The 69,017-nt window shown below is 42.8% G+C and overlaps 2 protein-coding genes across 2 annotated transcripts; one reads left to right on the forward strand and one right to left on the reverse strand.

Annotated features, from left to right (window-relative positions):
• Positions 1 to 20,429: 20,429 nt before the first annotated feature.
• Positions 20,430 to 36,022, reverse strand: LOC118833864. The gene is made up of 5 exons (XM_036741284.1): positions 35,939 to 36,022; positions 34,130 to 34,265; positions 31,323 to 31,490; positions 27,776 to 27,874; positions 20,430 to 20,869 (listed from the first exon to the last, which is right to left on the reverse strand). The coding sequence occupies exons 1-5, from the start codon at positions 36,020 to 36,022 to the stop codon at positions 20,646 to 20,648; spliced, it is 711 nt and encodes a 236-aa protein (XP_036597179.1). The 3' UTR covers positions 20,430 to 20,645.
• An 8,877-nt stretch (positions 36,023 to 44,899) lies between these two features.
• Positions 44,900 to 59,601, forward strand: GML (glycosylphosphatidylinositol anchored molecule like). The gene is made up of 5 exons (XM_036759876.1): positions 44,900 to 45,028; positions 47,125 to 47,233; positions 48,236 to 48,337; positions 51,181 to 51,458; positions 59,422 to 59,601. Exons 2-5 carry the CDS (start codon positions 47,155 to 47,157, stop codon positions 59,446 to 59,448), a joined length of 486 nt encoding a protein of 161 aa, XP_036615771.1. The 5' UTR covers positions 44,900 to 45,028; positions 47,125 to 47,154; the 3' UTR covers positions 59,449 to 59,601.
• Positions 59,602 to 69,017: the final 9,416 nt, after the last annotated feature.

Below are 69,017 nucleotides of genomic sequence, written 5' to 3' on the forward strand. Positions count from 1 at the left end.
ACACTGTATATATGTATAAATATGGAGAGAAAGTGACTCTCTCTATCCATCCATGTACCTCTATCCAGAGAGACAGAGAGAGAGAGATGGATAATGTAGAAATTTGTTTTGTTTAATTATACATCTTTGTAACAGGGATTTTGTTTTTCTTTCATTTTCAATTGGTGGGGGCAGGGCAGGTGGGAGGAAAGGCAGACTTTTGTTGATTAAAAAAATAGTTAAGGAAGAACCAAATGAAAGGTTGATCTAATATCTAATAAAAGATATATAAATAAAATCTGAGATTTCGCTTTACACATAGAAAATTGATAAAGATGAGAAAAACAAATGTACAAATGATTGTGTATATACCAGCATACTAATACATGGCTGGTGGAGCTGTGAATTGGTCCAACCATTTTGGGAAGCTGTTTAGAATCATGCTAAGTTCCTAAAATGCCCTTACCCTTTGCCAGAGAGATCTCCTTGTGAGGCATATCAAGAAGATCAGAATAAAAACAATAGTCCCATGTGCATGAAAATATTTATAGCAATCCTTTCTTTCATCATTGAAAAGGACTGGAAACAAAGTCAGTGCCCATCGATTGGGGAATGGCTGAGCAAATTCTGGTTCATGAATGTAAGGGAATATTACTGTGTTGTAAGAAACAATGAATGTGATGAGAAGACCTAGGAGGCAGGACAAAGAGAAGGAAGCAGAACCATAAAAGCAGTATATGCAACAACAACTTTAGCAGCAAAACAACTGAAAATGAATCCTGTGAAATTATAATGCAGAAGTTTGACTGCAAAGAAGAGAAGTGAAAATGCGGCCCCTCCCCTTCCTTTCTAGTCCACTTATTTATTTATTCATTTATTTGCTTTTTTCTCTCTCTATTTATTTGCAGCGGTTAGTTACGCTGTTTTTTTTTTTTAAAGTGCTATTAGGAAGCACTGAGAGGAGGATAGGAGAGGATAATGTTTGAAGATGTGCAGGTTTTATGAAAGCAAAAGCTATCAGTATAAATAATTGTTAAATATTATTAATTATTAATACGATTAGTTAGTGCAATACAATTTTAAAAAAAGGGAAAATTAAGATAAAGGATCCCAATTATCGCCAGGTTCAAATTCAAGTCTTCTGTTTGACATTTAAAACTCTTTATAACCTGGCTCCTTCTTGCCTTTCCAGTCTTCTTACACTTCAGTTCCTTCTCTGCAGTGTACAGTCTAGCTATACTTGCCTTCTTGGATGGATTTTGCAGTTTGTCATCTCTCATTTACATGCTTTTGTACCCCATACATGGAATGCTCCCCTCCTCATGACTGTTTCTTAACACAAATCTCATCTTTTATAGGCCTTCCCTGGTTCCTCCAGGTGACAGTACCTTCCTTCTGAAATTACCTTCTGTCTATGCTGTATATATCTTGTACAGACCTAGTTATTTATTTCTTGTCTCTCCCTCATTAGAATGGGAGCTCATTGGGGGCGGGATCTGGGTTTTGACCTTTCTTTGTATTTCTCTTGCTTAGAATGGTGCCTGACCCATAGTAAATGCTTAACAAGTGCTTGTTGGCTGACTGACTGACTTTGGAGTAGGAAGGGACCTTAAGAAATTATCTTATTGTCGGAGGATAAAATTGGTTCAGTAAAGGAGCCCCCTCCAGAGACAGAGTGGTGAAAAATTCATTGGAGCAAAGGCCTTGGGAAAAGAGAATATTTCTGAGCTGAGTGTGTGTTGGTCTGTACTCAGAAATGGGGGTCCAGTTGCTTAGCTTGGGCTGGATATATCAAGGTGCCTTACTGGTCTTTATCACCAACTGAATCCTGAGGTTAGCATTCTTTTGCAAGGAAGTTAATGTCCTACTTGTCCCATCTCTTTTTCTGGGGAAGTAGGCTCCAGATAACTCTGCCTGGTGTCTGATGTCCTGGCCTTAGAAGGGATGATATCAAAACTTTATTTAGATTGTGTCCAAGGCACACAGAGAGAGTCACTGTCCATTTCTGACCAGCTCAGGAGATGCATCTCTCCAAGGGATTCCTGAGAGATGGAGGCCTGTGTAAAGTCCCTGCCTAATTATACATCTACATCCATGTCCTGGGCATTCTCTTTCCAACCACGGTCCTTTGTTCCCAGGTTCCCTGAGAGGTAATTCTCCTTCTTGGTCTAGTCTCCTTGGATCCTACGCCTAGGCCAGGATGAAACACCCTTGTCTCACCGGGACTCTTAGGATCTTAAAAGCTTCTGTTGGGGGCTCCTAGTTTCTGCTTCCAGATGAGATTGAGACACCCCCACTTCAGAAGAGCCCTGAACTTGGAAATAAAGACCAGTAGGCACCCTGACATATCCAGCCCGAGCCCTGAGTTATTCTGACTCTAACCACAAATATCTCTTTTCTACTGAATTGTAATCTCTCTCTCTGTCTCTGCCTTTTTCCCAGGAGAACTGGGACTTCTCTTTATGGGAGTAGAAAATGTGTAGTAGAAAATGTGAGTCAGGGGAAATGGGTTCCTATTCTGCCTCAGGGTCTAACTAGCAAGCTAACTTTGGACAAACTATGTGAGATCATTGGATTTAGGGTTGAGAGGGACCTTAGTGACTGTTAGGTTCAGCAGCACCCCTTTACAGAGGGGAGAACCTGGGCCCAGAAACATGACACACCTTAACCAAAGACTTACAGGTGGAACACTGACCTCTTTGGGTCTCAGATTCTAAAGCGATAGTTTCTATATCTAGGTCATAATTAGTTTGAATGCAACTGGATTCTGGTTAGTATGAATCATGAATCCTGTGGTCACATCATTTGAATTCACACTGCATTGTTCTCCTGGACTGGAACCAATTATCACATTTTACGTGACTGTAATTTCAAGTAGGGTGAATTCAAATATATGGGAACACTTCAGAGGATTTGTTTAGTCAGATGAATTGAGAAATGGGCTGCAATGAATCTCCTGAAGTGTTCACATTATTCGAACTCAGGCTGTATATTTCCATTGGGCTGGAACCAATGACCATATTTTAATCAATCAGTAATCAATCATTCATTAAGCCCCTACTAGATTCTGGGCTAAGTACTGGTGATTAAAAAAAAAAGAGGCAAAAAACAGTCTGACATCAAGGAGCTCATAATCTAATGGTTTTATGTAATTATAACTTCGAATAGTACAAACTCAAATACATGCGGCCGCTTCCCACTACTTGGGGCCTTCCTGTGAAAGGACAAAGCTAGATATAGATGTCTTATGTCGCTGCCATGTGAATCTACCACTGTCTTTGACGACCTTTTTACTCACTCTTTCAACTAGCTGTGCTACAGCTGGGGGGCCTGGGTGGTCTTGGAAAAGTCAGTGAAACCTTTCTGGACTCTGGAAGGCATTGAAGAAGATGAACTCTAAGGTGCAGTCCAGCTCTGATGTTCTGGAATTGTGTTCTAAGGTCCCCCAACATTGATATTTTTTGTTCCAAAGTCTCTTCCAAAGCTAACCTTCTACATTTTAATATTCCCTTCCTTAAGGTCCCTCCCAACCCTGACGTTCTATGTCATAATGTTCTGTGTCCTGAGGTCCCTTTTCAGTTCTGAATTCTAAGGTGTTCTAAGTCCTTCTCAGCCCTGACATCTCATGTTCTAACATCCCGTATTCTCAGGCCCCCTTTCAGCCCTGGGTTCTAGGCTCCCTCCCACATTCTAACATCCCATATTCTCAGGCCCCCTTTCAGGCCTGACCTCCCAGGTTCTAGGCTCCCTCCAGTCCCTGACATCCCATATTCTCAGGCCCCCTTTCAGCCCCGACCTCCCGGGTTCTAGGCTCCCTCTAGTCCCTGACATCCCATATTCTCAGGCCCCCTTTCAGCCCTGGGTTCTAGGCTCCCTCCCACATTCTAACATCCCATATTCTCAGGCCCCCTTTCAGCCCTGACCTCCTGGGTTCTAGGTTCCCTCCAGTCTCTGACATCCCATGTTCTTACATTCCATATTCTCAGGCCCCCTTTCAGCCCTGACCTCCCGGGTTCTAGGCTCCCTCCCAGGCCTGCCTTCCTGACTCCCTGACCCTAGGCTCCCCTCGGGCCTTTCCGTTGGTGCTCGGCCCCGCCCCCAGCCCTGACCTTGCGAGTCCTTGGCCTGCGGTCCTTCCAGCTTTTGGCCGACAAAGGCCCGAGCGCAGCCTCTAGAGGAGGGCCCGGCTCCGCGCCCTTGGCCGTCCTCTGTTGTCCCAGCCATGGCCATGCTCCCTGGCCAGGCCCGGCTCTGCCCGCCACACAACCCAGCCCCCACGTACACCTACCTGTCTGGGGAAAGCAAGGATAGGAGAGATGCCTGCCTGCTGCCTCTAGGGGGCGCTAGAGAGCCGCCGCTGCAGCTGCAAGTGCGCCCCCTGCCCCCACTCAGGGGGAAGACAGCAGGCGGGGAGGCGGGGCTGGGGGAGGAAGGGAGGCGTGGCTTCTCCCCCGCCCCTCCTTCTGCACCTCCCCCCCCCGCCCCCAGGAGCAGCCTGAAGAGGGTTTAAAGTCACAGTGTCTGGGTTTCAATGTTACTGCTCGGGAAAGTTTGTTCCCCTCTCCAAGCCTTTGCTTCTCCATTCCCAGAATCAGGGAGTTGAGCAACACGGTCTCTACAATCCTTGTGGGCTCTGGATCTAGCATCTTGAGCCCTGCAGATGGGGTGGCCACCAGACCTTGGGGTGGAAAGTGTCCCTCCCGTGGAAGCGGGTTCTACCCCACCCTGAGCTAGCCCCCACAGGTAGTGAGTTCTCTGTCTCTGGAGGTATTTCAGTCAAGGCCTGATGGCCGCTTCTTGGAGATGCTATAGACAAGGGAATCCGCTCAGGTAGAAATTGGACTAATTAGTGCCTTCTAAAGCCCTATATTGGCAAAAGACATAATCATCATAATGCTAATGGCTGGGGTTTATAAGGAACTTGTTTCTTTTCAGTGGTGTCCAACTCTTCACGGCCCCATTTGGGGTTTTCTTGGCAGAGATACTGGAGCAGTTTGCCGTTTCCTTCTCCAGTGGATTAAATCAAACAGAGGTTAAGTGACTTGTCCAAGGTCACTCAGTGCATGCGTGTCCGAGGCCAAATTTGAACTCAGCTCTTCCTGACTCTGGGCCCAGCACTCTATCCACTGACCCACCTAACTGCCTCCAATAACAACCGTAGAGAGCATTTATACAACGATAATGATGATAGGTGCCAGGCCTTGCCCATAGCATCTCACAATCACCTTCTCTGATCTTCACAACAGCCTTGTGAAGTGGGGCTAGTGTTATCACGAACACTGTTAGTATCACCTCCATTTTATAATTAAAGACACTGAGGCTATTGGCGGCTCAACAGCCCGTCCGAGATCTCACTGCTCACAAGTCTGTGGGGCCAGATTTAACCTCGGGTCCTTCTGACTCCAGGCCCAACGTCCTATCCGCTGTACCACCCGGGTGCCTCAGATAACAGAGAGGGGATGGGACCATGTGCCTGCCCTCGTGGAGATCGCACAGAGTTCAACCAGTAAACACGGAGACGGCCTTTTGTCTGTCTCCACCAGATTCTGCTTGAAGATATTAATAAGTCAAGCCAGCCAGCAAGCATTTATCAAGGTGCTGGATGCTGTGGCAAATGTTGGGGACGCAAAGAAAGGCAAAGATCCGGTTCCTGCTCTGTAGGAGCTCAGCGTCAAATGGGAGAGACAGCTTGCCAACCACTGTGGACAAATAAGAAATATGCAGCATGAACTGGAGATTATAAACAGAGGGTGGGTATTAGCATTAAGGGTGTGTGTGTGTGTGTGTGTGTGTGTGTGTGTGTGAGCAAGTACAGAAAGGAGATTGCCCTCCATTACTAACGGAAGTGACTTTATGTAATGGATGGAGAAATAGTGACCCTATAACGGTTTGGGGCTGGTTTAATCCAGAGACTTGTCCTTATTCCGAAGCCCTTTTATATTAAGTGACCCATGGTAGATCATTCAAAATCAAAGGGTGAAAAATAAATGATGAGATTTAGAGATGGAAGGGACCTTAGATACCCCCTCTCCACCCCCTCCCACTTTTCTGTGAAGTAAACTGAGGCCCCTAGAAGAGATGTATCCATGCTAAGATTCCAACTCAGGTCTTCTCATCCCAAATTATATGGACTTTCCACTGCATCCTTCTGCTCTCCCCATGGAAGACTCAGTTTCCATTTCTGCAAGCAGGGATAATCATCCTTGTAAGTATCACTCCACAAGGTTGTTGGGCATTTAAATGGCTCAGTTTTTTCATCCATAGTTTTAGGATTGGAAGGAGAACTTAGGGATCGTTTAGTCCAAACTGAGGCCCAGAGAAAATTGTGACTTATTCGGGGTCACATAGACTTTGAGTGGCAGATCTGACGTGGGACTCCACGTCTTCTAATTTCAAATCCAGCTGTATGTACGGGCACACTAATTGTCTTTGATAGGGTTTACTTTTTTAACTCTTGCCTCAGATAATACCCTTCTTAAAGGGAGGTAACTGAACAGATGGGCTTATGGGATGATGCACCCATTGATCTTTCCTCTTGGGCTTCCCTCAAGAAGTAACCTTGCTGGCATCCAGAGAAGGATGTGAGAGATCACTTGCCAGGCTTAGAAATCCACGTTTTAGAGCTCCAATTCTAGGAATAAAAAACAAACCCAGATGCAATGAGTATGGATAATGACCAAGCCAACTAGATAATGGAAGGGCAGGGTGGTGAATTTGACTTCCAAGGTATCATTCAATCAATAAGCACTTATTAAGCACCTATTATGTGTCAGGTATTATGCTAAGTGAAGGAGGCATCATTGACACTGGTTAGGATAACTGGAACTGGAAGATGATAGGGTAAAAAAAATAAAAGTCAGCAGATGAGAGGGGAGTAGTAACATTATAGTCAGTCAGTCGACACGCATATATTAAGTGCCTACTATGCATCAAATACCGTGCTAAGTGCTGGGGATACAAGGAAAGGCAAATATAGTCCCTACAAAGGAAGAAGATATATCCAGGTGAGGAAATCTGGGAAACAGAAGTATGGGGTATAGGGACACAAGTGCGATGTGTGTTAGATAATTGTGGCTGGCAGATGTGCATAATAAAGGTAAGTATATAGACCAGAGACCAAGGAATGGCCCTGCTTGCCCCATTTCTGCTTTTGTGTTTTCCCTAGCTTTACATCATGACAATTAAAGCAATATTTAGGGGGCGCTTTCCCCCAATTTCCGACACGTTTGCTTTCAGTTATTCAGGGGCAGAGTCTCTGAAATGGGTTTTAGGATGCAGACATTCAATTAGAGATTTAACATGAATTTAAAAGAATTTTCTAACCCCACATTGATATTAAATCTTGAATGATTTCTCTTTGGTTTGCTTTCGGATCTATTGGCTAATTCAGTGAGTTTCTAATTCACCTACCTTCAAGCACACGTTTAACCATCTTTTCCATGGGAATGACATGAGGGTCTCTGGTTAGCTCTGTATTTCTCTTGGATATCAACTCTGTCTTCCAATTTTGATTTGTTTGGTGTTTTTCTAATCCAAAGATCATTCTGCTTGGCAGAGAAAACAGAAGGAAAGTAAGTTGGCCAACGATGCTCTCTATTATTGGCCATTACTACCCTATCCATGATGAATAAGCGCCCTAGCTCTTATTTGGTTCTGTTCTTTTCCCTATACAACTAAATGAAAATCTTTTTTGTTGTCCTTCATTTTCCCAACCAGCCTCAAGTCTTTCTAAGATTTAATACTCCTAATGCTCTCCTTAGAGGACCATACTGCATCTCTTTTGAATCAATCTGGAGTACTGAGTTGTTGATGTGTTGTTTTTCCAGTTCTGTCTGACTATTCATGACCCCATTTGGGATTTATCACCAGAGATACTGAAGCAGTTTGCCATTTCTTTCTCCAGCTCATTTTACAGATGAGGAAACTGAGGCAAAAGGGTTTGGTTACTTACCCAGGGTCACACCACAGGTAAGTGTCTGATGCCAGGTTTGAACTTATGAAGATGAATCTGGTTCAAAGCCTAGTGATCTATCCACTGTGCCACCTAGCTGCCCAGAAGTACTGATACTGGACTTTAACTCAGGAACATGTCTATCCAAGGCAAAAAGATACAGGCTCTAATGTAACATCTAAAATTTACTAGCTTTCCGCGTCTCAGTTTCCTCCTCTATAAAATGTAAATAATTATAACACCAATCTTACAGGTTATTGTGTAGATCAAGTGAAATGATGAATGTAAAACACTTGGCAAACCTGGAAGAGAAATTTGAATTCCAGGTATTTTTATCATCCTCATAATCACAGAGTTTTAGAAGCCATGGTAAAGTCCTTTTCATCAAATTTCCAAAACCTTTTTAACAGCCCTGGTTAGAGGCACTCCATCTTTGGCCTGACATTACTTTATATAAAGTTGTGGTTTGGAAACACAAAATTCCTTTCTCTAAAGCCATCTTATTAACCAGCTAGTCACTTCCCATGTTTGTTTTTCTTTTTTGAATTGCTTCCCTTTCATGATCCGTCCTAATTCTTCCCTATAAGCTTCAGCCTCTATCTACCAAATGGAGGCTAAAAATGTTACCTTCCTTTCCTAATAAGGGGCATATTGAAACTCAGATAAGATAGAGTCATAGAAGCTTAGAGTCGGAAGAGACCTCAGAACAGTGACACATGCTCTAAACTCCTTGACTTGAGAAGAGACCTATCAAAGCATTTTAGAGCATCACTTTATTCTGTTCTCCAAACCCTCTATAGGGAAGTTCGATCAGTGTTCCAAAGTCTCATGTCCCTAGAACCTTATCTCTAGGAAGGCCTCTTCCTTTTTTGGATCCCCTTTTTTAAAAATTCAAATTTTATTTTATTTTTATATCTGTATTCCCTCCATTCCACCTCCTTTTCCCACTGCTCCAATTGAGAAAGTAAGAAAAACAAAATCCGTGTGACAATCATGTATAGTCAGGCAAAATGAATGCCCTCATTGGCCATGTCCACAATTATACACCTTCTTCATCAATTTCTGAGAGCAGATACCACTGTTTTTTCATGTTCTCCAGCCCATACTTGTGCTCTCTGACATCCAAGTTCACCCCCTACAAAGCATTAGAGTGTTTATTAGGAAATACTCTGCCAGGCCCTGTGCTAAATGCCAAGAATACAAACAAAAAGAAGAGAATAGACAGAAGATGCCCTTAGGGGGATGGAGGAGCAGATAGGGGAACATAACAGGAAGTACCTGCTTCAGAAGGTGGTTTTTGAAGGCAGCCAGAGAATCAGGGATAAGGAGGTGAAGGGGTAGAGCATTCTAAACATGAAGGACAGTCATTAAAAAGTCATGGAGATGGCAGTGAAGTCAAATTCATGGAGGTGGAGGATGAAGTCAAAGGCATGCAGAAAGAGGATGAAGGCAAAGCCATGGAGATGGAGGATGAAGTCAAAGCCATGGAGGTGGAAGATGAAGTCAAAGCCGTGGAGGTGGAGGATGAAGGCAAAGCCGTGGAGGTGGCAGATGAAATGCTGTGTGTAAGGAAAATCAACTATTACAGTCTGTCTAGAATCACCACTAGATCATAGACTTTGTTGAGGAGAATAAAGTGTATGAAGTCTGGAAAGATAGGAAGAGGGCTGAGTTGTGAGGAGTTTTAAATGCCAAACAAAAGACTACAATTTATCCTGGAGGTAACAGGGAACCCAAGGGTTTAATGAGTAGAGTTTTGACATGATCAGACCTACATTTTACAAAAATTCCTTTGGCAGCTGTGAGGAAGATGGGAGTAGGGAGAAACTGAGGCAGGAAGACCAATTAGGAGGCTAATTACGATAGTCCACATGAGAGGTGGTGAGAACCCTGAACTGGATTTCATAGAATTTGGTTTGCTATTTGAAAATGCTTTGGACAAATGGGTGGCCAATAGAACCTCAAAAAATGTATCTTCTAGATTCTCCACTAATTTGTCAGCTGTATTTCACAGAAAGGAGCCAGAGTTTATTTCCAGTCCGAAATTATGGCAAAAACCAGTAAATTTAATTTGGCAGCAGGTTGCATAAGCGGTGTGATGCAGAATGTCATCTAGGCCTTGAATGACCATGGGTAAAGGTTAGGATGAGCCAAAGAAGGACAAAAGATAAAAAGAACAGGACTCAGCAGTTAGAAATGTGCAAAGTGAATGTGAGGACCTTACTGCCTATCCTGAGGACCTTCTCAAAGAAAAAGGAAAAGTCTTGAGCTGCAGTTTTTTTTTCCAAAATTCCTAAATTCTACCTGGTTCTTGTCTTGATTACAGAAAATTCATTTTATTTTCAGACATTATGTTTTCACATTTCTGTAGAAACTTTACCTGCATTATCTTCAGTGTTTTGGTTTTGGGGTGAGGGTGTCTGTCTTTTTCCCACATGTATTTTACCCTTGACTAATTTGCAATGACCAGATTAGTGTTTGTCCAGGAAATTAATGCTGTCTCTATGGGTGTCAAGGTCATCCTTCATGATTCATTGAGGCAGTCAATAAGCATTTATTAAGCTCCTACTATGTATGTATAGGCAGCTAGGTGGCAAAGTGAGTAGAGAGTTGGGCCTGAAGTCAGGAAGATCTGAGTTCAAATCTGGCCTCATACACTTACTAGCTATGTGATTATTATGCTATGCATACTTCTTCCAAATGATGGTGCATTTCTTCCCAGAGCTGAAAGAATTTGATTAATCTATTATCCTCACCTTCTAGATCATTAAAAAATAATGTTAAATCGAGACAGGTAGAAGACCTGACCCTCAAGGGTATTCCTGTCGACTACTCATGTACTGCTATCTATTCTGACTGTTCTGGAATGGACCCAAGTAAATCATTATGTAGGTACATTCTCCCTTTAAAACAAAAAAATATTGCAGGGAAACCACAGACCTGGCACACCAGCTCCTCCAAGGGTTGGCAATCCCCTTATGCAGAGGGTATCTGTATCACAAAGACACATCTCCATGGCAGCCCGTGTGTGGTGTGCAGTTTGAAGCTGAGAGCCAAAGGTCAAGATTATTCTTGCTCCAGCTCCTTCTGATAACCCACCAACCCAGCTTGGTGAACCTGAGTGTTTCACTGTTCCAACAGGGGCTCCTCAGTTGCTGGATGAAGGAAGATGCGGAGTGAAATCAGTATGCCCAGGAAACAAAATTTTCTTTCTTCCAGAGGGACCAAATTAATCCTGCTTTAATGACTGAGAAACTGCTTTGAAATCCAAATGTCAGTGCAGGAACAAGGATTTTTTTGTTTTGTTTTTTGGTGTTTTTTTGCCAACTCCCTGGAGCTTCTTTCTTCCTAGGGATGGTGTTGTAATGCTAGCCCCAATTCATCAGGCCCCCCAAAGGTTGTCTAGACTCCCACTATCCAGTCCTGAAGGAGACAGAGAAGAGGAATCTGATCTTACCTGATTTTAGGGAGCTTATAGTCTGTGGAGGAGACAGAAGGGAAATAGGAGCTCCAGGCCTTGTCCCTCTGGAGCTCCTGACCCTACGGAAAAAGAGAAGAAACAGACTTAGGCCCTGCCCTCATTGAGCTCAGAGTCTGGGGCAGACATTCTCTGGAAACAGCGACAAATGGTGTGCAATCAAGGGTGGTTACACAGACTGAAGGTCAAGAGATAGTTTAGGGTTGGATATGTAGATCTGAGATTCATCTATGTAGAGGTAATAACTGAACCCATGAGAGCTAATGAAATCACCAAATAAGACAGGCTAGAGATGAGAGTCTTAACTATTTGTGTGTCATGAACCCTTTGAGAAGTCTGATAAAGGCTTTGGACCCCTTTTCAGAATAATGTTTTTAAAAGCATACAATAAAATACATAGGGTTACAAAGAAAATAATTTATGTTGAAACACTTTTAACAAAATGTTCTTTAAAGTTCTTCAATACTTGGTTTTGACTCTACTATCATCATGAACCCCTCTGTGCCACTTCCCCCGCCCCTTGCCCAGGTTCTTTTTGTGTTATCTTTCCCTATTAGATTGTAAGCACCTTGATGACAGGAACTGTCCTTTTTCTTTCTTTCTGTTTGTATCCTCACTACTTAGCACAGTGCCTAGCATATAGTAGGCACTTTATGTATGTTTATTGTATTATATTGGGGCACAGACTTTCCTTTTTTAACTAGAATATAATCTTTCTAGTTTGTATAACGTTCAAGAGTATAGAGTGGGGGGGGGGGGAATCCCCTTTCCCTTAGGGAAAGGCACACACTCACAGATAAGCAATTGGTCATGTTTAGGTCTTTGTCGAGTACCAAGATATCAGTTCTACATCCCATCTATGGAGGAAATAGAGAAGTTGTGAGTCTGCTCTGTGATGACAAATCCTCCCATTTTTCAGTTGTGATTTACTCTTAGAAATAGCATTTTGTTTTTTTGCAAAATCTTTTATTATTTATTTATTTATTTAATATTTTAGTTTTTAGCATTGATTTTCACAAGAATTTGAATTACAAATTTTCTCCTCATTTCTACCCTCCTTCCACTCCAAGATTGCTGCGGTCTCCCGAAGCCTTGCAACTATACTCAGGGTTCCCCCCAAGCCCCAGGCCTTTGCCTAGCAAAGGACCTGATCTCGCGGGCAATGAATGGGGCAGGAGCCGAAAGATGGTGAATGACTCCCTTTATTATTTCAGCAAGCAGCACTTTTATATCTTTAGTGACGCAGGTACATTCTTTGGTTATGTGGGTGAAGGACAGGTAAAAATCAATACACCTGGATATTAGGACCGCCCCGACTCCACCTACTCTCCTCCCCTTCTCTTCCCGCGCTAACCCGAAGCTCCCTGCGGGGCAGGCAGTCCAGGCAAAGAACCAGAAACTCCACATGCTCTGGCAAGCCCAGACAGAGAGCTGGAAGTTCCATGCGGTCAAGCAGGTCCGGGCAAAGACCTGGAATCGCTAGGGAGGCAACAAAGGTGAGACCCCTCCTCCTGGCTCCACCCATAACTCAGAGCCCTGAGTTTATCTCAGCAGGCCCCTGGGCCTGGAGGTCCGAGGAGGCTAGGGTTCAGCTCCAACTCGGCCTGCAACATAAGATGGCATATATTCTGATTGCCCCATTCCCTAGTCAGCCCTCATTTCTGTCAGCCTAGTCCCCAACATCCCCTTCTCCCTTACTTTCTTGTAGAGCAAGATAGATTTCTATGCCCCCTTGCCTGTGTATCTTATTTCCTAGTTGCATGCAAAAACTTTTTTTAAACATCTACTTTTAAAACTTTGAGTTCCAAATTCTCTCCCCTCTTCCCTCCCCACTCACCCTCCCTAAGAAGGCAAGCAATTCAACATAGGCCACATGTGTATCATTATGCAAAACCCTTCCACAATACTCATGTTGTGAAAGACTAACTATATTTTGCTCCTTCCTATCCTATCACCCTTTATCCAATTCTCTCCCTTGACCCTGTCCCTTTTCAAAAGTGTTTGCCTTTGATTACCTCCTCCCTCTATCTGCCCTCCCTTCTATCATCCCCCCTTTTTATCTCCTTCCTCCTTCTTTCCTGTCGGGTAAGATACCCAATTGAGTGTGTATGTTATTCCCTCCTCAGGTCAAATCTGATGAGAGCAAGATTCACTCATTCCCCCTCACCTTCCCCCTCTTCCCTTCCAATGAACTCCTTTTTCTTGCCACTTTTATGCGAGATAATTTACCCCATTCTATCTCTCCTTTTCTCACTCCCTCAATTTATTCTGCTCTCATCCCTTAATTTGATTGTATATGTATATGTATATGTATATGTATATGTATATGTATATGTATATGTATATTCCCTTCAGCTACCCTAATACTGAGGACTCATGCATTATGGCCATCATCTTTCCATGTAGGAATGTAAACAAAACAGTTCAACTTTAGTAAATCCCTTAGGGTTTCTCTTTCTTGTTTACCTTTTCATGCTTCTCTCGATTCTTGTGTTTGAAAGTCAAATTTTCTATTCGGCTCTGGTCTTTTCACTGAGAAAGTTTGAAAGTCCTCTATTTCATTGAAAATCCACATTTGGCCTTGGAGCGTGATACTCAGTTTTGCTGGGTAGGTGATTCTAGGTTTTAATCCTAGCTCCATTCACCTCTGGAATATCATATTCCAAGCCCTTTGATCCCTTAATGTAGAAGCTGCTAGATCTTGGGTTATCCTGATTGTGTTTCCACAATACTCAAATTGTTCCTTTCTGGCTGCTTGTAGTATTTTCTCCTTGATCTGGGAGCTCTGGAATTTGGCTACAATATTCCTAGGAGTTTTCTTTTTGGGATCTTTTTCAGGGGGCTATTGGTGGATTCTTTCAATTTCTATTTTGCCCTGTGGCTCTAGAATATGAGGGCAGTTCTCCTTGATAATTTCTTGAAAGATGATATCTGGGCTCTTTTTTTGATCATGGCTTTCAGGTAGTCCAATACTTTTAAAATTATCTCTCCTGGATCTATTTTTCAGGTCAGTGGTTTTTCCAATGATATTTCACATTGTCTTCCATTTTTCATTCCTTTGGTTCTGTTTTATAATATCTTAATTTCTCATAAAGTCACTAGCTTCCACTTGCTCCAATCTCATTTTTAAGGTAGTATTTTCTTCAGTGGTCTTTTGGACCTCCTTTTCCCTTTGGCTAATTCTGCCTTTCAAGGCGTTCTTCTCCTCATTGGCTTTTTGGAGCTCTTTTGCCATTTCAGTTAGTCTATTTTTAAGGTGTTATTTTCTACAGTATTTTTTTTGGGTCTCCTTTAGCAAGTCATTGACTTATTTTTTATGTTTTTCTCACATTGTTCTCATTTCTCTTCCCAATTTTTTCCTCTACTTCTCTTACTTGTTTTTCCAAATCCTTTTTGAGCTCTTCCATGGCCTGAGATCAATTCATGTTTTTCTTGGAGGCTTCTGATGTAGGCTCTCTGCCTTTGTTGACTTCTTCTGGCTGTATGTTTTGGTCTTCTTTGTCACCAAAGAAAGATTCCAAAGTCTGAGACTGAATCTGAGTGCGTTTTTGCTGCCTGGCCATGTTCCCAGCCAACTTACTTGACCCTTGAGTTTTTCGTTGGAGTATAACTGCTTGTAGAGTAGAGAGTACTTTGTCCCAAGCTTGAGGGGCTGCACTGTTTTCAGAGCTGTTTCTACACAGCAAGCTCTGCCACAGCAGTGTTCCTCCTCCCCCAAGAACTGCCAACAGGACCATGACTCAGATCTAAGCAGGCTCTTCATGCCTGCTCTCATCTGCCACTTAATTCCTCCTACCAGGGGGGCCTGGGGCTGGAAGCAACTGCAGCTGTAGTTCTGTAAGCCATGTCAGAGCTGCACTACCTCCACCACCCCCGGTGTGGTGGCTGAACCACAAACTCCTTTCACTCTGTCCCAGCAGCTTTTCCCACTAACCTTCTCTGTTGTATTTGGTGTTTGTGGGTTGAGAAGTCTTGGTACTGCCACAGCTCACTGATTCAGGGCACTACTGGTCCTGGCTCCTGGTCTGGTTCATCTGGGCGTGGCCCACACTGGGCTCTGCTCCACTCCGCTCCCAGCTCCATGTGATAGACCTTACCCAGAGACCATCCAGGCTATCCTGGGCTGGAGCCCTGCTTCCCTCTGCTTTTTCATGGGTTCTGCAGTTCTAGAATTTGTTCAGAGCCATTTTTATAGGTATTTGGAGGGTCCTGGGGGAGAGCTTTAGGCAAGTCCCTGCTTTCCAGCTGCCATCTTGGCTCTGCCCCCAGAAATAGCATTTTGTGAGAGAAATAATGTAGGAGATAAGCAATATTCTGTGGTAGAAATTATTTTGTGTCCCAAATCCTATGTTCTGACCTCACTCGCTCTCTTCACCATGATCAGTTTGCTTTCCAAAGGATGTGACATGTCATCACTGGTTTTATGTACCGTTCTTCTTCCTCACCAATTCTGGGTGCTAGCTGCCCCTAGAAACACACACAGTAGCTCTTAGAGACAGTAGGATGCTGTCGATTGGAGCAAATTATTCTCTCAGAGAAGCTGGCCTCCTCAATACTTTAAAAACCGTAGAATAACCACATCATGAGGTCCGTTTCCCACTGTAGACTCACATTGGGATGTTCTTCAGTGAAACTTTCTCTTATACTCTGGGCTAAGACCCTTTCCCCTTCCAGTTTCCTGTTCTGAGTCCTTCTTCACCATCTCTCCCGTTCTCCAGTATCTTCCTCTTATTTCTGGGAGATTATTGGAGTTCATCCCTTCATTGTTCACTCTTGGATCAGGTAGAGGTATACATCCTATTCTCTTCTATCTCCTCCCTTCTCTCTCTCTCTCTCTCTCTCTCTCTCTCTCTCTCTCTCTCTCTGTCTCTCTCTCTCCATCTCTCTCTCTCTCCCTCTCTCTGTCTCTCTCCCTTCTCTCTGTCTCTGTCTCTGTCTCTCTCTCCATTTATACAACCTCCCACTCTGAAACTCCTTCCCATAGAAGCTATTGATTGACTTGTCAATAACCAGGTGATTCTGTCTATGGTAAATTAGTTTTTAGACCATCTATTGTTTATTTCCTGAGCTGACACTCAAGCCTGGGCTGCCAGATTACCTCAGTCTCCTTGTTTTGGGGGAATATGGAGGTTATTTGCCTGGGACTCTGCCCTGAGGAACCTCTGGGAGATGCTTGGCACTGGATGGGTTTTAGCCCCCTTTCCATCAGGTGTGATACTGATGCTAGTGTTGAGACTCCGCTTGCTTCCATTCTATCTTTCCCTTTTCCTTCAAACAGCTGGCCAGAATCTATCTGTGCTGCTTTTTAGGGGTGAAAGGGAGAGTCTGAATGGAGTCCTTATAGTCAAAGACAGTCCCTGTCCTGAGTAAATTCCAGGGGAACAAGGCTGATTTTAGATGGGTTTCTGTACCCTTTCCTTCAGGACTAATGAAGGTGCTCATACAGGTACATCTCCCAGTTTTCCCCTCTGCTCTCCTTTCTTTTACCTGGTTGGACAGAATCAGCATCTGCTGCTTCTCAAATGATGCAGGTACTGTGGGGGGTATTACTGCAAAGTCAGGACCAAACCTGGAAATTCACTTGTGCTCACTGGCCCTGAAACTGGGTGACTGGTAAGAAAGAGGCACTGTGTCCTTATATGTATTAAATGTTTTAATTTTGCCCTGGGGTTCTGTCTTCTCTGTTGGATTTAGCTATAATTATTATAGTTGTAGTGTGTACTTCCATGCCTCTGCGCACACGTGTGTGTGCGTGTGTGTGTGTGTGTGTGTGTGTGTGTTTGTGAAGGTGTTTATAGCAAGAAACTAATCTGTAATCTTGCTGATTAGGTCCTTTTCATGTGTTGTCTTCCCCCATTAGAATATAAACTTCTTAAGAACAGGAACTGTCTTTATTTTCACTTGTATTTGTATTCCTGCTAAGCATAGTAGTGTCTGGCACATAGTAAATACTTAATAAATGCTTTATCTAATCTAATTTTATAATGTGACTCTGCTCCATAGGCTTAACTCCCTCTTCCCCCCTCCAGACCAGATTGGTTTAATGTCTTTAGTTTCTAGGTAATAAGAGAACCACCAATGACTGGCCAAGATTGCATTAGAGGAGGAGACTGACTAGGAGAAGCGTGGGGTGAGACATGTTGCTTCATTCCATTGATTCACTCCAGAGCAGCTTCTGCTTCTGCTTAACCTTGGACCGTTACCAGGAATTCTGGTGCACCAAGAATATTCAAGTGGGAATGGGGTGGTGGTAAGGTCACATGGCCACTCCTTTGCATAAGTAGGATGAATCAGGAGCTGCCCTTTTTATGGGGTGGATGGGGAGCATTTGGATAGAATCATCATAGTCCCACAGTTCCCTACCCTGACTCACCTCCAGGGGCCAGGATTGACTTCAGCTGGAATTCAGTCCCCTTTTTTTTCAGGACTAACATAGCCACCCATAGCTACTGGCATTTTTTGTCCTTCTTCCCTAGGATGGGTAGGGTAGAGGAGATAGAACATAAGGAAGCTGAGGAGGTTGAGGAACTTCCTCATGGGAATGGGAATTGGGGAGACATTGGCATGGAGAAGGCTGTGAACAAACTATGGGAGGAAGCAGAGGGGACCGGGAAGCCCCTAGATAATGACAATAAGGACTGGATGGGTTGAATTCAAATAGTGGCCGGGGTGACAGTAGCAGAGGAAGGGTCTGTAAGGGGCAGTGAGGAACAAAAATGTTGACAGTTCCTCCTCCTGGCCCTGTGCATGTGTTGAGGGAAGGTGAAAGATAGAGGAGTCACGCTTGGAGAAGGTGCCAAGTGTTAATGATGTTTTCAGGAGAAAGCGTGGTTTCTGTGAGCACCAGAAGATGGAAGCAGTATGAAGGGAAGAGATTGGGATAAGGGGGAGATTTTTTTAATCAATAAAAGAACATATGCAGAGTATAAATGGAGGACTGAAGAAGGACAGGAGCTAAGGAGGTCTAGTGTTGACTTGGGATAAGGATGAGAATGGGGGGAAAGAAAGGAATTTTGAAGTGGGATGGGGGGGATGGTGGGGTGGGGCACCAGGATGGGCCTACCAAGGATGAGTTGTCTCATCCCCTTACCCTCCCTGCAGGCTTTCTCACCAGCAATATCACTGATTCTTACTTCCCCTCTAATCTCAGCTCAAGGCATCATTAGGCTGGTGCCACACAATAGGGAGAAAGGACAGCCCTTGAAGCGTCCCCTCTGCTCCAACTACTTCCATCAGCAGGGCCCATATTCTACCCTAACTCCCATGGTAGAGTGAGGAGGTCACAGTTAGGAGGATATTACAGTTACTCAATCAGCAAGCATTTATTAAGTACCTACTATGTGCCAGGCACTGTGTTAAGCTCTGGGGATACAAAGAAAGGCCAGACAGTTCCTGCTTTAAAGTTCACTTTCAAGGAGAGTTGCAGGGTTGAAGTGATGCCCACCATGAGAGAAGAGAGTACCCAACCCCTTCCAGATCACTGCTTTGGGTAAAGCCATTCTTCTGGTGGCTCCAACCTCACCCCTCTATTCTGCGTGGGTGGTCATTGTATGTATACCCTGTCCTTTCACCTGGTTCTTACCACTGCTTCCTCTTCTCCAGGTTGACAATGACTCCTTGTAGCTTTCTCAGGTCTCTTCTCCATTCCCGCTTTTTATCCAGTAACTCTCATCCCAGAAACCCAAGTGTAAACCCTTGGGACAAAAATATAACCTGGAGTAGATGCCTGGAGAATAAGTTAAAACCTAAAGAGGTCTGGGAAGAGAAGACCCACTTAAGCATCGATTTAGAGCTGGAAAGGGCATTTGAAATCATTTATAAAGGGGGCTCTTAACCTATTTTATGTCATAGATGCCTTTGGCAGTTTGGTGAAGCCTACATACCCAATCTCTGAAAAATGTTTTTAAGTGCCTAACATACATAGGATTATATGTAAACCAATTGTATTGAAATCTACGTATCAAAATATTTTTGTAAAACAAACTCACAGACCACCTCTTTGGACCCCAGGTTAAGAACCCCTAATGTAGATCCCTCCCCCACCCACTGGTGTTAGAGGTAAGAGAGCTGAGGTCCAGAGAGAAGGGATTTGCCCATCGTTATACAGATAAGCAGTGGCAGAGGCAATGTTTGAACAGCCGATCCTCTGACTCCCAATGTTGGGGGGATTCTGCAGTATCCCCTTCACAGCTTCCTAGTACAAAAGCATCAAGGCGTGGAAGGAATTCTAGGTTCACAGGGTCCTAGATTGAGCAGGGAGAGACTAGAGCACATTGAGCACAACCTCCCCATTTTCCAGAAGCCCAGAGGGAGGAAGGGACTTGGTGGTGGTTGTGCTGGCAGCAAATGGCAGAGCTAGGGCTGGTATTTAGGTTTCCCGACTCTAAATCCAGCCTTTCTTCCATTACCCCACACAGGGAGATCACAATGGATGGGTCTGCCCCAGGTGGGGCCTGTGACAATGACAGCACTCAGGATAGACAGGGGCATGCACATATTGGGAGAGAGAAAGCTTAAATTGACTTCCACCAAAGGATAATATGTTGATTTTAGTTTAGGAGAGAAGATGGTTTTTATTTTTTTTAATCTAAAATGTGATCTAATATACCTAGTGCCTATAGGTATTTGGCTCTTATAAAAATAGTAATTAATTATTTGAATAACAGCGACCTTCCATTAAAAATATTTATTGAGAATCTACTAAGTTAGCACTGGGGGGAGATATAAAGATTAGCTGAGACATAGTTCTTGCCCTCAAAGAGCTTCCAGTCTTATAGCTAATAATGGCTTGACACTGTTTACAAAGCAATTCACCTCTGTTATCTCATTTGAGGTTTGTCTCCCAAGGATACTCAATGGTGGTAAATCCTGAAACACCCCAATCTGAGAAGATTCAAACTTGCAAGTGAGTCAAGGGACAATGGAAAGGGATATTGAGAATACACATAGGCTGCAGCAAGCTTTCAAGGTGGACTAGCCCATAAGAAATGGCTCCAAAGATATTATGACAAGACACACATGCCTGGAAAAGCACGCTATATAGAACTTTATTTACTCATATATGCTTATATGTTAGCATTCTGAGGCTCGTGAGAAACAGAGGAAGACCTCCAGAACACTCACTGGCTTCTTCAGGAAAGATTTATGGGAAGACATGGACGTGGATTTCTTAATGCTAGATGGGGAGTGGTACATGGACAGGGTCTTTGGGGAGGGTCAGAACTTTATCTCAACTTATCACAGTCCAATCTGGAAGACCCCAGTGAGACATGCTACTAATGCCATTGCTACAGCTGGAATGCTGGCTCCCAGCTTGTTTCCTTCCCCTAGCCTTCCAAAATTGCATAAGTCAGTAACGCAGCAGCCTGTATAATAATCTCGGAATTCTTTTCCTCCAAGTTTCCGACTGATTGGACAGATTTCCGAACAATACTTGAATATAGATGTCACATCTTCATCCACTTGGCCATAAAAGGGAAAAGGAAAAAAATTAAAATCGTGTTTAGAATTTAACCAGTTTTAACACAGAAACGACAGCTTTCTGCACATATAAAGCAATTTCTAGACCCCTTTATTGCCTTTAGGATCAAATATAAAATCCCCTGTTTGACTTTTGAAAGCCAACCTTTTCACAACATGGCCTCTAATACCTTTCCAGTCTTCTTACACTATACTCCCCAATATGTACTCTGCTGCTTCTCCTACCAAACCCACAGGACATTTCTCTTTATTCCATTCCTGGAATACTCTCCCTCCTTGGCTCTCTCCCTACCCCCCTACCTTCCCTGGTTTCCTTCAAGACTTAGTTCATATTCTACCTTATGAAAGAGGCCTTCTCCAGTCTCCCTCAAAGTTAGTGCTTTCCTTCAGATATTACCTCCAATTTAACCTGCACATACATATACATATATATATAGATGATAGATAGGTAGATAGATGATAGATGGATAGATAGATAGATAGAGAGAGAGATAGATATATGTTGTCTATACTGGTTGTTTGCATGTTGTTTTCCCCATTGAAATGCAAAACTCTGTTAGGAAAGTAACTCCATTTTTATCTTTCTTCCAACCCCCAATGATTTACAAGTTTCTGATGTAAGGAGAGACTGCCCACTACCATAAGCACTGATAAAATTGGAGAAAACCTGACCTGGGAGAGATTTGATAACTTAGCATATTAGAACATATAATGAAGAATGTCAGAGCTGGAAGAACATTTAGATGTAAGACTCTGAGAATGAAATGAGACATTAGAAGAGAGAAGATTTGGCCTGGAGGGGACCTTAGAGTACAAAATTTCAGAACTGAAAAGGACCTCAGACAAAAAAATGCCAGAGATGCCAGAGACCTTAGAACATAGAACACAACCTTTCAGGACTGGGAGAATCTTTAGAAGATATAATATCAGATTTTTAGAGAAGTTTAAAATACAGAGTGTCAGAGGTAGAAAGGTCCTCTGTGTGTGTGTGTGTGTGTTTGTGTGTGTGTGTGTGTATCTGGACCTTTGATTTCACTGATGTGAGAGAACTTCCAGCACAGAAATTCTCCATATTGATGCCAATAAGCAACTTATTTGGAACATCTAGCTTATATAATTGCCTGGGAGCACTTATAAATTCTGTGACTTGCCTTGTGGTCATGAACCTAGTATGAGTCAGAGGCAAGACTTTAGTTTATGGCATTCTGACTCCATAGCTGACTTTCTCTCAGGCCTGTTTCTCCATCACTTCTGATTATCTTCTGCTCTTATCCTGGTCTCCTTTGTGCATTTAAAAAGAGATAGTTTAATGGTCTCTCTTCCATTTTATTACTGTTGTTATCTTTGGTTGCTATGTGTTTACTCTTTTTTTTTTTCTATTTTCTGGGTCCTTTGAGAAGCAAACAGTTTCTTTGGGTCTGGTTTTCTTTCTAGGAATGATTTGAATGCCTCTTTCTGTTGAATATTCATTTTCTTTTCACTAATGATTCAGATAAAATTTGCAGGGTAGGTCACTGATAGTTGCATTTTAGACTCTTTTGTCCATATTCTATTCTCTCCTGGAGTTTCTGGTAGGTGCAGAATAGTCTTGTGTTATTTCCCATGGTCACCTTGCAAAATTTGTTGTTTATCAAAGGAATTGTTAAATTCAACCACTGTCTTGGAATTTGCAACATAGGGTTTTTTTCCTGGGGGTAATTTGTAGATTCTTTCAATTGGCAATTTGTTTTCTGGATTCAGAAGTTCCAAGAATTTTTATTGTGGTATTTACTGCATTATAGTGTTCAGGCTTCTTTGACTTATCATGTTCTTCTGGGAGACCTATAACTCTTAAGTTGTCTCTATACACATTGTCTTCAAGATCAATATGTTATACTTGCATGGATATCATGTTTCCTTTTAATGTTATTGCTTTTTGCTTCTCTTCTTCCAAATTATCCTTCACTTATATGCATTTGCATTCCCAAATTCTGACTTAGAGTTATTCTCTCTTCTTTTTCTTTGGTGAGACTTGCCACCACAAATTCAAATTTTTCTATTCTGCCATTTATTTCTGCTATGCAGCTCATAGATTTTGCTTTTGAAATTCTCGTTTCTTTCTTAAGCCATCTGGGAATAATCTGCTGTAGTTCCATGCTTTCTTGGGAATCCACAGGTTTCTCTGCCTCATCAGATATTGATTTATTTTCTTTTGTCTTGAAATATTTATTCATAGATATCTGGGTTTTTTTAACCTGACCTGGAGGCCATTTCCCTTTCTGTTATTGATCTTTTCTTTTGGTTTATCTACTTCTGCTTAAGGACTTAATTGAGCTTTCTTCCTCCTGAGATCTTTGGTAATTTCAGATTTCCCCCCTCATACTCCACAATTTCTTACTTTCTGACCCTTCTTTGAGTGTGGTTTCCCTGGGACCTGAACCTCAAAGTTATCTCAGCCTTCATTGACACTGGGCAGTTCACATTTTTCTCTCTTCAGTCTCTTTCCCAAATGACATCTGGGAGGGCAGAAGTAACCCTAGCTGGACGATGGGCTCCACAGGCTGAACAGAGTGCCACTTAGCTACAGACAAGCGCCCTATCCCAGTTCTCTTTGTTTCACCATTGTCTGATGAGAGCTCTGCTATGATACCAAGGGCTACTCTGTGTGTGTTGTGGTTGCAGCCCAAGCCAACTTTTTCCATTTGGGTTTCCACAGCATGGCAGGAAGATAGGGCTTTGAGTTGAATTCTGTTGCAAGCCCATAGTCCACCTTTGCAGCCCTGCTGCCAAGCTTGTGGGAGAGGAGTGCTGAGTAAACCCATTAGGAATGAAAGACTATTTGCCTTTTATGTTGTTAGTTCATTTAACTGTCATTTCATTTGGGTTCTTGGAGTCCTACATCACGGAGACAGCTACAAATCACTTTTCCTCTTACCCATAATTCCTATTCCGGAAAAATTTTGATTGGTCTTGAGGACTGGTGAAAATGTCTAGTCTCCTATCTTATTCATCCCATCTCAATGCCTCTCTATTCATTACATTCCACTGTAGTTCCCTCAGGGGTCTTTGAATATAGAATGCCAGATTTGAAAGTAACTTCAGAAATAATTTAGTCCAATCCCCTCATTTGACAGTGATGCAAACTGGTTCAGTGAAGGACAAAGACCTACTCAACGTCACATAGTGGGTTAGTTGGCAGAATTGACTGGCCCTCAAATACAAACTTCTCCTCTTGGATCTCTGTGTTCTTTCCACTTTCTAGTTACAGCCCACATGGCATTGCCCTGATTGACATCATTTCATAGTAGTGTCGTTAATAACTTTTCATTAAATCCCCTGCTGACCTTCTCCAGGATGGTGGCTAGCCCATCTTGTCCCTGACTCGCAGTTGGTGGAGATCAATTATAAAATTGTTGTTGGGCAGATCTGAGGGAAGTGCCAAGCCACATCTTGGGAGAGAAGAGAATTTCTAGCAGATAGCAGAATCTCCTTTCTCCTCCGAGCTCAGATCACTGCTTTTTGCCACCTTGTCTCCTATATTAAACTTCTGTTGAAGTCTGGTGATTCAGGACTATATCTCCCCATTGGAAGATTATTCCTAGAGATCTAAGTGACCCCTGTATTTTCAAATCATCATAGTTGGTCTGGACTTTTCTTGAAATTGCTAAAAATGCAAGACTAAGCAAAATGTTTCCAACTTGGAATGTATGACTTCCAAGACTATTCAATGAGTTTCAATGGTGAATTAGCCTGAGAGGTAGAGAGAGAATCTCATTGAATTTTCCTCCTGGGCACCCGGTATGGATCCTGGGCTTTCAAAGGCACTTCCCATATAGTGGTAAGCTCGGCCAGCGCATGCCTATCAGAGTGGGCTTTGGACAAACACTTGGGGTGTCTGTATTGGAGGCTGAGACTCGGATGTGGGTACCAGAAAATTGGTCACTGGGGATTCATTTTGTTAAGCCATAGAAACTCTGGAGATTATTAATGTTGAATGCTAATGGTGAATGGAGGAGCTACACCATGGGTCATTGAGAGAGCAAAGAAATTGGGAACAGAGAAGTTGTAAGGAGAGACAAGGGTAAGGGAAGGACAAAGAGGAAAGGAGAGAAGCTCCTCATATTTTTAGTCTTTTGTGACTTGATTGCCTTCAGATTGCTATTTTCTCCTCATTAACATTGCTCCTTATAGCAACTGGGGCAAGTTTCTGGTAAATAAATTAACTGACTCTATGATCTTGGGCAACTCATTTCCCTTACCTCTCTGGGTCTTAGTTTTCTTGTCTGTCAAATGAGAGTATCAGACTCAATAACTAACTACTTCCAATTTAGAACATTACATAACTAGAGGAGGTCCATGAAATAAAAGACCACATTTGATCTAAGTGTTTTTTTTTTTCTGCACACAGTACGCTATTAGCAAGTGTTGAATGAGTAAAGGCTGGACCTAAGGTCACAAGATCTTGGTTGCTCTGCCTATGACTAAATGTGTGATGTTGGGCAAATTTCTTAGCACCTGTGGGACTCTGTTTCCTAATCTTTAAAATGAGGTTTAATATATCCTCTTTATAGCCCTGGTAATCTAGGATTCTATGAATTGGTCACTCCCTGGGAACTGGTCTTTGTCCAGCTCCCCTGGTAGGAGGCTATTTCCAAACCCATCCATTACCTATGAGGTCAGCAAACATTGCTTCACTAATACACACATACACAGGTCAGTCTCTCTCTTATATTCCTTTTATTCATCTTCATACAACTCTCACAGACATTTTCCTACAGAAACACAAACTCTGAGATATCCATAGATACATACACATGCATTAATTCTTATCCCACCAGACTGATATATGCCACAGCATGCTCTCATGTTCACAGACCCAAACACACACACACACACACACACACACACACACACACGCACACGCACAAGCACAGACAGCTAGGAACAGGACCTATGAGGGACCTGGTTCTATCATTAATTCACAGTGATATGTAGTTGAACCAAATATATCAGAGGGAAAAGTCTTTGGATCATAGATCATCAGATTCCTATAAGCTATAGGATTATGGATTTAGACCCAGAAAATCTTCTAGGTCACGTAATCCAAAGTCCTCCTTTTTCAGATGAGAACATTGAAGCCCAGATGAGGCATTCTATTAGATGACCTCTCAGGTCTTTTTTGGCTCTAAATCTAGGATGCTAAGTCTTTTTACATAGAATTATAGCATTTTCTACCCACAAGGGACTTTAAAACATAGAATATAGAATGCTTCTTGCTCAAGGTCACACGGGCAAAATTTGGAACTAGATGTTTTCATTTACAGACCAGAGATTTTTCTACTGAATCATGGGGACAGGATCATGAAAGGTGAAAAGTGGAGGTAAAGGCAAAAAAAGGGGGTGATAGGGTGGGGAATTATAAGGAAAGGTTTCTTTTTTCTTTTTTTTAATCTTGTGGGTGACTATTGGATGGAAGAGAATCATTCTTTTTTTTTTTGAGGTGATGAGAAACACTCGTGTAGTCCTTTTTTTTAATATACTGAATTTTCTCTTGGTAGGTGGAAAGGGGAATTAATTAGGAAAGTCATTAATGAGAGATGTGGACAAAACCAAAGATCTACCATCCAACCAGGAGATTTTTTGATTGTCTGAGAGTGAGCATGGAATTGAAGCTTGGACCAGGTAGCCATGCCCACTGTGCTTAGGTGGATAAATCCAAGCTCAGCTTGGAGATATTAAGAAAATTAGAGATGCTATTTTTAATTAGGTGTCTGTGAATCAAGAAAGGGAAGGAATAAGTATTTATGTGGTATGTACTATGTGCCATGTACTAAACTAAGTGCTATTTTTTTAATAAATATTATCTCATTTAATCTTTACAGCAACCTGCAAAGTAAGTGCTATCATCCTGATTTTACAGTTGAGGAAACTGAGGCAAATAGAGGTTAAGTGAGTTGTTCAAAGTCACACAGCTAGGGAGTATCTGAGACTGGATTTGAATTCAGGTCTTCCAGACTCCAGGTCCAGTGCTCTATCCGCTGTGCCGTCTGTTCCTGGAGTTTTGATGAGGAAGCATGCGGTTCCTTGGCCTAGAGATGATTATGAAAGATCAACTGGGTCTGGGAAACTTGATCTAAAAATTAGATTAGAAAGCTTAGGCACCACCTAGTCTTGTAGAAGATAGGTTTTATTTGTTTTTAAATAAGCATTTCTAAAGGGGCATGAAAGGACCTTTGAAGACAGGACCTTGTGCCTGGGAAAAAGCACTGGATGCAGCAGGACCTTAATTCAAATCCCAGTTCTTCCAGGTACTGCCTGGATCTTTGTTAAATCACTTAACTTCTGTGCCTCAATTGCCTCATTTGTAAAATGAAGAATTTGGACTAGATAGTCTCTAACATGTCTCCCTGCTTAGGCAGTTCATATTCCTAAGTTTCTTTCTAGCCCTAGCATTCTATATTCTGTGTTTTAGGTCCATTCCAGGTAGAAAACTCTTTGATTCTATGCAAAAAGACTTAGTATCCTAGAGATTTAGAGCTGGAAAAGATCTGAGAAGTCATCTAATACAAACTCCTTATTTTCTAGGCGAGGACAGCGAAATCCATAGAGATTATGTAATTTGTCCAAGGTCACACAGGTCATAAGTACCAGATCATGGACCCAGGCCTGAGTCTTCTCTCTCTAGAGCATCCCTCTTTCTTCTCATTGCCCCAGTCACTCACTGTCACCATATGTTATGAAGGCCTCCTTATGTGAGGGCTTGGCGATTGGCTAGAACCCGTGAACTCTTTTGTCTGGATGGATTTCCCCAGCACCACAAAAAAAAACTCTGACGTTTGGCAAGGGCAGAACAGCGACAAGCAAGGAACAACCATCTGGGTGGTAAGAAGAACGCTGGGGGTCATTACCATTTATCACAATCACGCAGAACTTGTCCGTCACCTGACATGTTTGGGGGCCTTCACACAGGTAATCAACACTGCACACGTGACATGAGAGAGGAATTACTGTAAGGAAAGCAGAGAGAGTGAGCCCATAGCCCATTAGGCAGAAAGCTGGGTATTTCCATTAGTCCAACATCTACTCTTGTCCTCCTGCTGGAAACATCGCCCCAGTTTACCCGACCGAACAACTAAGGTATCCACCCCATTGCAGCCACAAAGATAATAAAGGCACTCATTTCTAGGGTGCTTTCCAGTTTGCTGTAGAATTTTCCTCACAAAAACCCTGAACAGAAGTGGGGAGTGCAAGAGTTGTATAATAAAATGCATAAGTCTTCATTTTACAGATGAGGAAAGGGTCCTGATTTGCCTATGGCTGCTCTGCTAGCAAATATTAAATCGGGGGCCACGTGGTGATACAAGGGAAAAAGCCCTAAATTTGGAGTTATGGAACCAGGATTTAACTTTGGACAAGTTAGTCTTCCTCTTTGGGCATCAGGTTTCTTATTTATATTTTAAAAATTTAAAAAGACTAGGTTGAACTCTAATGCCCCTTCCAGTTCTGGATCCTAACTCCTACAATCTCCTGACTATAAGACTGGGGCTCTCTCTGCTAAACCCCATGCCCCATATCATCACTGGTAAACAAGTGAATTGGAATTGGGCAAAATATTGTGATTTGGGTGTCGAGGGAGGCAGTGGGATTTCTTGGAAAGATAAAGAACCCCCGGTTTAAATCCTAGTTCTACGAGTGACTTATTATGGTTGTCGACCAAATCACTGCCTCTCTTTTGGTCTCGGTTTCTGCTTCTGCAAAATGAAGGCGTTGAGGCTTCTGACCAAAGATGGTGACTTGAAAGTTTCCTACCAAGCCCACCCTTTTCCAAGAAATACCTTAAGAATGGTAAAGTACAGTAACAAGGAAGCAGAGGATCAAGAAACCAGAGAAACATCAGTGAGTGCCTGCATCCCATCTAGCACTATGCCAGGAAGTAAGTCCTGATGCTATTGGACTTCCAGACCTGGGGCTATACTGGGGGGAAAGTCTGAGAGAATGCATTTTCCTGAAGGCTGAAGCAGGATCATGGGACCTGGTCGCAGGCCAGGATTGCCAAAGGAAACTGCATCAGGCCCCAGGATACATCCCAGCCAGAGACAACAGTAGCAGAAGTGGGATGAACCAGGACCCAGCCCCTCCATCCAGGATTGTGTATATCTAGACTGCAAAGGGGCAAGGAGATGTGACATGATCAAACCTGTTTCTTAGGCAATTCACTTTGTTCTCTACTATGGTGGGACAGGACCTGGGTCTAGACATCCCATCAAAGGTTGTAGGATGGGGCAGAGACTGGAACTGGTACAAAGGGTTGGTATGGGAACTGTGACTTGGAATTGAAAGCTGGACACTACCAAGATCTTGGTTTGCTTTCCTTTCTAGGATTGCATGGTTTGGAATAAGACAAGGTGAGTGGGCTCAACCACCCCATCTAAGACCATGATCCAAGTAAACCTCAGTGTTCCAGATTGAGTCTCCTATAGGAAATTGTGAACAGCCATGATTACTGGATGTTCTGCTCCGTGTTGAGGACTGAGAACTTGATATGATTTCTCACAGCCCTCAACTCCTTTCTTCATCTTGCACGGAGGGACCAGAGTAAAAATAACTGGTAGGTGTAGACATGAGGATATTATAAGAAATATTAAAGAGGGAAGCCAGATAACCCTAGTGGTGAGGTTGAAGAAATGAGTCAACCAAAGAAGATCCCTAATACAATGAAGAAATACTATGTTTTAAGGATTATTAGAAGAGTTCTGAGATAAAATCCAAGAAAAGAAAAACAACTCTGTTATAATTAAAAGAAGAATCCTCTTCACTACCACTCTTATCTCTCCTCCCTCCCCCTCCACCCTGGATGGATTGGCTAAAAAAACTGTAAGCCTGGATGGGAAAAAAATGAAGGAAGAATTGAGACAAGAGATTACGCCCTAGTTCATGTTCAATTTTTGTAAAGGTGTCATGTACAGCTGAGAAAAAGATACTTTTTTCTTAATCACCAATCCGTAGAGATCTATCACACCTAACTTTCTTAAATTCTATTTAAGTCTTAAACTTTTTTGTCTTTGGATTAAATTTATCTAGGTCTGAGAGGCACAAAAGATGGGAGAGGGCTTCTCAAGGTATTGGAAGGAGGAGGAGAGATGTTATTTGAGAGAAAGAATCCTGGGCTCTAGTGAATATTGGTCGAAGGGAGTGTGAATGTTTACCCCCATGGACAAGAAGAGAATCAGGGAGACAAGACAGCTGCTTCCAAGTACATGGAGAACTTTCATGTGGACAGCTAAGGCTAAGAGTTGCTCTGTTTGCCTCGAGAGGACCAAAGAAGAAGGGGTAATGAGCAGAAGACAAAAAGAGACCAATTGAGGCTTGGTAACTTGAAAAATATTTCCTAGCAGTTTTCCTAGCAATTTGAGCTACCCCCCTCCACCTCCTACTTCCTTGGGAGGCAGTGAGTTCCCCTTCACCAACGGTCTTTGAGGAGTGGCCAGATGATCATTTGTCTTGTACACTGTAGTGAAGGGGGTTCTGTTGCATGGATAGATTGGACCGGATAGTTGCTGAGTTCTTTTCCAACTCGGAAATTCTGTGATTCTGAACCTCACCTGGGTTCTAGTCTAGTTTTGTTTATGACCTTAATTAATGGTTTAACTCTTGGAAAAATCACTTTCCTGCTCTGGAAAATGGAAGGTATTAGGTGATACTAAGGATCCATGAAATTTAAAGTTAAGATGGTCTTTAGATGTCATCTGGTTCAATACTCTTTTTTTTTTAACAGAGAAAGCTACTCAAGCCTTGAACTTGATTGATTGAGCAGAGATCATAGATTTAAGGGCTGGGAGGGACCTAGGAGGCCATCTAGTCAAAGAGCTGAGAAACAAATGCTGGAAATTTGAATAACTTGTCTAAGATGATGGAACTAGGCCACAGGTAGTTTATACAGCTGTATTTTTATATATCTTACCCTTGGTCATACAGGTGGTAAATAGCAGATTGAAACTCAGGGTTCGGAATCCAATGTTCTTTTCAATATTTTCCCCATGAAACATACTCATTATCCAAATTTCCTGTCTCTGCTGAGGACATCATAATCCTTTCAGTCGCCCAGGCTCATAGCCTCGAAGAATTCCTGAGTCTCCTCTCCCTCATCCTCACCCTCTACGGCCAATCGGCGGTCAATACCACCCGTTCTCCCTCCCCAGGACGATTGTGAGGAAAGAGCTCTTTCAATGGCAGGCTGCTAGAGAAACGGGTGCTGTTATTAGCTAGGAAGTAAGAACCATTTGGGGTCTTCCTCAGACTCTCCTCAGTTTGGAGGGTCTGAGCTCCTGAGATCTCCCAAGGTTGCACCTGGTGAGTTCCTCCTCCTTGCTTTCCCTATGACACCCAGGTCCAGCCTGTTCTTGAAAGGTTCAAAATTACCCCCACCCCGCCCCGCCCTGGCCTGGATGGGCTTACCTGGAGATGGTGTGATTTCAATTGTCATATTATCATTCCAAGAATCATTATAGGAGCTTGTGGGTGTTATGTTGATGGCGTTATGTGGAGGGGCATTATTATCACAATAAGATAGGACCACAAATATTAGGATCCCCAGGAGAACCTTCATTTTTCTTGTAGTTCGACCTGGGAGGGGACAGAGAGGGAGAGAGAGAGTGGGGGGGGGGAGAGAGAGAGAGAGAGAGAGAGGGGCTGCGAGAGAGAGAGAGGAGAAGAAGAAGAAGAAGAAGAAAGAAGGAAGGAAGGAAGGAAGGAAGGAAGGAAGGAAGGAAGGAAAGAAGAAAAGAAAGAAAGAGAAAGAAAGAAAGAAAGAAAGAAAGAAAGAAAGAAAGAAAGGAAAGAAGGAAGAAAGGAGGGAGGGAGAGAGGGAGGTTGCAAGGAAGGGAGGGAGGGAGAAAAGGATGGAAGGGAAGAATGAAATAAAGAAAGGGAGGAGGGAGAGGAAGAGGAAGGAAGGGAGGGAGGAAGGGAGGAAAAAAGGAAGGGAAGAAGGAAAGAAGGGAGGGAGGAAGAAGGAAAGATTATTATTAAACACTTGCTATGTATGAGCTCTATGCTAAGTGCTAGGTGTACAAACAAACATATGGAGATTGTCTGTACTCCTACAGCACTGACACTCTAAATGGCAAGTCGTTGCCTAAAAGTGCAGGGTCAGGAAAGGCCCAGTGGTCCTTAGGTTCCATCAGAAGGTCCAACGGCAGTGCCAGTGTCTGGAGGGTATAGAGGCGCCAAAGATGGGATGGTCTGGTAGGCTTCCATCTCACCAGAGAGAGCGCAGCACCTCCTCCAAGTGGAAGGGGCAGTTCATCAGCCTGCAGGGGCCCTGGGCAGCCCGGCTGTGGAGAAGAGAAGACAGAGGGGAGGGTGCTGGGTCTTCCTGCTATCTGGCTGCTGAGGTGGGCTCTTGGTGGAGGGGGGTGAGGAAAGGGCGAAGGGGTTGTCAGCTTTGCTTTACAGAGATGTCCGGTGGTTTGTGATTGTTTGGAACTGAAGTTGTGCCTCTCTTCATTTCTAAAAGCAGGGGGCGCTCCTAAAATGGGATTGTGGGACCAAAAATTGTTAGGGCCCGAATGGATCTCAGAACATAAACTACAGAGAGGGGAGGGTCTCATGGGCTGAAGTCAGGAGAGAGCTGGGGTCTAACTCTGCTTCTGACGCCCACCGGCGAGTCATCGAACTTCTTTGCACCTCAGTTTTGTCATCTGTAAAAGTGGGAATGAGAGGCAGTGGACCTTAGCAGACAGAGAGCTGGCCTGGGAGTCAGGAAAAGTTGGATTCCAGTCTCGTTTCCTGATGCGTACTGCCTATGTGAAAAGTCAGTTAGTGTCTAATTAGCTCAGGGCAGTTCTCTAAGACCCTCCAGCAGCAGAGAAGTGGCCATCGGGGGTCGTTTCTACACTGGGAATTTACTACACTGAAGAGTTCGTAACTGTGTCCCCCCAAAAAGAATATTATTACTTGTAAGCACCTACGTCACAGAATTATGAAGATTAAAGACAGACGGAGCAGACCCTGCAAAGTTCTATATAGGGTGGCCCTAAAGCCTTAAAGCTGGTTTTTTTTTTTAAATTTTTAGGCTCTTAAGGCTGTAAACCCACTTTTGGGATATGCTGTTTAAATGTCAGTCAACGAACATTTATTAAGTGCCTTCTGTGTGCCAGGCACTCTAGGGAAACAGAAAGAGTCAAAAGACAGCCCCCGTCCTCAGGGGGCTCGCAAGCCTGATGAGGGAGACACGTACAAACAGGTACATACAGTTGAGAAGTGAATAAGGGAAGAGACCTTTGAAACGCAGCACACAGACTGCCAGAGCTGGGAAGGGCCTTAGAATGTGAGGCACAGGAGGTGCCGTCATTTTTACAGAAATGGAAACCGAGGCCTGGAGAGGTGACACAATTAACAAGGGGCAGAGAGCCAGACCAAGCCACCCAGGGCTGTTCCTTTGACTGGGAGGAAAGTGGGGGCAGGGATTATTATCATTAATTCTTATTAATTATCATTTTTCTCTGTCACCAATGAGGAGGCGGAGCTCCCAGGCGATTTTCTGGCAGACGCAATAAGCGATTGGAGAAATCGAGTCGGTCACGGCCCTCCCGGGGGTCAGGGATGCTCTGGGACAAGAATGCCCATCTGACCACAGGACCAGACTCTGAGCCCTTCCTGGATATCCATAAGACGTGATTCTTGAGGAGGGGCATGGGAGTGGAGGGGGTGGCGGGGAGTGGAGGCAGACTGCCCTAGAAGGTGTGCCAAAGCAGTGGTTTTAAATAAATATTTAACAACCGGCTCTCAGAAAATAAATGTAGCCATGACACATTTTTAAATTTCATCCGCATTACAAAGATATTCTCCCCTACTTTCTTATGTGTAGACAACTAAACAAAAGGATAAATCGAGCCCCAATCTGTTGTATTTTCTGATCTGCGAGATTTAAAGGCTCCCACTGAAAATTTAACAATCAGCTCTTGAGAGTCTGTTTGAGCTGCCTCCAGCATGGAGGACAGGAAAGGTGATGAAGGAAAATGGGCCTGAAGGGCTGAAAGAGATGGGGCTTTGGGTGGAGGGCCCAGTCTGTGGAGCGCTGGGCAAGTCCCTTCCCTGCTCTGGGCCTCAGTTTCCTTCCCTGTAAAATGAGGACTAGTGACTCTGTACTGGGATTCCCAGCTCTAAACCTCAGGGCCCAGGAAGATCTTGGCCATCCCCTCCCCCTCCCTAGGCCTCTCGGTCCAGCGACTCTGCCAGAGTCCGAAACGGTCCAATCATACCTGGGCACCGTGCTCTGCCTGGTCCCGGGGCACCCTCGATCTCAGCGCCGCTCCCTGGGCTCCTCCCCGATGGCTCAGCTTCCTGCAGCCAGAAGAGGCAGCTGGTCCTGGGAGCAGTAACCTCACCCTGCCTAGTCTGAGCACATGGCGAGCCGGAGAGAGTCAGCTGGAAGGACAGCCTGGGGGCGGGGGTGGGGTCAGAGCCAGAGGGCCCTGGGAACCAGAGGATGCAGCCGGGACCTTAGAGCAGAGAGTGTCAGGGCTGGGACAGGCTAGGAAGGGACCTGGAAGGGTCCTAGAAGTTAGAATATAAGCTTGCAGAGCTCAGTGGGCCCTCAATCAGAACCGGGAGGGCTCTGTCCAGTCTGAGAGGGACTTCAGAATACGGCGGGTCAGAACCGACAGGGACCTAACCTGGGGAGTCCTAGGGGTCTTAGAATTCAGAATAGAGAATGTCGAAGCTTTAAGGGATCTCCGAGACCTCTTAGTCTGGCAGGTCTTAATCCGGGGCCCACAAACCAAGATTTCAGGGGGCCCTGAACTCGGATGGGAAACAAATTACATCTTTATTTCAATAGAATGGGTTTCTTTTGTAATCCTATGTACTTTATTTAATGCATTTAAAAACCTCATTTTGAGAAGGGATCCTTAGCCTTTCTCAGAGTGCCAGAGGGATCTATGAACCCCTGTCTCAGTCAAAATTGCTGTGCTGCAGTGAGTAGGGCACTGGCCCTGGAGTCAGGAGGACCCGAGTTCAAATCCAACCTCAGGCACTTGACACACTTACTAGCTGTGTGACCTTGGGCAAGTCACTTAACCCCAATTGCCCTGCCAAAAAAAACCAAAAAAAACAAAGATAAAAAAGCTGCTGCCTATTTTAAATGATGACTTGAGGACTCATCGCGGTATGCACTCCATCCTGGGCTCTCAAATGCCATACTCTGGTGGATCTCACCAAGCCAGAAAGGTTTCAGGTGTCGGTCAGGTGATGGAGAGTTCCTCTGAGGACGAAACTCCCTTAATAAAGGGACTTATCAAAGTGTTTTGTTGCTGCCTTTAAGGCTGCAGAGGAATGGACTTTTCAACCACAGAAAATCTCCAAGCCAGAAGAGTCGTGATCTGTTCCAGTGAAAGGAGAACCTTCCTTGTGGAGGTCACAGATCCTTGAAGCACTGTCCCACAAGCAGGGTACGGGACACACAATTTCTTTCTGAGGCAATCTGAGTTAAGTGACTTGCCCAGGGTCACACAGCTAGTAAGCATGAGGCTGGATTTGAACTCAGGTCCTCCTGACTCCAGGGTCAGTGGTCTATCCACAGTTCCACTTCGCTACTCGCCTTTTTATTTGAACAATTTTTTATTGCTTAGGTACATGCTTAAGTAAATCTGTGACCTCTTTAATGTAGGTGTTCACTTCTGTGATGCAGATCACAGTCTATCCATTGTCTTTCCTTCTGAGTCTCTGATGTCCTCTGACCAACTCTCCTTGTTAAGGGGGGAGGGGGCACTCAACTTGCTGGTGTGTGGGAGGGGTCTTCCCCTAGTTCTATTGACACTTTGGAAGACAGAATACACACCATTCCTCAGCAGGTGAAAAGCCCACTATTTTTTTTTCCAATTCAAAGGTTCTCTGACGACACCCTTGTACATTTCGTGGCTGATAAGATGTTGCAGATTAGCGCCTCTCAACAGGCCTCTCCATTGTCCTTTGGGTGACCTTCCACTGAGCGACTCCGATGTTCCCTGACTAGGGGCCGTGCGGCATCCCTGCAAGGGGCAGAGTTGTTTAAAGAGACACCTGACTCCAACCTGGACCTGGCCAAAGACTCCCCTCAACGACATCCCCGACAGAGGATCACCCGGCCCCTGCTCGAAGCCATTGGTGCGGTCCATTCTGCTTGTGACTAGCGTGCATTCCTGGGAAGCTCTGCCCTGCATCCAGCCTAAGTCAGCACCTATGATATTTCCGTCCCTTGTTCCCAGTTCTGGCACCTGAGGCCCCCCAAAACAAGTGTAACCCCTTTTCATTGTGACAGCCCTCCAGATACTTGGAAATATTTATCATCCTTCCCTTCCCCTCCAGCCCCCGACATTCTCTTCTTCGTGATAAGCCTCTCAAATCCCTTTAACTAATACTCATAAAATGTGGTCTCCAGTAGGTTCGTCATCATGGTGAGAGCTTTTCTCTCATCTCAGATATCTAATCCGTCCCCAAGTTTTGTTGTTTCCCCCTTCACAACATCTCTTCTATAAATCTTGCAGCCCCCTCCCCAGTCGGGACACTCATTACCCCATGCCTGGGCTATTTCAATAGCATGTCACCAAGAAAAAAGCAAGAAAAATAAAATGAGAAAATCATACCTCAATTTGCACTCAGATTTCATCAGTTCTATCTCCGAAAGTAGACGGCAATAACATTCTTTTTTTTTTCAAGGCAATCGGGGTGAAGTGACTTGCCCAAAGTCACACAGCTAGTAAGTGTCAAGTGTCTGAGGCCTCATTTGAACTCAGGTCCTCCTGATTCCAGGGCTGGTGCTCCATCCATTGTGTCACCTAGCTGCCCAAATAACATTCATTTTAAAGAAATTTTGAGTTTCAAATGCAGTGTTGTACACCAGATCTCTGAAAGCTGCCTCCCTCCTGTCTCCCCACCCCTTGCCTTGAGAAGGCAGGCAATATATATGTATATATATGTACATATATGTGTATATATATATATATATACAGAGAGAGAGATATAGATATATATAGATATATATAGATATACATATATATACATATATGATATTGGTTATGCATGTGAAGTCACACATAACATATTTCTTCATTAGCCACTGTATATGTCTTTTTAAAAAGTGTAAGTTACTTGGCGATCTCCCTGTCCATTCACATGCATCTCCTTAGACAGCTCCCCCTTTCTGACCCTTCTTCATTTCTGACTCTGGCAGCGCTGCTGGACCAAGTCTATCACGGACTGTGCCCGGGCCTAGGGGCTGCCTTGGGACAGATCCTGGAGATCAAAGGGGATGGCCAAGGGTTTCCCATGGTCCTGAGCTTTAGAGCTGGGAGTCCTGTTAGAGAGTCTGTAGTCCAACTGCCTCATTTTATAGTGGAAGAAACTGAGGCCCAGAGAAGGGAAGGGACTTGCCCAAGGTCACGCAGCTAAAGTAGGAGGCAAGAGACATGGGGCTTCATCACCTTCCTTCCTATCCTCCATGGGTGAATATTCTGGAGGCATCTCAAAAAGATTCTCAAGAGATGATTGTTAAATTTTCAGTGGGAGCATTTAAACCCCTCAAATCAGAAAATACTGTAAACCAGGGCTTGATTTATCATTTTGTTTAATTGTCTAGACTTAAGAAAGTGAGGAAAAATGTCTTCACAAAACAGATTACATTTAAAAATATGCCATGGGTACTTTTTTCCTGAGAGCAGGTTGTTAAACACTTATTTAATACCACTTCCTTGGCACACTTTAGAATGCAGAGGAACTAGGACTGCTGGTGCCACTTACGCTTTCTCCCGCCATACTCCTCCTTAACAACTGCATTTATTCATCTGGGCCAGAACGCTTGCAAACCTCAAGATTGGTCCTACAAAAATGATGGGGAAATTCAGAAGCTGCTAAACAAAAAATGAGAACGCCGCAGGGTTTACCAGAAGGACAGCTCATCCATCTCTAAGAGGGTAGCATTTAACTCCATCAAAAGTAAAGTACAAGTGAAGCTTAGAGAGATGCAGGATTCTTGGCTCAGTAAGAAGGCAGATGAAATTCAGTTTTATGCTGATAGTAACAATACAAAGCACTTTCAAGATGCCCTAAAGGCTATTTATGGGCCAGAGACCTCTCAGCTACTCAGGGCTGATGGAGCCACATTGATTAGCAATAAGAACAGGATCTTGGAGAGATGGACTGGATACATCCATAACGTTCTCAATCAATGCTAAGGCCACTGACAGCATACCTCAGGTTGAAGACAAAACCCTTCTGGAAGCTGAACTTCCAAGGTTTGGAATGCCATTTGGCTCCTCTCATGTGGCAAAGTGTCTGGTGCCGATTCTACTGTAGCTGAGATTTACAAGGCAGAGGGTCCACTGTTCATATAAAAGCCGATTGAAATTTTCCGGGTTATATGGTAAAAAGATGTTATCCTTCAGGAGTTCAAGGATGCCTCCATTATCCACCCCTATAAAGGAAAAGTAAATAGATTGTCCTGTGGCAATCACAAGAGGGTCTCTCTCTTAGTCATTGCTGGCAATATTCTTGTCAAAATCCTCCTTAATAGGATCCTTCGCCTGGAAGACGGTCATCTACCTGAGAGCCAGTGTGGCTTCAGAAAGGACTGAGAAACAGTTGCTATAATGTTTGCTGCCTGACAACTCCAAGAGAAATGCCAGGAGCAGAACAGAGATGTGTACACAACGTTCATTGGTCTGACCAAAGCCTTTGATACCGTCAGTCATGAGGGCTTGTGGAAAATTATTGTGAAATCTGGTTGCCTGGAAAAGTTCACCAATATCGTACCATGATGGTGTACTTGCATGGGTTCTGGGTAATGGATGATGCTCTCTCACTTTCCCAGTCACCAATGGAGTGAAGCAGGGCTATATGCTTTGATCCCATGCTTTCTAGCACGATGTTTTCAGAGATGTTGTCAGACACCTTCAACAGGGACAAAAATTGCATGAAGGTCAGCTACCACAACGATGGCAAATTATTGAACTTGAAAAGATCTGCAAGCCAAGACTAAAGTGGAGGGAGAATTGATACATAACTTTTTGTTTGCAGATGATTGTTCACTCAATGCAGCCTCTGAGTCTGAGATGCAACAAAGTATGGATCGATTATCTGCTGCTTGTGTTAATTTGGGCCTAACAATTAACACCGAGAAAACACAGGTTCTCCACTAACCAGCTCCACACCATGCATACATGGAACCATTGGTTATCGCAGATGGAGAAATTTTGAATGCCGTGGACAATTCCACTTACCTTGGCAGTATACCTTCCAAGAATATACACATAAATGATGATTTTGATGCACATATTACCAGAGCTAGTTCAATGTTTGGGAGACTGTGAAGGAAAGTGTGGGAGAGAAGAGGTAGACTGCCTACTAAACTGAAGGTCTACAGAGCCATTGTGCCAACCTCGTTGATGTATACCTGTGAAACCCAGACAGTGCACCAGCACCAGGCCAGGAAACTGAATAGCTTCCATTTAAATTGTCTTAGGAAAATTCTCAAGATCACCGCACAAGATAAGATGCCAGACCCTGAGGTCCTTTCCTGAGCTGAACTACCAATCATCTAGGGTTTAGTTTTCTACTTGTAAGTTATACTTTACCCTGAGCTTATATGGCACAAAATAATTGATTATCAACCAAGAATTTCTCAAAAGATTGTCAATAAACAGACCAGAAGAAAAGGGGGATAGTCACATGGTGAAAGCAGAGGACGCTACCCTCCATGTTCTGTTAGTATCCATCTGATGTCAAAGAACCCCAGGAAGTCCTAAGCACATGGAATGGATTCCCCACGTAGAAGTAACAAGAGTATAGGGAAAAGATTGTTAGAGAATGAGAGGGCATTGATATGTTGTATGAATGCCAACCAGACATTTGCCTAGATGACTATTTTACAGAGAACTCACACACGGCAAGCGCTCACATGGAGGTCAGAAGAAATGATACAAGGACGTTTAAGGCCTCTTTGAAGGACTTTGGAATTGTTTGCATCACATGGGAGACCCTGGCCCAGGACTGTCCAGCATGGTGTACCCGCATCAAAGAAGGCACTGCGTTCTATGAGCGAAGCAGAATTGCAGTAGAACAAAAGAAATGAGAAATGTGCAGATTTAGAGACATCTCCACTCCCAATGTTCACTTACACTATTTGTGCCCAACCTGCGGTAGAGCCTTCCGAGCTCATATTGGTCCTATCAGCCCCTGTTGGATGTACTGTACCTTGACTCTAACATAGTGATATCATTTTGGTCCTCTCTGAGAATGAAGGAAAACAACCACCCATGCAACCAACCTACAAACCTACACTTTGTTGCTGTTCAGTCATTTCAACCATGTCTGACTCTTCATGACCCCATTTGGGTTTTTCTTGGCAGAAATACTGGAGTGGTGTGCCATTTCTAGATCACTTTACAGATGAGGAAACGGAGGAAAACAGGGTTAAGTGACTTGCCCAGGATCAGCTAGTAAATGTCTTAGGTCATATTTGAACTCATAAAGATGAGTCTTTCTGAGTCCAAGCCCAGTACTCTATCCACTGCCCTGTTCCTACCCAGTAGGAACTTAATTTGCTTTCTTCATCTATTGGCAGCTAAAGAGTAGATTCAATAAAACACGAACAAAGACTTCTGGGTCCATTGTTGGGGCTTAAAACCATGAATCTTTGCTACAGAGAAGGAACTAGGGAATCTTGAGCCCTTGGTGTTCCATAGATGTGACAAAGCACTCTGCCAAGGCAGTGAGAAAGATACAAAGATAAATGAGACATAGACTATACCCCTGTGGGGCTTAAAGTCTAGTCCAGATAAAAAATAATCACTAAGCTAGAAGAACAGGCTGAATCAAGCAAAATGAAATTCACTAGGGATAGATGAAAAGTTTCAGTCTGGGGCTCAAAAAGTTAACTACCCAAATATAGGGTTAAGGAAGTAGGGCTAGAAAACAGTTCATGTGAAAAAAGATCTGAGGGTCTTAGTGAACTGCACTCAGTATTAATCAGGGGTGTGAATCAAATCTGCACTGTCAGTATGAATCAAATCTCAGTGCCATTTGACATGGCAGTCCAATGTAGCTTCATCTTAAGCTATATCGAAAGGTGTAGTGTTTTGAGGAAGTGAAGTGACCGTTCTATTGTCCTTCATCCTGTAGCAGTGAAATCTGGAGTAGTGAAATCATATTTGAGTGATGCATTTCAGGAAAGACTGGAGAAAATCTAGAGGAGGGTGACCAAGGGTGAGGGATCTCCACGTCTTGCCCTATGAAGATTGATTGAATGTTAATCCTGCAGAAGAGAAGGCTTAGGGGGAGGTATGATGGTTGTCTTCAAATATTTAAAGGGCTGATATATGGAAGAAGCAGGTTTCCCTTTCTTGTGCAAACAGAGCCATCTCAGAGAGGAATAGAGGTAGGAATTTTTGTGTCACTGGAAGTATTCTAGTAGAGGCAGGATGAGCACTTGTTATAGATGTTGTAGAGAAGATTACAGTAGAACCTCGGTTTATGAATTCAATTCGTTCTGAGATTCTGTTCGTCATGTGATTTGTTCGTATTGCAAAGCAAATTTTCCCATAGGAAGTAACGTAAAGTCGGATGATCGGTACCACATCCCCAGAAATATTCATATAATAATAATTATTCATAATTTTAAGTAAGTTTTTTTGTCCCTAATGCACCTGAAATACAATAGCAATGTTTAGCACTCAATAGAAACCGAAAATAAAACAATTTTTTCTTCCACAGCTGCAACTGACAAGCAGATTTATTTGGGATCTTTGTACATTTAAACCAGTGAGAGTCACCTGGCTCCAAGTGCACCTTTTTGGTCTTTAACGTGACAAAAGGAAGAAAAAACTCCAAACCCCTCACCCCCGCACCCCACGTCTGTTCTCTTTACTTGGCCATGACACTGGGGAGTGCCAAGCTGGTCTGGCCCTCTGGTGTGGAAGAGGCCCCGATAGGCAGGGGCTGGAGTGGAAGACTGGGTCATGTGGGTGGGCAAGGCAGCAGCTGGGGATGGGGGCTCCCACCTCAACTCAGATGGCAGGAAGGAGACTTGGGGGTGGCGGTGGCCAGGAGAGCCCAGGCCATGGCCTATGAACAAGGGGGAGGGGGCCTGCAAATCGGTGGGGCATCCCTTTTAAAGCAGCAGCAGCAACGTGTTCAAGAGGGTCCCCTTCTGGCATGGGGATCTAAGCTAACTTGGTATTTTGAATCAGGAATAAATACATTTAGAGTGGGTGAGTGCAGCCGTCCCTGCCGGGCATCAAGCTCTCTGCACCATTTCCCCTGGTCCATTCCAGGGTTATTGCTTGGAAGGAGAATCTCCTTCCATTAGAACATTGGATTTGATGTCGGGAGTGTTCTCTCTTATCTTACTTTCACTCAAAATAATACTAACACTTCTGCCTTCACTTATTTTTCATTTTTTAAAATCACTTTCATGTTTTGTTTTTCAAGTCCAAACATGATGTTTGTACTCTGAATTTTTGTTCATCCTGCAAGGCAAATTTTGGGAAAAATTTTTCCTCACCCAGTGAAGCATACGAAGCATGTGTAAACCAGGTTACTCGTAAACCAAGTTCTACTGTACATTGTTCATACATAGGTTGAGCTTCTTGCCCATTAAGGTCCCTTTTAACTCTGAGATTTTGAAGTGCAATGATTCCAGTAGGTGACATTTAGTGCTTATTGAATAAATAAAATACATCTGTCTGTCGATGTTTGTAATTTGTTTGTATTTTGCTTTGCAGTTCAGGGTGCTGGCTTTTTCCCCTGAACTAAGTGAATGATATTTGTATGCTGAATTAAAGTAAGCTTGTCAACCCCTTGACCTTGCTTTCCTTAGTTAAGCAGATCAAAAGAACCTGTGCTTTGGCAGTTTTCTGGGTGCTGGTTGTAGGTGGATCTTACACCCCCACAGAAGCTGCTAGCCGGATTGTTGAAACAGGGGAGGATTGAATACAATGGGAAGAGACTTGAAGCGGTGAAATCAAGCAGCATGCTGTTGTGGGAATGCAGATGCATAGACGGGAACACGCTCACACACTTTGTCTTCCATGACCCATCACGGCCTGCAGATGGCCTCAGTTCCTCCAAGGCCCCACCCAGGTACCAAAAGCACTAGCTTGGTAATTGCACTGGGGAGCAGGGCTATGCTAAAGATGATTTGAGCAAAGCATTTGACAGAGGTGCTCGCAGTCTCCTTGTAGATTGCTGGACTAGATGACAGTACGGTTAGATCACTTCAGACCTGACCGAGGGTGGTAGAGGAACTTCCTTCACAGACATGGGATAAACTGGATGGTCACTGAGACCTATGGGTGCTTGTCCATCGCTCCATCCAAAGAGCAGCTATCAATAGTGGAGTGCCCCAGGGCTCTGTTCTTCACCCTTTTCTGTTCAAGTTTGATCCATGATTGAGATGAGGGCTTAAATACTACACTTACTCAACCCGCAAATGACATTGTGTGGGACAACAGACCACTGACTCAAATAAAAAAACAGAGGTGACTCGGCTTTTTCAAGGTAGAAACAAAACAGAAGCTTTATTTGATCAAGTCTCGCGAGAATTGGGCATCTCCTACTACCAGGGCGGAGATGGTAGTGAAGAGAGGCAAGGGGGAGAAGGCAAGCAAGGGGATATATATCCTTGTACAAACAATTCTAAGAAATCCCACCCCAGAGGCTGGACCCCTGTCCCCATTTGCGGGGACTGGTGGCCTCACAATCTAACCAAGAATAAGTTTTACCCAATACCAGCACAGAAACTACAGAATTACCTTATAAGGAAACTTTAATGTTAAGATGGCGGTTTGTGAGTAGGCTAGGGGAGGGGGAGAGGGGAATATCACCTGATTTCCCCGAAATCATATGATTTACAGGAAAATTAAACTTAGGCCTAGTGAGGTCCACATCCTAACTAAATTTGTACTATTTGAGTATTTGTACTATTTGAGTATCACCTTGCCTGAGTTATTCATAGGGAAGCTTTCACAATCTTGTATTCTATTCACAGCTGGGGTGACATCTACAAATCTAAAGAAGAACGGGGAGAAAGACATTCCTAAAGGCTAAATAATCAGATTCCCAAAGACTCAAATGTATCCCATTTCCCTTTTCTCTAAATATTGATTCTCAAACATTAATAATACGTATATATATATATATATATATGTATATACACACACACACACACACACACACACACACACACACACACACATATACCCTGTGAAGTCTTCACACTTTATTCTCTCACTACCTCACACAACATGAAGCTCAGAGGGGTGGTTAACTCTTTGAAAGACTGGATTAGGATGCTGTAAGATCTTAACACTGGGATGAATTTAATATAATAATAATAATAATCCTCTAACAAGGACAAGAGCTCACAACCTGGTGTGGTGGAAAGAGCTGGGGATTTGGAGGTCGATGACCCGAGCTGGAATCCCTGCTCTGCCACTCATTCCCTGCACGACCTTGGAACAATTGCTTCCCCTCTTTAAGCCTATAATGGATCATCTCCTAGGGCCCTTCCAGTGTTGAGACTATGACTCTGTGAGCTGCTAAAAGAATCATTGAGGACTGGGATTCCACATTCATGAAGGAAGGCAAGATCCTGGGCCTTGAAGCAGGCACTAGGACCTCCATAATTTAGGCATCAATCTTATAAACCCTTGGTGGAAGGAGGGATTGTTTCATTCTGTACTTATATCCCTGGCACGGAAAGCAGCGCCCAGTACCCAGTAGGTACTTAATAAATGCTTGCTAATGGACTAGAGGTGCGTTAATAAATGCTTTTGGAAGGGGTGGAGGCACTTAATAAGTGTTTGCTTTTGGACCAGGGAGTCAGAGTGCCTCTCATTTCCTGGCTGGGTGACATGGGCAATCCCCTCCCCCTCTCTGGGCCTGAAGAGGGAGGGGGCGGGACCAGAGGCCCTCCCCCGCCCCTGCCAGCTCTGAAGCCTGGATTCTTGCTGGAATCTTCCCTGTCCTCCCTCTTCTGCCCCCTGCTGGCCCCAGGCAGAGGAGCAGAGACAGAAAGCCTGCTGAGACTGGACTTGGCAGGATCTTTCTAGAAGCCGTGCGGAGGGAGAGGAGGACAGGAAGAGGGAGCTGGGGAGAATTTGGCTAGCCAGACCCCTCCCCCCGCCCAGGTAAGTGCTCCCCAGGGCCAGGACTCCCCCAGCCCAGACCCCGGGCCCACCCCCAGGCCAGGTCACATGGAGGGACCTGGACAGAGCTGGGCCAAGGCCACCCTGGAAGGCCTCTGGACTTGTAGCCTGCTGTCCGGGGCCTGGCTTTGGAGGTGAAGGACCTCGGTGTGACTCCGGGCCCTGACAGACTTCTCTGAATAAGGCTCAGCTCGAGGGCCGCTTCCTACATGATGCCTTCCCTGATTCCCCTCCCCCACCCGCTAGAGCCTCCCATCCTCCTCAATCCTCTTGTCTTTAGTTATTTAGTATAAATTTTGCATACACTTGTATGTGTCCGTGTGGTCTCCTCCATGGAATGCAAGTCCCCAGCGCTTGGTGCAGGCCGTGGCACACAGTAGGTGCTTCATAAATACTTGTTGACAACTCCAGTGGAGGAACTGTTTAGTTCCTGCCTTTGTATTCCTGGTGCCTGGCACATAGTGGGTGCTTCATAAATGCTTGTTGACAACTCCAGTGGAGGAACTGTTTAGTTCCTGCCTTTGTATTCCTGGTGCCTGGCACATAGTGGGTGCTTCATAAATGCTTGTTGACAACTCCAGTGGAGGAACTGTTTAGTTCCTGCCTTTGTATTCCTGGTGCCTGGCACATAGTAGGTGCTTAATAAATGCTTGTTGACAACTTTGGTGGAAGAATTTAGTTCTGCCTTTGGATCCCCAGTGTCTGGCATATAATACATGCTTAATAAATGCTTACTGATGGATTGATTGGAGGTCATCCACTCCAACTTTCTCCTTTTACAGAGGAGGAAACAGAGACCCAGAAAGAGGTCAAGTGCCTTGACCAAAGTCACATGGGTAGTGAGATGCAAAGCCAAGGTTCGAATCTAGGTTCACTGACTCCACCTAAAGGGGTCTTTCCCACTTTACCATGCTGCTTGTAAGTGTTTCTTGATCCATGCTTCCCTGCGATCTTGGGCAAGTCTCTTACTCTGAGTCTGAGCCTCAGTTTCCTCATCTGTAAAATGTCCCTCCCAGCTCTTGATCCCAAGGTCCTATGGCCAGGGTCCCTGGGCAGACTGTGACGCCTGCTCCCAACCCGGGAGGGGCAAACAGCTAGCTCTCCCCCTTTCAGGTCCTCTCCTTTGTGAGGTGAGACAAGGTCTGTACTCAGGAAAACCTCCGCCTGGGGTGGAGGGAGCGGGCAGTGCCAGCCTCTGTCAGGAAAGAAGAAAGTCGTCTTCTCCCAAGGAAGAGTCACCGTCAGAGGGCCAGGCTCTGTGCCTTCACACGCTGCTTCCCAAGGCTTAGCTCGGCTACTCCGAGAGGGTGGCGCCCCCTCCTTAAACCTCTCATAGTGCTCTGCTTGGCTCTGTCTTTGCCCTTAAGTCACCCAGAAAACCTGGATTTGAATCTCAACTTTGACTTGGGTGGGGCATTCCCCCTCTGCCTGGGCCTTGGTTTGCTCATCTATAAAGTGGGGATTGTAGATTTACGTGATCTCTAAGGCGAGTGTTCTTAAGCTGGGATCCATGAAATTTTAAAAGAATATTTTGATGATTGTGTTTCACTAGAATTGGTTTCCTTTGTAATCCTGTATTTTATGCATTTTAAAACCTCACTCCGAGAAGGGGATCCATAGATTTCAGCAGATGCCAAAGAGCCCTTCTCTAAGATCTCTCCTACCTCTAAAAACATCCTCCAATCCCACTCTGTATGACAGCTTTCTGTGGACACGCGGCATATGTTGTCCCGTTATGCCGCCCCTCTGCCACCATGTAATTACATCGTGGGCTGCTCGAGGACGGGACCTCTGCCATACGTATTGATGGAGCCCCAACCCCTATGGGGGGCGAGTACTCGCAGGCACTTAAATAGTTAAGTTAAAGTTAGATAAGTCGAAGCTTATGGGATGGCATGGGGATGGGATGACATGGGGACAGGACAAGGGGAAGGGGAAAGGAACAGGTACCTACTATGTGCCAGCCTAAGATATCTTATTTGTACGGGATGGGGTGAAATAGAACGGCTGAAGTTAAGCTGGCCATGCTGGCTGGTAAGTCAAACCCTCACAGAGTATCAATCTGGTTCTCCTTGCAGGGCAGGTGCGACGCTGCACTGCTGGAAGAAATGAAGTTGGTCCTCGGGCTCCTGCTGTGCCTGGCATGGCCCATGCTCCATGCAAACAACACCCTGACCGGCAAACAAAGTGAGGCCTCATTGCTCTAAGTGTCCCAACTACGAGATGAGGTTTACAAGAATGGGACCCCCAAGGGGGCAGGAGGGCAGAATGGGGCTAGTGAGGGGACTAGCAGATCTTGCTTGTCCTAACTGGTCCCTGTTGGTATAGGCTATTTTAGGAGGCTGGTCAGTGAACATGGGGTTTGTTGAGGGTCAAGAGAAGGAGTGTGTAGGAGAGACGGCCTGATGTAGGTGAAATGGTGGTAGATTTGGTGTTAGAAGACCTGGGCTCAACTCCTGGCTCTGCTGCTAACTGGCTGCGTGGCTCCGGGCAAGCTGCTAAACCTCTTCAGGCCTCAGTTTCTTCCACTGTAAAATGAGTGGGTTGGACTAGATAATTTCTAGCTCCAGATCATACGATCCTCTTGAAATGCGGCTCATTGGGTGTCCATGGATGGGAGATGGTGCATCATGGGTGAGGAATAGCCAGGAGGGTAATGCCAGGAGTGGCCAGAGGGTATAGGGAGTAAGAAGACTGTAAAGGTTAGAATTAGACAAGTTTTGGAAGAGCCTTGAAAGCTAAGAAGTAAAGAAGATATGACTGAGGGAGACAGGCCGTGTCTCTTCAAGCATTTGGCCGACGTCCTGTAAAAGTGAGATTAACTTTTCTGCTTGACTCCTAGGAGCTAAGCTAAGCCAGAAGTGATGGATGAAGGTGGAGGAGAGGCAGATGATATCTCTCTATAAGGAAAAGCCTCTTTAAGGAGGGCTATCACCAGTCTGAAGGCACTGCTTTAGCAGGAAGTGAATGAGTTTAATTACTGCTTTGGATAGGACAGAGCAGATCCCTGGTCAGGGGTGGGTTAGGCATCTGATCCAGCTCTGAGGTTTTGAGATTCAAATCTATGGAACAGACATCAGGGGAAGGAGAAGTTAGGAGGCACAGATCTCAGGTCGGGGAGAGGTTGGGAAACATTTGTGGGAGTGTCATCATGTTCCCCTGACGGTCTTTATCTCTTCCTCTAAACAGTATTTCTGATGTGTCACGTGTGTGAGGAGATCAATAACTTTGCCTGCAAGAATCCAGAGAGGTGCAATGCAGGAGATGCATTCTGCATCACCGTGGGTACTAGTAAGTTTGTTTCCCCTTAATCTCTCCTTTCCTAAGTGATGGGAGAAGGACTTGGGGCAGGTTCATGGATTTAATTAAGCGGGGACATGGGCTTAGGTCAGGGACCTCCCTTTGAGCTGCAAGTAACTCAGCCCTTGATAGTGCTGGGGAACGGAGAAAATTTTGAGGAGTGGGATAGGTGAAGCGCTGACCATTTCCTCTAACCCCATGTTTCCAACTCTTCTGAGTGTGTGACACACTTGCACTGAGACTCTGTACTCCATTCATTCATATTCATTCATGCATTCAACAAGCATTAATTGCCATCTGATTGTATACAGAGCACTGTTTGATTCTGTCGGTCAGTGAGTCAATAAGCACCCATTAAGGATCTACTATATTCTGGGAATTGTATTAAGGGCCAGAGGATACAAAGAAGAGCTAAAACAGTCCCTGCCCTCAGAGATATCATATTCTAATAGGGGAGAAAACATGCAAAATGGAAGAGGAGAGGAAGAGTTCTAGTAAGGGTCCTCCGGTCCAGCACCGATCCCCTCTTCAGTACCTTGAATACATGGTCATCCAGGCTCTCCTTGAAAATCTCCAGCAAACGGGAGCAAGCTGTCACTCAAAGCACGCTGTTCAACTTTGGAACAACTGCATCCTTACGTCAAGCTGAAATCTGTGTCTTTGCAACTCTTTCACCCACTGTGAAATTATAACACACAAGCTGTCTCATCCAGGGCTTACAAGGTGAAATTTCTCCTGGTCAGATGTCCAACTGAACTGTTCAAGCCTCTTCTTGGGCCCTCTTCTCTTCTCCTTCCACAGTCTCTCACTCGTTGGGTTCATCAACTCCCATGAGTTCAGTTAATTACTTCTATGTGGTTGATTCCCAGATCTAGTCTCTCCTCTGAGGCCCAGGCCCATCACCAGCGGTTTTTGGGATGCCTTGAAGTGGATATCCTATAGGCAACAAAACCAAACTCATTGTATTACTTCCTAGACCCTCCCTTCTTCCTGACTTCCCTGTCATGTCAGAGACATCACCGTATTTTTTAGTGATCCACGCTCACAATATTGGTGTCATCTTTGACGTCTCACTGTCACTCACATATCCAACAAAGAGTCAGATCTTGTTTCTACCCTCCAAACATCTCTCATATATGTCCTTTCTCTCAACTCAGACACCTAGTCCATTGTCTCAGTTGAGACAATTAATTACAACAGCTTTCTAATTGAACTTCTTGCCTCAAGCCTCCCCCTGCTCCATCTGTCTTCCACTAAGCTGCCATAATGATTTTCCTAAAGTTCGGGTGTGACCATGTCCCCTTGCTAGTAACTCCAGCGGCTCCCTGTGATTCCCAATATCAAATCTAAAGTCCTCTGCTCGACATCTAAAGCCCTTCAGCTTGGCCCCTTCCTACTTTCCAGTCTTTTTATACTTTCTCCACCTCAAATGTTAATACGGACTATTTGTGCCCAACCTGTGGTGGAGCATTCTGAGGTCATATTGGTCTGATCAGCCATAGTCGGACACACTGTACTTTGACTCCAACGTAGCAACGTCCTATTTGAAAATGAAGGACAACTAACTAGCCAAACGATACTTTACTACCTTCCATTGACTCTGTGATCTGGCTAGCCAAGCCTATTTGTTGTTCCTTCAAACATACCTTAGGAGGAAGCATGTTCCTGGTCATCCCTCTACCTCACCTTTTACCACTCCTCTCTCCACCACCCCCACCCCATGCTTTCCAATTTCTTCTCTGAAATTACCTTCCATTTCAACCTCATTCTTGTAAGGATGTTGACAAAGTAGGGCAGGGTGACCAGGATGGTGATGGGACTAGAGGCTATATCATATACAAAAACTGATTGAAGAAACAAAGGGAATCTGAGAGCTTTCTCTGTATTACTACCATACAAGTCTTAGATTCCGTTCCATCTTGCTTTCCCTCTGAATCGCCCAGCCTTGTGGAGAGTCAAAAGAATGAGACAGCTAGGAGAAAAGAGGTTTTTTTTGGGGGAGGGGGTGCAGCATAATTATTTACAAGTATTTGAAAGTCTGTCACGTAGAAGAGAGATTAGCATTCTGCTTGACCACAGAGAACAGGGTTAGGATCCATGAGCTGGTTTCAGGGAGCAAATTTCAGTTCATTATAAGAAAAAACAAAACAAAAAAACTTCCTTACAATGGAAGGTATCCCTAGTGAAATGACAGGCTTCAGGAGGTACTGGTTTCTCACTCACTTAAAGTCAGCAGTAATGCTGAGGAGACTCAGGAGTAGGACCAGATGCCCTCTGGGACACAGGCTCTGTCTGGTTTTAGATTCTGTGTTCATCTGTGTGTTCGCATGCAAGGAGTGGGAGATATTATTGCACGTCCCCTTCTCACCCCATGGCAGACTATACACTATTTGAAGAATCCCTAGCATCTAGTACAATCCTTTGTGCATGTTAGAAGCTTAATAAATTCTTATTGAAGTTAATGTGGATAATGAGAAGCAGCATTGTATGGTAGGAAGCACGTTCTTATGATTACGGTCCAGAACTATAACTCCATGAATGTAGGGCGCTCCTAGGGTACGAAGTGCCTTCAATTATGCAGATTAGCAACTGGCCTGTAACTTCTGGTCTTACAGTGTTTCCTGAGGTCATTGAAAGCCTAAGCGCTCACAGCCATACAACTAGTGCGGTTCACAGGCAGTATTCGAACCCAGGCCATCCTGACTTCCAGATCCACTCTCTGCTCCTCCATGCTGCCTATCACATCGTCTGCATCATCATCACCATCACAGGCAATTGGGCAGCGGGTTTTTTGGTTTGTTTTTAAATTTGCCTCTCCTTTCTTCTTCCCACAGGACTGACCAATCGCCACATGATTATTTCCAAACAGTGCCATAAGGTCTGCCCATTTTTGGATTACTACTACCAAAAATTCTCACGTGAGGAAGAAAGTCCACGTGCTTTTGTTTATGCCCGTTGTTGTGCTGAGAATTTATGCAATGCTGGCACCCCCTCCACCTCAGAGGGTGATGGAGACCTCTATAGCCAATATAGTGCGCAAGGCACTGCCAGCCAGAGGGCCAGCAACACGGGGCTAGTGATGTTTCTAAGCTTCCTGACTGCCCTACTCCAGGTTAGTATGTGATCCGAAGGATCCTCCAACCCACAAAGCCCTAGAAATGGTCCCCATGCTCAGTCTCTAGAAACGGCTAGGCCATGCCCCATTGGAGAGGTCATGAGCCCTACTCATCTGGTGGCCTTCTCCCCTCTCGCCCTTCCCACGCCCATTCCCACACCATCGAGGCATTGATAGGGGCCCAAAATGCTAACATCCAGGCCTTTGGGCTCTTCTCTATTCTTTTGCTCAAAAGTTAATAAATGGGAAATGTTTTTGGTTTGAAATCAGGTCTCCTTGAGAAAATCCTACCTATCTTCTACTTCTTTTATACGCCTCACTCCAGTTTGTCATCTCTTTTCTGTGTGTGAGATGTGTCCCACTGGTCTAGAAGCTCTCTAGGGCAGGAACCCTGTCTGTTTAGTATTATATTGCTTTCCTTTGCCCCTCTCCTCTGACACTCAACACAGAGACCTTGTTTAGAATTGAGCCCTTTCTCTTTGGGGGGAGAGATATTCCAAAGAACGAGAGGATTTGGCTTAAAGTTCAAACTATGCCACTAATTCACCGTTAGACCTTGGGTAAATAACTTCCCTTATCCTTACCTCAGTTTCCTCACTGGTAAAATGAGGAAATTGGAATCAATGATCTGTATGAACCCCTCCAACTCTAAATCTAGGGGTTGGCCTCCACCTGCAGGGAGCTCTCAGTCAAAGAGAAGTCATATAATTGCTACTGGGGGAAGAATCCCTGCTTTGAGGGGAGAGACACCAGCCCTGTCCTTCTCTTGTCTTTATCCAAACTTCCCGAAGAGGCAAAGTTAAGAAGAAAATCCAGAGGAAGTCAAGTTAGTCAGTCAATCCAGTAGCATTTAGTGAGCACCTGCTGTGTTGTGTTTGTTCTTCATTCTCAAAGAGGACCATGACATCAGGGAAATGATGACATGACTTGCAGTTGACTTTGATTTGAATGAGGGAGGGCTGTGCAAGGTCTCCAGCCTCACTTTCTCCTTCAGAGCCATCTGGGTTCAGTGGCCTGATATTTACCAGGATGACTGGAGATGGCCTAGAACGCATTGGGAGACCCTGGCCTTTCAGGCTAAGGCCTTTTCAGGTTCTCACTTTGAGTGAGGCTCATTCATCAAATAGGCCTTTTTCAGAAGTTGAAGAACCTGAAAAGAACCAGAAGCACCTACTATGTGCTAGGCAAGCACTATGCTAAGCCTTGGGGATTCAAAGAAAAATAAACACCAGTCCCTGCTTTCAATGAGCTCACAATTTGTTTGTGGAGACAACACACAAACAACCATATCCAAACAAGATCTATTGGAGGTAATCTCAGAGGGAAGGGACTGAGATTAAGAAGGATTTCTTGCAAAAGCTGGGATTTTAGATGAGAACTGAAGGAAGCCAAGGGAGCTAGGAGGCAGAGACAAGGAGGGAGAGCATTCCAGGCATGGGGGATAATTCGAGAAAATGCCTGGAGACAGGAGATGGGGTATCTAGTTTGAGGAGCAACGAGGAGGTCAGTATCACCGGATCACAGAGTATGGGTGAGTGGAAGCAGGGTAAGGTGGAAGAAGACTGAAAATGTTGGAAAGGGGCAGGTTATGAAGGACTTTGAAAGCCAAAAATTTGCTCATGGGGGTAATAGGGAGCCACTGAAGATGATTGAATAGGGAGGTGATGTGGTTAGATCTTTTGTTTTTTCATTTTTTAAAAAAGACAAGAGGATGGATTGGAGAGAGAAGAGATTTGAGGCATGAACACCAACCAGCAGGCTATTGCAAAAATCCAGCTATAAGGTGATAACACTAGGGTGGTTGCAGTGTCATATGGGAAAAAGAGAGCATATGTGAGACATGTTATAAAGGTAGAAAGAGCAGGACTTTATCCCTGATTAAATATGAGAGAGAGAGAGACAGAGAGAGAGACAGAGAGAGAGAGACAGCGAGAATCAGAGATACAGAAAGAGACAGAGAGACAGAGAGAGAGACAGACAGACAGAGAGAGAGAGACAGAGACAGAGAGACAGAGAGAGACAGAGAGAGACAGAGAGAGAGAGACAGACAGACAGAGAGAGACAGAGAAAGAGGGAGAGAGAGAGACAGAGAGAGAAGGAGAGCGAGAGAGAGAGAGGAGTAGAAGATGACACCTAGGTGGAGATCCTGGGTTACTGGGAGAATGGGGGTACCCTCGAAAGGAATAGGGAAGTTAGGAAGAAGGGAGGTTTTGAGGCAAAAATAATGAGTTCAGTTTTGGATATGTTGAATTTAAGATGAGTGTGGGATACGCAGTTTGAAATGTCTCAGACAGTTGGAGATGTGAGACTGGATGTCACGAGAAAAGTTAGGGCTAGATAGGTGGATCTGACAATCATCATTGGAGAGATGATAATTAGGTATTTGGGAGATGATGAGGTCCCCAAGAAAGACAGTATGGAGAGAGAAGAGGGTCTAGGATAACTATGAGATGTCCATGTTTAGTGGGTGTGACCCGCAGGAAGATCCAGCAAATAGAGTTTACATTTAAATAGTTGTTTACTATATGCCAGGCACTGTGCTAAGTGTTGTAATCTCATTTGATCCTTACAACAAACCCCTCCATTTTTACAGATTAGGAATCTGAGGGAAAAAGGGATTAAGTTACTTGTGCAGGGTCACAGAGCTAGTAAGAGTCTGAGGTTGGATTTGGGTCAGGTCTGGAGTGTTGATCTTGAATCAGGCCCTCCGCTCCAACCACTACACCACCTAGCTGCCCAACAGCAAAGGTGATTAAGAAGGAGCAGTCGGCTAGGTAGGAGAAGAACCAAAAGGGAGTGATGTGATGAAGACCTGGAGTAAAGAGAGTTTCGAGGAGAAGAGGGTGATTAATACTACCAGAGGCAGCAAAGGGGTCAAGAAGGTTGAAGACTGAGAAAATTGTACACAGTAAGAGCCACCTTGTGTGATGACTGACTTTCATAGACTTGGCTCTTCTTAGCAATGCAAGGATCTACGACAACTCCAAAAGGCTCATGATGGAAAATGTTATCCACATGCAGAGAAAGAATTATGGAGTCTGAAGGCAGATCGAAGCAGACTATTTTCTCTCTTTGTTGTTGTTTTCTTTGTTCTTTCTCTTGGTTCCTTCCATTGGATCTAATTCTTCTTTAAATCATGACTAATGTGAAAAGATGTTTAATATTAATGTATATGTGGAGCCTATATCAGATTGCACACCATCTTGGGGAGGGGGGAGGAGAGGGAGGAGGAGAAAATTTAAAACTCAAAAGCTTATGGAAGTGAATGTTGAAAACCAAAGATAAATAAATTAAAAAAAAAAAGACTAGAGAGGTGATAGGCAGGCAGCTAGCCGGTGATGTGGAGAGGGAGCAGGTGAGGCTTGAAGGGAGGAAGACCCAAGTTTGAGTCCTGTCTTTATCTAGTGGACGCTGGACTTAACACCTCTCAGCCTTAGTTTCCCCATCTGTTAAAATGGAGGATAGTAATAGCACCTTCCTCTCAGGGTTCTTATGAGGTCCAAATGAGATTGCATGTGTGAAATGCTTTGCAAACCTTAAAGTACTATATAAAGGGTTGTTATTATAGACCCATTGTCATCTGTCTCCATTATTTCTCATTTGGAGTGTTGTATTTAATTTGATCTCCAGATTTTAGAAGACACACTGGCAAATTGTAGAGCATTTTAAGAGGTTGATCAGGACAATGATCTGGACCTAAGACCATGTCATAGGAGAATGAATTTGAGGGAGTAAGGGAAGAATAGAATATTGTAGTAGGTGGAGGGACATGGTAGCTGCTATTGGGTACTTGGAGTGACCCTTTTGTTTGCTTTGTTGGCTACTGATACTTCCTACAAACATACAGGAAGGTAGCTATCATATAGAGTAAGATCTAGTCACTGGGTCTGGAATAACTTAAACTTGAGATAATGCTCTTTCTGAACTATCTTTGGTTATTTTCCCAAGCTGGGCTTTCAGCCTTTCAACTCCCTGTAATATCCCATCTGATCACTAGGGGGCTTAAGGTCTGAGTTGTTCTTGTTGGCAGTCTGCAATTTTTGCCTTTCCCTTTCGGTTCAAGAACAGTGTTTCTATCCTTGAGCATGCAATGGGTTCCCCAGTTCTAACCTAGGGCTAGAAATATTAAAATTAGTAATTCTGGCTCTGCCATCATTCCTTAGAATAATTCACTATCAATTCTCACACTTTAGAACCCAGTGGATGCAGTCAAGCAATATCAATCCAACCAAAAACCAAATCCTTTATTTTTTTTTTCATCACATGGAGGCAACCTTTATTTCTTTTTTTAACATTTAATTTTTATTTTATTTTTTCTCAATTACATGCAAACAAAAACTTTTAATGTTTTTTTAATTTTGAATTTCATATTCTCTCCCTCTCTCCTCTCCCCTTTCCTTGAGAAGGCAAGCAATTTGATGTAGATTATACATGTGTAGTCATTCAAAATCTTTCCATATTAGCCATATTACAAGAGAAAACACAGATTAAAAAACCCAAGGATAAATAAATAAAATTTAAAAAGTATGTTCTAATCTGTACTTGGACTCCATCAGTTCTTTCTCTTGAGGTGGATAGCATTTTTCAACACAAGTCATTTGGAATTGTCTGAGATGATTGTATTGCTAAGAATAGCTAAGTCGTTCACAGTTGATTATCCTACAATATTGCTGTTACTGTGTACAATATTCTGGTTCTGCTCACTTCATTTTGCATCAGTTCATACAAGTCTTCCCAGGTTTTTCTGAGAACATCTTGCTTATCACTTCTTATAGCACAATAGTACTCCATCGCAATCATATATCACAACTTGTACATCCATTCCCCAACTGATGGGCATCCCCATAATTTCCAATTCTTTGCTACCATAAAAGAATTGCTATAAATATTTTTGTACATATAAGTCCTTTTCTTTTTTCTTTGACTCTTTGGGGTACAGACTTAGTAGTGGTATTGCTGGATCAAAGGGTATGCACAGTTTTATAGCCCTTTGGGAATAGTTCCAAATTGCTCTCTAGAATGGTTGGATTAGTTCACAACTTCACTAACAGTGCATTAGTGTCTCTATTTTTCCACCTCCCCTTCAACATTTATTATTTTCCTTTTCTGTCATATTAGCCAATCTGATAGGTGTGAGGTGGTACTTCAGAGTTGTTTTAATTTGCATTTCTCTAATCAATAATGATTTAGAGCATTTTTTTTCAAATGACTATAGCTAGCTTTGATTTCTTTGTCTGAAAACTTCTTGTTCATAAACTTTGACCACTTATCAATTGGGGAATAACTCAAATCCTTATAAATTTGATTCAGTTCTCTATATATTTGAGAAATGAGGGCTTTATCAGAGAGACTTGCTGCAAAAAAATTCCCCTAGTTTTCTGTTTTCCTTTTAATATTGGTTGCATTGGTTTTGTTTGTGCAAAACCTTTCTAATTTTACATAATCAAAATTTTCCATTTTACATCTCATAATTCTTTCTATCTCTTGTTAGCTCATAAATTCTTCCCTTATCCATCAATCTGACCAGTAAAATATTCCATGCTCTCCTAATTTGCTTATGATATTACCTTATATGTCTAAATCATGTACCTTATATTGACATACAATGTAAGATATTTTGGTTTATACCTTGTATCTACTAAACTCCTTTTCACTTTCCCCAGCAATTTTTGGCAAATAGTGATTTCTTGTCCCAAAATCTTGGACCTTTGGGCTTGTCAAACACTGGATTACTATGGTCATCTACCACTGTGTATTGTATATCTAATATATTCCCTAATCTACCACTCTGTTTCTTAGATAGTGTCAGATTGTTTTGATGATGGCTGTTTTGTAATATAGTTTGAGATCTGGTAGTGCTAAGCCAAATTTTTTTTTCATTTATTCCCTTGATATTCTTGACCTTTTGTTCTTCTAGATAAATTTTGTTACTATTTTTCCTAACCCCATAAAACAATTTTTTTTTGGTAATGTGATTGATATGTCACTCAACAAGTAAATTAATTGAGGTATAATTGTCATTTTTATTATATTGGCTCGGTCTACCCATGAGTGATTACTATTTCTCCAGTTGCTTATATCTGACTATTTGTGTTCATATAGTTCCTGGGTTTGTTTTGACAGGTAGACTCCCTAGTATTTTATACTGTCTACAGTTATTTTAAATGGAATTTCTCTATCTCTTCCTGCTGGAGTTTGTTGGTAATATATAGAATTTATGTTGGTTTATTTTATATCCTGTGATGTTGCTAAAGTTTTTAATTAGCTTAACTAGTTTTTAGTTTATTGTTTTGTTTCCTCATTGCCTATCCTAATTTCTTCAATTTTTTTCTTCTCTTATTGCTATAGTTAGCATTTCTAGAACACTACTGAACAAGAGTGGTGATAATGAGCATCTTTGTTTGACCCTTGATCTTATTAGAATGACTTCTAGTTTATCTCCATTTCAGATAATGCTTGCTGATTACTAATCATTTTAAGGAAAGCTCATTTATTCCTATGCTTTCCAATGTTTTTAATAGGAACGAGCGTTGGATTTTGTAAAAAGCTTTTTCTGCATCTATTAAGATAATCATATAATTTTTGTTGGTTTTGCTATTGATATAGTCAATTATACTGATGGTTTTCCTAATATTCAACTAGCCCTACGTTCCTGGTATAAAACGTACCTAGTCATGGTTTATGATCATTGTGATATATTGCTGTAATCTCCTTGTTAGTACTTTATTTGAAATTTTAGCATCAATTTTCATTAAGGAAATTGGTCTACAATTTTCTTTCTCTGTTTTTGCTCTTCCTGGTTTAGGTATCAGCACCATATTTGTGTTGTAAAAAGAATGTGAAAAGACTCTTTCTTTGCTATTTTTCCAAATAATTTATTGTACTTAGTTGTTCTTTAAATGTTTGGTAGAATTCACTTGTGAATCCAATTGGTAATGGGGATTTTTTCTTAGAGAGCTCATTGATAGATTGTTCAATATCTTTTTCTAAGATAGGATTATTTGAGTATTCTATTTATTCTTCTGTTAATCTGGGCAAAGAGAGATAGAGTATCTAAACAATAAATAGGCAATTTAAAAGATAAGGAAAACACTTAGGAGTAAAAACACCAACCTTTTGGTCAGGTGGTAATAAAATAGAGAAGGGGAGAGTTAAGTATTGGTGTCTGAGGAATGGGTTTATTTCACTCTCTACCTAACTGGACTGTTCAAAACATTATTCATTTATTTAAAAAAATTATTCATTATTCATTCATTATTTGTTTGATTGGCCAGACGTTTCTTATTCCTGTCGCTGGTTCTCCCTTCCATTGAACAATTTTTTAAAAAATAAAGAAATGAAAACTTTCATAATTAATATGTGCAGTAAAAAAAAAAAAAAACAACCAAATTCCCACACTGGTCATATCCAAGCACAAGGTTTTAATTCTGCACTTTAAATCTATCACCCTTCTAGCAGGACATGGTAGTTTACTATTACATTGACCAGAGTTTTAACATCTTTCAAGTTAAAAAGATTTTAAAAGAATGTTGTCATTGTATACTATTCTCCCAGCTCTGCTCTCTTCAATCTGCATTGGTTTACAAAAGTCCCCCCCAAAGGTTTCCTCTGAAACTGTCCATTTTGACATTTCTTATGGCAACAAAAGTATTCCATTATATTTGTATACCATCATCTCTTCAGCTATTTCCCAATACATGGGAACCTACTCAGTTTCCAGTTTGGGGCTACTGTGAAAAGCCCAGATGAACTCTGTCCGTAAGTAGAGAAAAGTCAAAAGAAAAAGGCCTTACCCGCACTCATGGTCATTTTCCATACAAAGTACCCCCTATGTTTGTTTCTGCTGCTGGTGTGTGGGATATCCCATTCTCCATTCCTGACATAGACTAGTTAAAAAAGCTCTCCAGTCAGGCCCTATCTTCTTTCATCCAAACCTCACAAGAATTCTGTGTCTTCCCAGGCTAGGAAGACTCTCTGCCTCCTGTGACATTGGACTGTATTTTCCGGAAGCCCATGCAGTTGATTGGCTCTTGGACACTTCCTCTGCCTGGAGAAATCTGTCTTTAAGAAGCTTCTACCAAAAGAATAAAATAAAATGTAATAAATATACTGCTTAAGGGATTAAAAAAACATTATCACTGAGTATGGAATCATTTTAGGTGCTCCGTCCCTAAGTCACCTGACCATTTTCAAAATATGGCCTTGGGTGAGACTTCTGATAAATGATTGTATGTGGGGTTTTGTGTTTTCAGCAAATCAAAACAAACCAGATGAAAGGTTACAAAATTTGTCCCTGGAGTAAATTTTTAAATTTATCTCAGAATTCTTCTGCAGCTCATTACTTCGCTATTGGTATGTCCTGTATCATCCTGAGAGGGGCCAGCAGGCAAGTGCCTGGGCTAGGCCAGGGCCCAACATAAAACGTCAATGATAACAAGTTTACAGTCTGTGGGACTTTAGGAGGAAAATGATGGAAGGTATTAAAATGGACTATAGCAGTATGATTCAGATTTCTTGGGATAGTTCACCAACTGTACCATTAAGCTATCTAACTATTTTGATCACACCCCAAATATTCCTAATCCTTTCAAATGGCACCATCTCCAAGACACTCTCTGATGGGATTTCCATTTCCCATTGCCTAAGCACCATTCACCAAAACCAAATTAACTCTGGGTATGCCAAGGCAGACAAATTAAAATATTTAGAAAATCAGTTGTTACAGGAAGAGCACTGTGTTCTCCATATTGGAGGTCTAATTCATAAAAGGACAACATTAAGAACAAAGAGGTTGGATCTGGGGAAAACAAAACATCTTTTCATTTATTCATCTCCCGATTTTGACATCCTATGCTAGATACATTCAGAGCCCAGAATATGATTATTAATATAATAGTTACATAATCATTGTCCATCAGTTACTATTCAAGACAGGTCATTTATATAATTTATAATGATATAATAATATATAATGTGCTCTAATGTATTACATATTATATATGATATATAATGGTTATCATAATTTACGATGCAATAATTTATAATAATTGACCCCAAGTAATCTACCAAACCCAATATAAAATCAAATTTTAAATTACTCAATTGAGAATGAAATGAGAGAACATCTGCAAAGTTCTTGACAAGTATACATATACATATATGTACACATACATACACACATGTACACACCATGTATACGTACATATACACATGCACACATATATGTATACATGTACATGTACATGTACGTATACGTATACGTATACGTATACGTATACATATACACACAGACAAGTATATATATTGGCTTCCCTGACTTCCTTTGAATTTTGGCTAAAGTTCCACCTTCCGCAAGAAGACTTTCCCTGTCCTCCTTAACCTTAGTGCTTTCCCCCTGAGATTATCTCCAATTTATTCAGTATTTTATCTTGTTTGTACCTGGTTGTTTCCATGTTCCATGTTCCTACTAGACTGTGAGCTCCTTGAGGGCAGGGACCATTTCTTGCCTTTCTTTTGAGCCCCACTGCTTGACACAGTGCCTGGTATGTAGTAGGAGCTTAATAAATGCTTACCAATTTGACTTGCCCCGTGATCACAACCACTTCCCACTCCCACCCTCCACGTGAGCATATTAATCTTTGTGAAATTAAACGTGAAAATCATTAGAAATGCCAAATCTCACCAACTTCCTGAGAAGAATGTGTCTCTTCAGAGACAGTCTCCTGTCCCAAGTAATCCATGAACCTCTTTACATAGGTTTAATGTGCTTTTCTTCTTTGGTTTACCCTATATTTTCTCCATGGCCTTTTTTGGTTCTACAACTCCTTATAAGGTCAAATAAGCCTTTGACAGTGTTGGAAAATACTGGGTTTGTTTCTTTCCTTTTGTGAAGAAAGCATCCCATACTTACCACAGAGCAGTTCTCTTGGAGGAAGGCATGACCGTGGAATGACGCATGGTGGAGACAGTGTTGGTCTTGGAGTGAGGAAGGCCTGGGTTTTCATCTTGCCCCAGAACTCTACCGGCCCTTTGGCCCAGCACATGTCCAAAACAGAGCTTAGGTCTCTCCCCCAAGCCCACCTTCTTCCAAACTTCCCCATGCCTTTATTCTTCCAAGATTATAGATTTCTAACCACCTTGGCATTTCTACCTCCACAACAGTTTGCCAATCTGATCCCTTCTCTCTATTCACTACCCACCTCTTTGGTCGAGGCCCTCATCACTGCTGGCCTAGATGACTGCAGCGGCCTCCTAATTGGTCTCCCTGCCTTCAGCCTCTCCCCATGCCAGTCTATCCTCCATATAGTCGCCAGAGACATTCTCTTAAGCAAAGATCTTACCATTCAGCTGGTTGGTGCAAGATAAAGCACCAGGCCTAGAGTCATGAAGAACTGAGTTTGAATATGGCCCCGGACGCTTCCTAGTTAGGTGACCCTGGGTAAGTCACTACACCTCTGTTTGCCTCAGTTTCCTCATCTGTAAAGTGGGGATCATAATAGCATCTACCTCCTAGGGCTGTTGTGAGGTTCAAGCTCCAATGGGATAATAATTGTAAAATGCTTAGCACCATGCCTGGCACATAGTGATGTGTATAAATAGTATATTATAAGAACAATATGATACAATGTGATACAACACGATGCGATATGGTACGGTAAGATACATAATATAATGTAATATAAAATAATATAATAATATAAATAGTATTCAATAATAAATAATAAGGTGTATAAATGTTAGCTATTATTATTATTTTGCAACCAATGCCCTATGACTTCTAACATATAATGTAGACTATTCAGTTTAGCTTTTAAAGCCCTTCCCAACCTGACCCCAATCTCTCTTTCCAGCTTTATTGGACATTACAAACCTTCCTCCCTGCCATCTCCCTCGATTAAGTCAAACTAACCTCTCTGTCGCTCACACATAATAATTCATCTTCTATTGCAATGCCTTTGCTTCAGCTGTTCCCCATGTCTGGAATGCCCTCCCTCGGAGCTTGACATATCTAATAATGATGATGATGATGATAGCTAGCATTCATATAGCACTTTAAGATTAGCAACATGCTTTACAAATATTACCGCATTTCAACCTTACAACAACCTTGTGAGATAAACGCTGTTATTATCCCCACTTTCCAGAGGAGGAAACTGATTCAAAGTTAGAGTGACTTGCTCAGGGTCACTCAACAGCATCTGAGACAGAGTTAAGAACTCAGGTCCTCCTGACTCCAGGTCTGGCGCTCTATCCATTGGGCCACCCAGCTCCTTGAGAGTTTGGATCGTTTCCTTCTTCATATGTCCCTAGTGTGCCTAGCACAATGCCTGGTACATTGTAGGTTCTTAATAACTGCTTGTTGATTTGTGAATTGAAATAACAGCCCATCTCAGCTTCAATATCCTCGTCTGAAAAATGGAAATAGTGTTAGCACCTACTTCTCACAGGGTTGCAGTGAGGATCAAACATACACACACACACACACACACACACACACACACACGCATATATATGTGTATATATAGGTATATGTATATATGTATGCATATATGTATGTATATATTCACACATACATATATACACGTATGTATAATATATACACATACATATGTATATATACACACGTGTGTATGTATATGTGTATGTTTATTTGCATATATGTATACGCACACATATACATATATACATACATATACATATATACATACATATACACATTTTATATATATGTATACAGACAGACATAGACATGGACATGGCAGCTAGGTGGCACAGTGGATAGAGCGCTGGTCCTGGAGTCAGGAAGATCTGAGTTCAAACCCAGCCTCAGACACCTACTATCTGTGTGACCCTGGGCAAGTCACTTAACCCTATTTACCTCAGTTTCCTCATCTGTAAAATGAGCTGGAGAAGGAAATAGCCAACCACTCTAGTATCTCTGCAAGAAAACCCCAAATAGGGTCAAAGAGTAGGACATGACTGGAAATGACCAAATAACTATCTACATAGATACAGATGTATTCGTGGATGTGTCCATATCTATAGATAGATAGCTTTGCAAACCTTCAAGCCCCCGTAAAGGTTAGCAAGGATGATGATGATGAAGATGATTAAAATTCCAACCTCATGGGAATTTCTCTCTTAAATTTGTGTTGCCATTTCAGCAACCTAGGCTGCTTTTTTTTTAAGTTGGTCCTTGCTGGAGCCTCTTAAAGATGCCACAGAATGGAGGCCCATGTGCTGTCTGTCGTGTCAGTGGGAAATCCCTAACTCTCCCTGTTTTTGGAGAATCAGAAATTGAAACCACTACTCTAGATCAATCACTGTCTGGTGGGTACTTAGTTGTGTTTTAAAATCTGCCTTGAAGCATTTATTATGGTTTTCATTGAGTGTCAAAAACATTTCTTTACATTTTCATTGCCTTTTAATTGAATTTCAAGACTACATTGTTCCAATTCAAGCTGCCTTTTAAAAAATTTCTTTTAATGCTTTTTTTTTTTTGGCTTAACCTAGACCAGGGGTGCAGAACCTGTGGCTTCAGGGCCACATGTGGCCTCAAGGCTGCAGGTTCCCCACCCCTGAGATCAATTCTATTCAGTAGCTGTTTTTCTCTTTTGAACAGATACAATATTTCTTTCACTTATTTTTGATAAGATTAATTTCTTAACCATATACTTCTCTGAGTCTGAATCATGTTTCATACCTCCCAGTTGTACAGTGAGTCTTTCTATATGTTATTTTTTTATCCTTGCCAAATTTCTCAACCTGATTCTATCACATTGACCACCTGGAGAGCTACCAATTTTTTAAGCCTAGGATCACCTTTGCCACACATATTCTTGTGCCTTCTAATCTTACCTTTTTTTTTATCTCTAACTCCTTTTAAGCTGACTTTGCTTCTAACACATTAAGTAGTTCAAATCTACTGAATCATTAAAATGGGCCAATTTAGTTGGACAAATAAGCTATAATATTGAAAAAATCAAATACTGGCTTTCCCACAAAATATTTAACTTTTTGCTTTTTTCCCTGGGATAACTCCTTTCCTTAATGCCATTTTTCTAATCGTTAAAAAAAGGACAAATACCTTGAGATTGAGAGTTCTCAAAACACCAAACAAAGCTGTAAGGGCTCTGGAGGCTTCTGTGCTTTTGCCATCTCTTGGGGAAAAAAATAACCCAAAAAACGTTTTAAAAACTGATTTCAGTCCTGGTAGGGACTGAACATTGCTCCTCCCCCTACCTTCACATACTCAAAAAGGTGAAAGATGAGTAATTCTTTGTTGGCATCTATTTGTTCATACAACAAATTAGTCAGTGCCCCCGTTTGTCCAGATAAGAGGATTCTTCTTTTGATATTCTTCGACGGGAACCATTCTGTATTTCTAAGAATTTGTGAGGAGAGTAGGTATTTGGGAAGATGAGTGGGGAAGCAGGGAGTAGGTACTGTCCATTCCTAGGACAGTTATTCTTATCCTTAAATTCTGTTTCCCATCCAAAAGGCTCTCCCAACTTTCCTACTGGACCATCTTTTCTGACTTGACCTGCATGGTCGAAAACTTGGCCTCCGAAAGCAACCTGACCAATATCCGTCAGGTCTGAACTTCACTCCTCGGGCTATCTGCCTTTAACTAGCACTTGTCAGATGCATAATTGACAAACATGCATGCATTTTGCTGGGAAAGATTCCAACCAGCAGAATTTCTCCAGCTAATCAGAAAACCCTTTGACCTAAACAATTTCCAACTTACAGTTTAGAGTAAACCTGAAACAAAAGAGGCAGTCAGGTGGTGTAGTGGGTAGAGCTTGGAATCAGGAAAACTTATCTTTCTGAGTTCAAATCTGGTCTCAGACACTTACTAGCTGGGTGACCCTGGGCAAGTCCCTTAACCCTGTTGGCTTCAATTCCTATCTGTAAGATGAGCTGGAGAAGGAAATGGCAAACCATTCCAGTATCTCTGCATAGAAAACCCCAAATGGGGTCACGAAGAGTCAGACACGACTGAAATGACTGCATGACAACATAACAAAAGAATTTACCAGAGCACAGTAGCACAAAAGTACATAATTTTTGCTTAGAGCATTTGATTTACCAAATCCCTATAGTGGTGGTGCAGCAGATGAAGTGCTGGATCTGCAATCAGGAAGACCCAAGTTCAAATCAGACACTTACTAGATGGGTCACCTTGGGCATATCACTTATCTTTTGTCTACCTCAGTTTCCACATCTATAAAATGGGGATAATAACCACACTATGTCCTAGGGTTGTTCTGAAGAGCAAATGAGATGATATTTGTAAAGTGCTTTGAAAATCATAAAGTACTATATAAATGCTATATAAATTGGTAGTAATAATAACAAATGGCAGCCTCCTTGGGGAAAGAGTAACTCTCCTGGAATACTGAGATATTCCCTTGGCATAGTAGATATAAATAAAAAAGGTCACCCCTATGAATTTGGTACACAAGAGACTGAAGGACACTTCCTTTAATTGAAAAAAAAAACACCACAGCAACAACATTCCCTTAATTAATCTAATCACTTGTTTTGACTTCTGTGTTTCTTGGGGACAAAGTACATACCCTATCTTGATATGACCTCAGATATAAGGGAGTCAAGGGAGGGTAAGCATACCAGACCAAGGTCGCTGTTAGAACATTTAATTCTCAATTTTTATAAATGACACGACAAATTCAGCAGTCCTCTTGGTTTCCATTCATCTTCACTCTGAATTCCTCATATTCACAGTAGAGGCAGTGAAGTGCATGGTGGATACAGCACCAGATTCAGAGTCGGGAAGACCTAACTTGAAAGCCTGTCTCTGGCACCTACTCGCCTTCTGGCCCTGGACAAATAAGTCACAACCTCTCTTAGTCTCAGTTTCCTTATCTATAAAATGTAGATACTAATACAACATTTTGCAAATGTTGAAGTGTTATATAAATATTACCACCACCACCACTACTACCACTACTAAAACTACTACAACTACTTCTACCACTACCACCACCACTTCCACTACCACAACTACTACTACCACCACCACTACTACTATTACTACCACCACCACCACCACCACCACCACTACTACCAGCACTACTACTATTACTAAACTAAAAATAAAAAATCCAACTCCAAAGGACTCATGATGGAGAATATTATGACCAATGGAATGGATCAGGAGAAAGAAGAAACTAAACCAAAAAACCCAAAAACAAACAAAAGAAAAAAAAACAAAGGGAAAACAAAAAAAGGAGAGCAAACAGTGTGCCTCAATCTGCATTCATACTTCATAGTTCTTCCTCTGGATATAGATAGCTCTCTCCATCATGAGTCCTTCGGAGTTGTCCTTGCACCTTGCATTGCTGAGAAGAGCAAAGTCTATTAGGGTGTGTCATCACAGAATCCATATATTCTCCTGATCCATTCCATTGGATCCATTGGATAATTCTTCTTTTTTACAACTTGACTATTATGTAAATAAGTTCAATGTGAACTTCTATGTAGAAGATATATCGAATTCCGTGCCGTCTTGGGGAGGGAGAAGGGGAGGAGGGGAAGAAAATCTGGAGCTCAAAATTATGTGGAACTGAGCGTTGTAAACTAAAAATAAAAAAATCTTAATTATTAAAAAAAGATAGAAATAAAGTTCAAAACAAATTTAAAAAAAACCATACTGACCTTTGTGGCCAAACAGAATAAAACCATTTCCTCGCCCACAGGATAGCCCTTCAAATGCTTGCACATAGCTTTGATGACTCCTCTGAGTTTTCTCATCTTCAGGCAAAATATTCCCAGTTATTTTAACTAATTCTTATATGCCATAAACTCAAGGCCCTTTGTCTCCTTAATTAGCTTCCTCTGGACAGTCTCCAGCTCAGCAAAATGCTGCTTAAAGCATGGTCCCAGAACTGAAGGCAGTATTCTAGATGAAATCCAATAATCCAGTCCAATAAACATTTATTAAGTGCCTACTGTGCTATGTGTTGAAGGGATAGAGTTAATACAAAGAAAGACAAATATTTCTGACAAATCTGACAAGGGTAGAACATGAAGTGATTGTGTTCAGTAGTTTTTGAGTCATGTCTGACTCTTCACGACCCCACTTGGGGTCTCTTTGGCAGAGATACTGGAGTGGTTTGCCATTTCCTTCTCTGGCTCATTTTACAGATGAGGAAACTGAGGCAAACAGGGTTAAGTGATTTGCTTAGGGTCATACAGTTAGTAAGTGTCTGAGGTCAGATTTGAACTCAAAAAGATGAGTTTCCCTGACTCCAGGCCCAGCACTCTATATACTATGTCACCTAGCTGCCAATAACCACACTGTTCAGTCATTTTTTAGTTGTATCTAAGTTATTGTGACCCCATTTGGGGTTTTCTTGGAAAAGATGCTGGAGTGGTTTGACATTTCCTTCTCCAGCTCGTTTTACACATGAGGAAACTGAAGCAAAGAGGGTTGTACGACTTCCCCAGGGTCACACAGCTTGTAACTGTCTGAGGTTGGATTTGAGCTCAGGAAGATGAGTCTTCCTGATTCTAAACCTGGCACTCTATCCACTGCACTCTATCCACATCTAACTGACCTGAAAGTCTTGCCCCTTTTAATGCAGCTCAAGATTGCATTAGCTTTTTTGGCGGCAACGTCCCACTGGTGAGTCACTGAGTCTGCAAAGATGGGAGGCATAAGCAGTGGATTATGAAATGCATTTTCAGACCTGGCCAATATTGGAATAAGGGAGAAGTGAATGCATAATGACAGACATGAAAAAAAAGAAAAAGAAAGAAAATAGCATCAGTTAGACATTTAAAGATACACAGAAGAAAAGAAAAAGAAATCCAGAGGGCTACAAAATGAGGCAATTTTGAAGTTCGTGGTTTCATGTACAATACCCTTTTGTGTTCAATTCTAAAACATTTATTGATGTTTGTTAAGTTCATAATAAAAAGAAAAAATATACCCATATATATAAATTTTGTCATAAGAATTAATTATTATAACTATAAGATAATAGGATTAGAGCTGGAAGGGATCTGAAAGCACAGCTAGTACAACTTTCCCATTTTACAAATGAAAAACTGAGGCCAAAATAGGTCACAGAGTAATGTCACATTATGTGACATCAAGTGACATCACATAATGGTGATGATGATGATAAACAACTAACAGATCCTTTAAGAACAACTTTTGTCTATCCGTACCTCACTCATCCTACATTTGTACAGTTGATTTTTTATACCCCAGTGCAGGACTTTACATTGATCTTTATTTATTCCCTCTTCTTAGAATATATTCAGTGCTCTAGCTGTCAAGATCTTTTTGGGTTCTGACTCTATCATCCCATGTGTTAACTATCCTTTCTGCACACTTGATAAGCTTCCTGGCTATGTCTTTATTGAGGATTTTGCTAATTAATGTTAAATAGCACAGGACCAATGTTAGATCCCTGGGGTACTCCACTGGAGACCTCCAACCACACTGACATTGAACCATTAATAACTATCCTTGGCCATTCAATCTATTTTGAATTCAATCTAATCTGAACACATTATCATCTA

Source organism: Trichosurus vulpecula, chromosome 1 (genome assembly GCF_011100635.1).
Source record: "Trichosurus vulpecula isolate mTriVul1 chromosome 1, mTriVul1.pri, whole genome shotgun sequence".
Taxonomy (NCBI): Eukaryota; Metazoa; Chordata; class Mammalia; order Diprotodontia; family Phalangeridae; genus Trichosurus; species Trichosurus vulpecula.

Bases quoted from the DNA above. Each gene is read 5' to 3' on its own strand.
- LOC118833864 (XM_036741284.1), bottom strand. From the start codon at position 36,022: ATGGACCGCACCAATGGCTTCGAGCAGGGGCCGGGTGATCCTCTGTCG. The intron at 34,266-35,938 runs GTTGGAGTCAGG...CCATGTGCTCAG, and splicing joins GAGTCTTTGGCCAGGTCCAG to ACTAGGCAGGGTGAGGTTAC. The intron at 27,875-31,322 runs GTAAGCCCATCC...CTTTCCTTACAG, and splicing joins TGAAATCACACCATCTCCAG to TAATTCCTCTCTCATGTCAC.
- GML (XM_036759876.1), top strand. From the start codon at position 47,155: ATGAAGTTGGTCCTCGGGCTCCTGCTGTGCCTGGCATGGCCCATGCTC. The intron at 47,234-48,235 runs GTGAGGCCTCAT...TCCTCTAAACAG, and splicing joins CACCCTGACCGGCAAACAAA to TATTTCTGATGTGTCACGTG. The intron at 51,459-59,421 runs GTTAGTATGTGA...GTGTCTTCCCAG, and splicing joins TCCTGACTGCCCTACTCCAG to GCTAGGAAGACTCTCTGCCT.